Source organism: Dufourea novaeangliae, unplaced genomic scaffold (assembly GCF_001272555.1).
Source record: "Dufourea novaeangliae isolate 0120121106 unplaced genomic scaffold, ASM127255v1 scaffold168, whole genome shotgun sequence".
Taxonomy (NCBI): Eukaryota; Metazoa; Arthropoda; class Insecta; order Hymenoptera; family Halictidae; genus Dufourea; species Dufourea novaeangliae.
Window position 1 is genome coordinate 1376645 of NW_015374062.1, and position 71267 is coordinate 1447911.

At 35.4% G+C, this 71267-nt stretch overlaps 8 protein-coding genes across 8 annotated transcripts; 3 read left to right on the forward strand and 5 right to left on the reverse strand.

Moving 5' to 3' along the window:
• Nucleotides 1-87: 87 nt before the first annotated feature.
• Nucleotides 88-5265, reverse strand: LOC107190160 (zinc finger and SCAN domain-containing protein 10-like). The gene is made up of 3 exons (XM_015578913.1): nucleotides 5125-5265; nucleotides 4463-4609; nucleotides 88-1854 (listed from the first exon to the last, which is right to left on the reverse strand). Exons 1-3 carry the CDS (start codon nucleotides 5260-5262, stop codon nucleotides 88-90), a joined length of 2052 nt encoding a protein of 683 aa, XP_015434399.1. The 5' UTR covers nucleotides 5263-5265.
• Nucleotides 5266-10047: 4782 nt separating this feature from the next.
• On the forward strand, nucleotides 10048-25513 carry LOC107190161 (metabotropic glutamate receptor 8-like). The gene is made up of 17 exons (XM_015578914.1): nucleotides 10048-10107; nucleotides 10194-10362; nucleotides 10698-10913; nucleotides 11559-11690; nucleotides 12066-12245; nucleotides 12324-12493; nucleotides 12876-13030; nucleotides 13255-13410; nucleotides 15313-15465; nucleotides 15927-16082; nucleotides 16783-16909; nucleotides 17428-17539; nucleotides 18052-18275; nucleotides 20603-20883; nucleotides 23988-24292; nucleotides 24741-24869; nucleotides 25313-25513. The coding sequence occupies exons 1-17, from the start codon at nucleotides 10091-10093 to the stop codon at nucleotides 25511-25513; spliced, it is 2883 nt and encodes a 960-aa protein (XP_015434400.1). The 5' UTR covers nucleotides 10048-10090.
• A 4484-nt stretch (nucleotides 25514-29997) lies between these two features.
• Nucleotides 29998-44125, reverse strand: LOC107190219 (biotin--protein ligase). The gene is made up of 16 exons (XM_015578991.1): nucleotides 43972-44125; nucleotides 36872-37008; nucleotides 36609-36779; nucleotides 35959-36112; nucleotides 35829-35894; nucleotides 35059-35253; nucleotides 34567-34861; nucleotides 33990-34124; nucleotides 33567-33893; nucleotides 32909-33260; nucleotides 32265-32447; nucleotides 31999-32131; nucleotides 31411-31571; nucleotides 31052-31166; nucleotides 30480-30693; nucleotides 29998-30169 (listed from the first exon to the last, which is right to left on the reverse strand). The coding sequence occupies exons 1-16, from the start codon at nucleotides 44123-44125 to the stop codon at nucleotides 29998-30000; spliced, it is 2964 nt and encodes a 987-aa protein (XP_015434477.1).
• Nucleotides 44126-47812: 3687 nt separating this feature from the next.
• Nucleotides 47813-49290, reverse strand: LOC107190258 (outer dense fiber protein 3-B-like). The gene is made up of 4 exons (XM_015579033.1): nucleotides 49242-49290; nucleotides 48889-49101; nucleotides 48335-48539; nucleotides 47813-48071 (listed from the first exon to the last, which is right to left on the reverse strand). Exons 1-4 carry the CDS (start codon nucleotides 49288-49290, stop codon nucleotides 47813-47815), a joined length of 726 nt encoding a protein of 241 aa, XP_015434519.1.
• A 5144-nt stretch (nucleotides 49291-54434) lies between these two features.
• LOC107190247 (histone deacetylase complex subunit SAP18) lies at nucleotides 54435-55416 on the reverse strand. The gene is made up of 4 exons (XM_015579021.1): nucleotides 55208-55416; nucleotides 55003-55109; nucleotides 54690-54884; nucleotides 54435-54600 (listed from the first exon to the last, which is right to left on the reverse strand). The coding sequence occupies exons 1-4, from the start codon at nucleotides 55277-55279 to the stop codon at nucleotides 54513-54515; spliced, it is 462 nt and encodes a 153-aa protein (XP_015434507.1). The 5' UTR covers nucleotides 55280-55416; the 3' UTR covers nucleotides 54435-54512.
• Nucleotides 55417-56117: 701 nt separating this feature from the next.
• On the reverse strand, nucleotides 56118-57016 carry LOC107190246 (uncharacterized protein C9orf85 homolog). Its single transcript, XM_015579020.1, has 3 exons — nucleotides 57002-57016; nucleotides 56380-56847; nucleotides 56118-56314 (listed from the first exon to the last, which is right to left on the reverse strand). The coding sequence occupies exons 2-3, from the start codon at nucleotides 56810-56812 to the stop codon at nucleotides 56118-56120; spliced, it is 630 nt and encodes a 209-aa protein (XP_015434506.1). The 5' UTR covers nucleotides 56813-56847; nucleotides 57002-57016.
• A 308-nt stretch (nucleotides 57017-57324) lies between these two features.
• Nucleotides 57325-58116, forward strand: LOC107190162 (protein C19orf12). Its single transcript, XM_015578915.1, has 2 exons — nucleotides 57325-57591; nucleotides 57854-58116. The coding sequence occupies exons 1-2, from the start codon at nucleotides 57423-57425 to the stop codon at nucleotides 58114-58116; spliced, it is 432 nt and encodes a 143-aa protein (XP_015434401.1). The 5' UTR covers nucleotides 57325-57422.
• Nucleotides 58117-59717: 1601 nt separating this feature from the next.
• On the forward strand, nucleotides 59718-62667 carry LOC107190163 (outer dense fiber protein 3-like). Its single transcript, XM_015578916.1, has 4 exons — nucleotides 59718-59793; nucleotides 59898-60092; nucleotides 60574-60724; nucleotides 62430-62667. Exons 1-4 carry the CDS (start codon nucleotides 59718-59720, stop codon nucleotides 62665-62667), a joined length of 660 nt encoding a protein of 219 aa, XP_015434402.1.
• The last annotated feature ends 8600 nt before the right edge of the window (nucleotides 62668-71267 follow it).

A 71267-nucleotide genomic window follows, 5' to 3' on the forward strand; every position in this document is an offset into this window, starting at 1 on the left:
TCAGAAAAAGTTTATAAACAAAAGCCAAAGCTTCTGTGCATACAATACAAAATACAGGACAAACTACATTAGCCGTATTGTATAAGATTAAAAAGAGCGTATTTCCGTATCAGGGTTCTCAGAGAGCGTAACACTTTCTTCTTTATCTTTTCCTTGAGCATCGTTCGATTTAATCGCTGTTTTTCTCCGTTTAGCTCTTGGCCTATCAGTGTGTATCCTCATGTGTCTTCGTAAGTCGTACTTCCCAACGAAACGAGCATCACAAATTTCACATCCGAACGGTTTCCCACCGGTATGAGTCCACATGTGGCGTCTTAGAGCTGCACTGAATGTAAATGCAATACCGCAAACGTTGCAGACATACGGCTTTTCTCCTGTGTGAAGTAAACTATGGTCCCTTAAGGTTGCCCTTTGATTGAATCGTTTTCCACAAACTTCACACGTGTAACTTCGCGGATTTGAGTGAATTCTGACGTGATTCAATAGATTTCCTTGCTGCGAAAACGACCTTCCGCATACTTCACACTTGAATGGTTTTTCCCCGGTATGAACGCGCATGTGTGTCTCCAGAGTGCGATTATTCAGAAATCTTTTTCCACAAACTTTGCAAGGGTATTTAGGTAGATGAAGACCTTGCGGATCTAAATGACTGATTAAATGTCGTTTGTAATTGCCCTTGTGGTTAAACAATCGTGGACACTGACTACAAGCATAAGGCGCGCCGCGTATATGTGTTGAGATATGAGACTCCAACTCCGATTTAACTTTAAACCTGAGCCCACATTTCGGACAACGGTGTCTTGGAAAATCTGTATGGCACACCATATGCCTCTTTAAATACCTCTTCATCGTATAAGCTTTGTTGCATATAAAACAAGAATATGGAAATTGGCCCGTGTGTGTTTTTACGTGTGCTCGCAATTCTCTATGACTTTCACAATCTTTCTCACACACTACGCAAAAGAATGGTCCACTGCTTGGTACATGATTGTCTATAGTGTGTAATAAGACACCAGTCAATTTATCGTAATTTTGGAGGCATAAAGTACATTGGTATTGTATCGAATTGTTTTCGAGTTTTATCTCTTTTATTCTTGTGATCGTATCGTTCAAACTACCCAATATATTGTCTTTCGGGTCAACGAAATAGTCAGAATCGGAGTCATCGCTCTCTTCCGTCTGTGGCTTCAATTTTAATGAAACTTTCTGTTTTTCTGTCCCGTGTACTTTTCCCCTGGAACTTCGCTCCGGAATCGTAGATTCCCAAGACTGTTCATTGTTGTTTTCGGTAACTTCTGTTTCCTCGGACTTTTCAATGCACACCACATTTAGAAATTTCTCGTTGTCTGTCGGCGTATTTAAGACCTCACCATCAGTACCAGCTTCGAGGATTTTTTTCTCATCTTCGAATCTAATGGTAGCTTCTGTTTCACAAGAAAGTACATTCTCAGCATTCATATGTTCCAAAGGAATGTCTTCCTCTGGTATATACATTATTGTGTAATCTAAGTGTTCAGACTCTAAGATTTTTGAAATTTCATTTGGTATCTCGTCTTTTATTTGTTTCTCTTGATCAAGTTCTGTCCGTGGCAGTTTTGAAATAAGAATGTTTCTTAATTCGGATATATCACCCTTATTAAATTCACCGCTTTCGTCCACCAACTGGGAGACATCGAACTCTAACACGTGTTCATCTTTTTCAGTTATGTTAATTTCATCGGGTAGAAATTCGTCCGAGCTATCTACGGTGTTTAAAGACTTAATATCTTCTTTGTTATCTACCAGTCTCATTTCTGGTAACTCATTTGCTTGATCTACGTAGTCTTGTTCAATATCATTCATCATTACTTCGTCCTGAAAGTAATAGAAAAGAAATTGTGAAAATATTAATATTTTCACATTACATGTAAGTATCTCCTATTATCTATAAAGACATTAAATAAACAGATAACAGGGAGATTCTAGAAATTAGATTGTACGGTCTTCGCAACCGACCGTCCAACAATTGTACTTCTTACTGCACGCCAAATTCCGCCAAACCATAAACCTCTTCAAGAAAACACCACCGTAAACCACTCGACACTGCCGTATATATCAACCCCCAGGACATCCTTTTCCACCAGCCTTTCCTACTTTCACTCTCTCATCTACAACCACCCTCCACCCACTTCCTTACTCCATCCAATAGCCCTAACAGAACCCAATCAATCACACATCAGCAACGCCTAATTTTCCACCAAAACTTCCACCTCCTCTTTCGAGATAAATAGATTTACTCCGACACGATACTTTAAATTGATTAGAACCTCAGAAACCAATCGACACTCGTCGAACACATCAGATCGTATTTTTAATTATTACGTGAATTCTTTATATTGCTATTCCATTGAAATTATTATAAAATTGTATTTTATTTATCTTTGTATATTTAATATCTCGTATACATATTGAGAATACGTTTAATTTTATGAAACATAAATGAAAGTTATTACATTTGGTTAGCATAGAAGGGCCCCCGTATGCATGGGAAATCTTGTAATGCCCCCTCACGCGCTGGAAGGCTTGGGCTGCCCCCCACAGATATGGGAATCTTACGAATATGTCAAAGCGTGTCGCTAAAATCTGATGGGTAGGGACTTCGGGAATGTGTCGAAAGTGGGAACAGTCACAGAATGCGCGCATACCTCCTGCCAGAGGGTGGCAACACAACACAAGCGAGTAGTGGGAGCTTGTGTGATTATTGTTTACGTAGCCCCTCGGGCGAACGTTTGGCTAGGTTTGCCTTAAATAACTTGTAAAGTATGCATTATACGAAAAAACTTTTTATACAAAAGTTGCATGGTTTAAAGGGATACAATATGTACTGCAAATAATTCTTTTGTAGGTGGAGGCGTTTCGGAGTTTTCAACTTCGTTATTTTAAATGGAATGCTATATTTTTTGGGCCAAAATATCGAGGAATTTTGAATTCTGAGTAAAAAAGTATTGACCTTTATTAGCTCTACAGCTAATAATTAACGAATCATTGCTCTTCGTTTCTTGAAAATACGGTGCGTACTATGAAGTCGGAGATTCAATATCAGGAAAGATTTTGGTGAGATTTTGTCCATTCACTGACGTATGTGTTTGAGATGGTGTCCATTCACATTAATACAATGATGAAATCTATTTACCAACGAAGAAACTGCACTCTGAATTATTTCTGCATCAAGCATACTACATGCTTCACGAATTTGGTCTTTTATATTCTCTGGCGTTGTTGTCGGTTCAGGATACACCACGTCTTTTAATGTACCCCATAAAAAGTACTCTAGCGATGTTGGATCTAGTGAACGTGGTGGCCACAGAAATTCTCCACCACGGCCGATCCATCGATTGGAAAATTCTCAGTCCAGCATTTGCTTTGCCACATGTGCGTGATGTGCCGGACAACCATCATGTTGGTACTAGATTTTTATACGGATATTTAATGTTACATTTTCTAATAAAGTTGGTAAAATATCACGTAAAAAATTCCAATATTTTTGTCCCATTAATCGGTCACTGATAAAATATGGTCCAATGAATTCATTGCCGCGTATGCCACACATTAACGCTCCATTGACGTTGGTGACCAATACGTTTGGTAACATTACAACATCCGAGTTCTCGACGCGATTTACAAAATCTCATGAATATCTCATCGACATGACTGATTTCGATCAGGATCAATTTCTGCATACATAGCTATAACTCCTGTTGCATTTTTACGACACTTACCATAAAATAAAACCATATGCAATTCACTATTATTAAATCTCGGTTTTCCTTATATCTTACTGAGGTAATCATGTACAAACACTGATGATAACTTTAATACTGAAACACGGACAGAATAGGCGATTGCGATCATGCAGAATTTGTAGTGTTGATAAACATTGTCACGTAAACACCGCGGCCTCACGGAAATCTTTGCTGATACGGAATCTCAAACTTCATATTACGCACCGTACATTTTCAATAAACGAGGTAAAATTATTTGTTAATTACTAGGTTTAGAGCTAATAAAGGTCAATATTTTTTTACTCAGAATACAACACTCTTCGATAATTTGGCATAAAAAATATAGCATTCCATTCAATATAACGAAGTTGACCTTGAAATCTCCGAAACGCCTCCACCTACAAAAAAATTATATGCACTACATAATATGTCCTTTCAAACCATGTAACTTCTGCATAACAAATTATTTCATACAATGCATACTTTAGAAGTTATTTAAGGTGTGCAACTTGCGTGGATCACCCTGTATGTACTATTTTATTATACAGACTAAATAAAATTGAAAAAAATTTTATTTCATAGATATGAACTCAATGTAGGTGAAAAAAGTTATAAATAACAACATGAAATTCATTATTGTTTATGTTTATGTAAACTCATATACTATAAATTAAAAATGAAAGTATTTCTTTGCTTGTTACCTTTATGGCCCAACGTATATGTGTTTGAAACATCTTACGAAGTTTTTTCTCTGTGGCTTGAACTTGTAGCTTAAAATCATAAAATGCATCCGTGCGATATGCACATTTTGCACACAGCATATTTGGTAGACCATCAAATCTATCAATCTACAAACGAAATACAATAATTTAGTTAAAATAAAAAAACATGCAATGCATTATGTAATGGTAAAATTTAATATTATAAGGAATAAGAAAATTGTTATTTAAAATTCATTTAACAATTAATAGTTGTTAAAGTAAATGGTACTATTTTATGGTTGCGTTCATTTGAAAAATACTGTCATGGAAATACTTCAGTAAGTACAATGGTAAATACCTTCTTAAAAGAAATACATTTATGGAAGTACATACATTAATTGTTGACCATTCGAAAAAACATATTTCTTGTTAATGAAATACGTTTTAGACATGAAATTTAACGTACCATTAGTTTAAAATTATCCTTAGGTACATGATACGATGAAAAGTTCAAACACGATATTTAATTAATGAAAATTTAGTTATCGTTTTAAGGTTATGTTGTATCCTTATGAATTTATATTCGTATACATATAATAAATGAATATTCGATTTATCCATAAAGTGAATTCGTAAAATGAGAATAATATTTTCTTACCAACCTGTATCGATACAAGTTCAGCTAGTTTATCCGGCAAATTTTTCTGACTAATTGTATCATCATCATACATAGGCAGAAGAACGCCGTCTACCTTCATGCATGCACGACACATATCTGCACAGCTGATTTCCCAGCTCATTGTTATCTTAAATATTGCAACACATATAATATAAAACTTCCAACATGCTTTTGGTCACTTATAAATAAATGCATTTCACATTTCGCGGTCAGCGTCTAGTTTCATCTGGGACATAGCCGTCAACATAAAGTGACATAAAGTTTAGTCAAACTGTAGATAGAGCTTGTGTCTGCATCGTATGCACCATAGACATAAGTATATAATAGACTACGGGGTCTTATCGCTGAACTATAAACTACCCGTGGCAATTCGCTCAAACTGCTAGCCAAATCATACCGACAGGTGAGTGAAAATTCTGAGTGATGGATAATTGTAACTATGTCAGTAATTAGACGTTGAAAATTAACGTTCTTAGTCTCAAATTATTCCTGAGGACTAAATGCAACGATCCAATACTACAGAACCCCAGAATTAGTAAAATTAGTTATGCCTGTATGTATTAACGCAGACCATTATGGAGCAGCAAACTTAATGGCAACAGATTTCGATTGTATTTACACCGCTGAACGGGCATCATTTTTCTTCGTCACGCATTAGATTCGAAGTCCAAAGAACGTACATTAGTACTCTCTAGCGATTGGGATCCAGAAATTACAAGAACATTGTTAAAATTACAATTATTTGTAACGGTTGACACTGTATCTCGTCGTCCGTACCCCGCTTAGTTCACTTTGGATACCTCTTTCAACGTTATCCTGACAGCTTCCGTCTTGACCAAGCATTCATTTTGAAGCTGAAAGAACGTAGATTAATCCCATGTTATTAACAATAACAATAAACGACCAGAACACTGTTAAAATCGCATTTAATCACCGAATACCACTATTTTTTTGACTGGTGGCGCCACCCGTGACGATTCCCTCAAACTGCTAGCCAAATTATTGCTAGCAGTTTGAGGGAATCGCCACGGGTGGCGCCACCAGTCAAAAAAATAGTGGTATTCGGTGATTAAATGCGATTTTAACAGTGTTCTGGTCGTTTATTGTTATTGTTAATGACAGAGGATTAATCTACGTTCTTTCAGCTTCAAAATGAATGCTTCGTCAAGACGAAAGCTGTCAGGATAACATTGGAAGAGCTATCCACAGTGAACTAAACGGGGTACGCATGACGAGATACAGTGTCAACCGTTACAAACAATTGTGATTTTAACAATGATCTTGTAATTTCTGGATCTCAATCTCTAAAGAGTACTAATGTACGTTCTTTGAACTTTAAATCTAATGCGTGACGAAGAAAAATGATGCCCGTTCAGCGGTGTAAATGCGATTGAAACCTGTTGCAATCATGGTTGCCGCTTCATAAGGGTCAACGTTAATACAGACATAAATAATTTTACTAATGCTAGGGTTCTGCAATACTGGATCGATGCATTAAGTCCTCAAGAATAATTTGTGACTAACAACGTTAATTTTTAGCGCTTAATTACTGAGATATTCGCATTTCTACATCATTAGGAATTTTCACTCACCTGTCGGTATGATTTGGCTAGCAGTTTGAGCGAATTGCCACTCGTAGCGCCACCGGTCAAAAAAATAGTGGTATTCCGCGATTAAATGCGATTTTAACACTGTTCTGGTCGTTTATTGTTATTAACAATATATAGGATTTAATCTACGTTCTTTAAGCTTCAAATTGAATGCTTGGTCAAGACGAAAGCTGTCCGCATAACGGTATAAGAGTTGTTCAAAGTAAACTAAACGGGGTATGCATGACGGTACTCACTAACAATTATTACAAACAAGTGCGATTTTAACACTGTTCATGTGACTATAGTTTTTCAAGGAACAACTTTTATTAATGTACGTTTTTTGAACTTCAAATCTTGTGCTTGGTGAAAACGACAGCTGTCCGCCTATGTGTGTACCATAGGCATATATGTATAATAGACTGCGCGGTCTTATGATAGGAATGCAATCGGCGCTGGAAACTTTCAGAGGTGATCGCAGTTATACGACACCAGCCGAAGTTAAGGGTCGCAATGTATGAAATGTATTCATTTCACTGCATGACCACCAACACTGATCTGGATTAGGTAATAAATTTTAATTTGTTTCTTTTATGTTTCCATTGTAAGCACCCACAAAGATGACTTTGATCAGTTTATTAGTTCAACAGTCATAATTTATTGAAGGAAGGTTGACACTATATTACAAACAGCTGTAAAATCTACAATTAAAAAAATTTTGAAAAATCCTTCGACATCCGTTTATATACCACTGAAGACTATAACACATCCAAGTTTCAACAAAAAATGAAATGTTACTCCTGAAAGTGGCCGATTTCGCATGGAATGGCCTTATTGACAAATGTATAATAATACCTTCATTGAATGAAGTCTGATTAATGTAATTGACAGAGAACTATTAATTATATGTATGAAGTTACCAGATCTAAATCATCATGTGTAATGTACACCTGAATGTATACGTTAAGAATAAATCGTTGAATTAAAATCCACAGAAACGTTGGAACGTAAAGGATTTTTCAAACAAACGCTGCTTTATGCAGATATTCTTCCAAATTTTTATAACAATATCAATTACAACCCATGGTTGAGTGTAATATCCTTGGACCGTTTAAACAGAGAGTCCGTCTTGGATTCAGCAGTGAGGGAAAATATAAGAAAGCCTCCTGAGCCTAAGGAATGATGAAGGTTATCAGTGATTGATTTCTTGGCTCATACCGCGATGAAAAGTCGATCAGTCGAGAGGAGAGGATCAACACCTCTTTTCGAAATGTACCGGCCCATCCCTAAGCGACGAAGTTCAATGAGCGCTTGCGCCCCAACGCCAGTTATAAGAGTCTGATCGGCGCTCGTAGGGATTTCAGTTTACCCCGTGGTACCGGTGTCGCGTTCGTCGTTCTCCTCGATGTCGTGTCGTTTGTTGCTCGACGGGAAACACTTTCGTGAATGACACTGCTGCTATGTTGTTTCTCGCCGTTCAGTGACAAGGAACGAACAATAGAGCGAGAAAGATAGACTGAGTGAGAGAGTGAAGTGTTTCGTTGGGCAGGGAAAGTGGGGGAGAGAAAGAGAGTGAGAAAGAAAGAGTGATTGAGAGGGGGAGAGCGATTTACCACCAAGAAAAAGAACAGCTTTTCCTTCTTTCCCCGCCTTCCTAAAACGACAGGACATTGTCGTCAACGTCAGCAGCGACATCGGTATCCTGGACTATCAACGTACGTTCACGTCAAAAGAAAAGTCCATATTTCATAGTAGCTACCCATTCTACCCCTTTTTCCGTCTGTACTGACTGTGACTAAAATTCCCGGAATTTGTTGAACATGTACCTCGGGAATTATAGTAACGGATCAATCTGTCACGATGGAATATAGTAAATACTGCATGCACATCTTTTACCGCTTTTAGCTATTTCGTGTGGAAGAATTCAAACATTGATAAAATTGATCGAATTCATATATATTGCTATTTTGTTATCCAAACTCACTTTGTAAACTTGAATTAAGATATTGTCTATACTTTAGTCACCTCTGTCGAAAACACTTTGCGATTGTAATGGATCAATCGTGAAATCAATCTCCATTCGGTACTACCGAATAAATTGTGGTATTTTAATCGATCGGGGGTCTACTTCAGAGACGCAAACGTTGAAAGTCGCAATGTAACTTACCATTTCAAGTGCCGTTTGTTATGGCTTTCATTTAATGGCTAATTACTTTCACAAGTACGTTTTAACTGAGGCTCTCAATTAGAGGTAAAAGTACTCTTAATGTTTGTTTCATTTTTGTTAAATTCTGCAACGCTGTGGTAAATTGGCACCGCACTTAAGTGCTTGTCAATGATACGAGTGGTATTGAGTACTTAGTGTAGTTTTACAGTACACTTTTTATAACGAATATTTCTCTAAAAGAAACGGTGACGAAGTAGATTTATCAGATACTGAATGCAGTTCGCTGTAGTATAATGGAAACAACAGAATACCACATGCCCGCAACATTAGCTCGGGATACTTAACAGAATATACATATAAAATACACAACTGAAATGGTTAATGATTTTTCTTCCTAACTAAAAGTGTGATTCATTTGAAACTTATTAGTGGCAAAAAGTATCCTCCAAAAAACTCTCCAATACTTCGCAAATTAAGTAATACATTAAATAATAGTAAAATACAAACGGAGAGATCGTTCACATATTTCTACATCTAAAAAGAAGCATTTTTTGTTAATTCAGGAACGTAAAAAAATATTACATAAAAAACTCATTGGGCGAAGTTCCATTACTACCTTAAAATTCTATAAATTACGTAATTATTTTATAAATGCAGTGCGATAAGCTTCACTAATTGCTTTGAAATAGCAATGGAAAGCGAGTTAGTGCTCACTTGTAATTAATTAGAAATTTCGTAGGAGCTTGGAATTGAAATTTCATTATACAAGGTGTCTCAGCTAACTCGATCACCTCGAATTACGACTTAACGGTACACTTTATGAAAATTTTAAGGCGTGGAACTTAAATGACATCAAGGGGCACATCTTATAAGGTATGTGCTTTTTTTGTGGGTGGAGGCATTTCAGAGATTTCATGGTAATCTTAATTTTGTTTACCGGAAAGACCTATTTTTTGTACTATAGACCGATAAAGTATCAAATTCTGAGTAAAAATGTGTCAACCTTCATACGTCCTAAACTTAATAGTTAACGAGATACATTTAAAATCTGAATACACATAGCTTTGGAAAAAATGATTTATTCAGAAAAATATTTCTCCTTTCGACATTTTTGGAGCGAACATATTGTACATACTCAAGTTAGGTGAGACGACGTTTATAATCGTTAATTAGCAAACGAATGATATATCTTTATGGATATTGCAAATAAGTTAGTGTACAAATCTATTTATGCATGTACATTATTATTATGTATGTAATATAATACCGAGAAAAATATTATCTTATTTGTTTCAGTACTAGGAAACGTGTTAATATGACTCTGGAGAAAATTTTAATATGGATATCATACATTCTTATTGTAAGCGAATGTCACAATTGGAAAGGACACGACGAAGACGGTTCCAAGCTGATACGCATCAACGGCGACGTAATCCTTGGCGGAATTTTCCCAATGCATGAACAGGTATGTTTACATTAAATCCAATCCAGTTCGACATCGTTATACACGATCAATTTCATGCTATTTTATTCGTAGTTCCATTCCACAGCCGAATTCTATTGTATACCACTTCGGTCAATTTGATTCGAACCACTCATCCATTTTTTAAAGCTACAGAACTCTCAATAATGCCAATTTTACGTAATAAAAATTGATTGCCAATTTAGTCCATAGTTTACCTAAAAAATAATCGACTCGAAAATCAATTAGTATTTAATAAGAAAAATATTACTTAATTAAAATGAAAAATTCTATTATAGATGTATTTTATTCATAGATAGTTATATGTTTATTCATAGGTGTCAGGTTTCATTGGTCAGTCCCCATGTGGCGCAGTAAAAGAAGAAAAAGGAATGCAGCGTTTGGAAGCTATGCTGTACGTCTTGGATGAAATAAATGCGGACAATGATTTATTACCTAACACCACCTTGGGCGCCCTTATCCTTGACTCCTGTAGCAGCGATACTTACGCCCTAGATCAGAGCATGGAATTCGTCAGATCCTACATGAACCAAGTAAGTGAGTTTTCACTATTTAGAGCCGTTACGTACTGTCAACCAGTCGCCGGCGACTTGGTTGATGAAAGACCAAAAATCTGGCGATCAAACTAGGGGACTAGAAAGTTGTTAATATCGTCGGGACTGTCGAACAGAATGGATGTCGAGGAGATTGTAATAATTATAAAGTACCTTTAAAAAAAAAAAAAAAGACGAAAAGGAAATATTAGGTACATTTGTTATTGCAAGAACACCGTACAAAAGGAATGTTCACTGAATTTTTTAAAGACCTTAGAAAGTATGAAGATAAATTCTTCAATTTCGTGAGAATGTCGGTGAAATCCTTGGACAAGCTTTTGAGTGTAGTAAAACCATCAATAGCAGGCACGGATACGAATAGGAAGAAAAACTATTTGTTACTTTAAGGTAAGTTATAGATCGACCTACTACGCCACATCGATCCTAAGGAGGGAGGATCAGTTCAGCATTTTCAGTTGTCCTTTCCAAACGGAACACCTTGCATTCTTCGAGCAAATAGAGTTTATGTTCGAAAAACTAATTTTAGTTTTTTTAGTGATTACGTAGTAATTATTTAGTAGTTAGGATATGTGGTTATTATAAATATTGTAAATTAATTATTTGTTTTGCTTTATTTATTTTCAGGATATATCTGAATATAAATGTGAAAATGACAAGCCACCGACATATGCGCCACATAAGCCAGTGACTGGCGTCATAGGCGCTTCATTCAGCGTTGTTTCTATTATGGTGGCCAATATTTTGAGATTATTTAAGGTCAGTACTCCAAATGTATTAAAAACATAAATGGAAAACACATTGTCGGTTGAAATATTAATACATTAGCGAATTTTTAACAAATAATGATGCAATTCAAAAAGGATAAACAAGTTATACGAAGTGACTTAAATATCATTACTTATTAAGTAACATTTAGTTATCTTATAGTAATTAAAATTAAACAACTACATACGTATATTTAAGCAGAGTTAAACTTAATTAGTTCGTAATTGTATCCGCGACAGAAATGAGTAAAATTAAGAAACATTAAAAACTGCGTTATTTCAAAACGCCACCTACACTCATAGATTATTTCAAACAGAAGAGCTTCGAGTGTAATTCCAAAAAGAGTGATAATTACTTTGATCACAGATACCGCAAGTAAGCTATGCATCAACGAGCACTGAACTGTCGGATAAAAGTCGCTTCGAATATTTCAGTAGAGTGGTACCGCCAGATAATTTTCAAGCTCAGGCCATGGTGGAAATTATTCATCAACTGGGCTGGAAGTACGTTTCTACAGTTGCAGTTGAAGGTGATTACGGAGAGAAGGTGATTAAATTGATGTATTCCGGACTCTGGATGGTTCAACGAAGTCTGCTATGTATTCGAGGATTGTATACGTTTCAGGGAATTGCCAGTTTCATTTCATTGTCAATGGAATACAGTATCTGCGTAGCAGTTAGTGAAAAGATCCTAAGAAATGCGAAGAATGAAGACTTTGACAAAATCATTGATCGACTTAATTCGAAACACAATGCCAGAGGTGTTGTTCTGTTCGTCGATGAAGATAATATAAGGTAAATAATTATGTTATATATTTACCAGACATCCGGAATTGATCTCATATATCTAATATACATATTGACAAATTTTTCCATAAGTTTCACGAACAGACATGGATATGCGGATTTCTTTAGACAGTATCACATGAAATTCCCGCTTTATTAATCAAGACGGAAATGCTTTTTTTTTTAAAAGATATTTTCAATCAGTTGAAATATGAACAATGACGACTAAAATAGTTTTTTTAAAACAAAATATTATCTTATACATTACGTTTGTATAAAAATTGATATTTTTAGATTACATAATTTCTTCAAACCCTGAAACCATCGACTCTCATCAACATAATATAAAATTATTTACTTCTCTAAAAAAAATGAAATATGTTGTTTATAGGAAGCTTCTTGAAGCAACTGTCAGAGCCAATCGTACAGGCCATTTCATGTGGTTAGGGAGTGACTCATGGGGTGCAAAAGTGTATCCAGTGAGAGACCAAGAGTTCGCGGCAGAGGGTGCGATTACAATTTTACCGTATCGAACGAGTCTTCAAGGTATGTACCAAAGTATATATCAAAGATATTTCAAAAGGTCTTTTTGATTTCTGATTATTCTGTTAAAAACTTTACTAAAACTAACTGGTTGCAAAGAACAACGCCTACTTTTCTATACAATCATTTTTAGATTGTAATCAGTGATTATTAATCACAAGCCGCCATAGGTCCAAAAAACCTTTTTTCATTAATATTAATACTTCACTGTAAATTTGAACTTTTAGATTTCGACAGCTATTATTTAAATCTTCGCCCTAGAGTGGACGATGAGTGCGATGGTCAAACTGAAAGTAATGTACCGCACAAACAGTTTCCCGGGAAAATAGTGAATTGTCGAAACGTTTGGTTCCGTGAATTTTGGTCCCAACACCACAAATGCAGTTAATTGTTTGTTATATAATTTCACTGAATTATTCCTGCGATTAAGTGGCCATAGCTTCAAGAAAGAAGCAATATAAACATGTATCAAACAATTAACCATTTAAGACCAATTCCTTCATTATGATAGACTACATTCCAGTGAATTTAATTGATCGCTCGGAACGCACCTCGATGTATTTCTCACACACGTGCGCGTACTCCACTCTGTCACCTAACAAGACATTTAACTCGCATATTCACTAAAAGAGCGGTGTATATAATATTATTTTAATAAAATCCTTCAATAATACTCAATCCCTTTTGTAAATAAACTTTTTTGATATTTTTAAAAATAACTGAGATAGCGGAATCCACGCAAAATGCTTCCGATTGATCGAACGCATCCAGACGCAGCAGAACTTTCAACCCCTTCGCTACAATGGAACTAGTAAAAAAGTGCTACCGCTGCATAGTGGTCCGGATATTATGAACTTATATCTATAAATTATGTTTTGATATGCTTGCGAGTTGTTATAAGTCACCTACACTTTGTCCAACTTTAGAATAACCTCACATTCGGATCAGTTTCCGATCGACTAATAATTAACGGTATAGGCCAATGATAGTTTGACTCTGATAGATAACATACTGATAACAGATCTCCGTGTATGACCGGATGCAGGTGTTTTACGTCGCTATAGCACTGACTACCAGGACTTTTTTTTTGGACATAAGTGCTCCACGCGACGCACAGTAGCGAATTCCCCTGAAAAGCTGGCCAAAAGTCAAAACACAAAGTTTTTAATTCGCCACATCTGATTAGTGTAGTTAGTCTATAACATTTCCGAGTATAATTTATTCTTAATTTAAACATTTTAACTGCAGACCTTTTTATGTTATGTCAGCTCAAAGTTGACAATTGAAATTTAAGGAGCTATTTTGCGATTTATTTTCATATTATCCAGTTTATCCATCAAAGTAGGTAGTATACAGGGTGTAACAAAAGTGTTGTAGGTCCCTGAAATGGGTGACTCGTGAGGTTATTTGGAACAAATTTTTCCTTAGCAAAAATGTTATCCGAGGCTTTGTTAACGAGAATATTAACGAATAACCCCGACCAATCCGAGGGCGAGTCTGCCAACCGAGCTCTCGCGGGACCGGTAACGATCCTTATTTAAATCCATTTGAAAATTGGTGGAAGATAATTGGGGATGTTATTGCAAAAATGAATTCATGGAATAAAACGGAATTAAAAGAAAGTATTCAAAGAGTGTGGTTTGAAAAACTTCTTTGTAAACGATTGAAAAGTTAATTAATACCCTGCTTAAAAGGTGCAAAGTTGTGATAAAAGCCAACGGAGAAAATACGAAGTACAGAGAATCCTCGTTGAGTGTGCGAAGACTCCTCAGCACTGACTGTTCTGATTTCACAACCACAACCACTACTGTATTAATATCATTATTTATTGATCATTAGTTTATTCCATATTTTTTATTATGTTATTGTACTCAGAAACTTTGTTAAAAAAATCTATTTGGATACTGTTTAGCTTGCTTTGAAGGTTAAGGATTATAGACGAAAATTTTACTCCTTGGATACCGATGTAAATAAAATCGAACGAAAAGGTGAAAAAGTAGAAGGTGCAAGATGTAATTTACTCATCCTGTGATCAAGTTTTGATGAATATTAACAAAGTTATGGAAGAATAATTTTTTCCAGTTGTATATAATATACATATATAAATGTACATGTTAAATAATGTTAAAAAATATGTATATACATACGTGTAACGTTATACTAATGATTGTATAATTATTTGGCTAATACATCACAAAATTTTTAATATTTTTAATGATTCTAAGTCTAATCAGGACAACAAATTAAATATTTAACGTTAAACAATTATATTTTTATCTTTTCAGAGTCATATTATGATAAAATACTTCAACAATTTGCCTTAGAATTGGAAATATTACTTTTGGCCAGCTTTTCTGGGAAATTCGCCACTGTGCGACGGGCCTTTTGTCCGGTACGTGATATGACGACAATTAGCGATGAATCAATGGTTCGATGGTGTATGTACAATTTCTCAAAAAACAGTGGAAGTGGGAAGTTTGAACGCCCTGATGACATACCACGGTATAGCGCTGACATTGCCTTCACTGATACTATGCAACTTGAGTACACGACCATGTCCAGGCTGTCGCGACGGAATTTATTGTGTCAGAAGTTTTTCTATCACGGGTGGGACGTAACACATTATTAAAGAAGTTTTTTGAAATTATACGAAAACTGCATCACGCATTTGTATTCAGTGTTTTCTAAAATGGAATGCCAGTTATCATCCGCAGGATCGGTGCGATGGTCTGACTGCTATACGTCCAAAGGCGTTAGCAAAATTGTAGCCGACTATGGCACGCGCTGTTACGAATTAAATTATAAGTTAAGGGGTTAACAAAAATTTGCATATTTCGATCAAGTTGTATTATTTTTTCCAAAGAACAAATACTAAAGTTTCACGTTGAATTATGTTTAGTTGACGCAATATATGCGATGGCACATGGCGTACATAATTTAATTGAAGAAGAGTGTGTAAATAACGTTGGAACAACACATTATTTGTGTGAAAAACTTCGTCCAGCACCTGACGGCCAACAGCTTCTTCAACACATTCGAAATGTCAGCTTCATTGGTAATTACTTATCACGTTATTAATCTGATTATAATTTATGTTATGAAATGAAAAATTTACGTGATTCTGATGTTTTATTGACAATTTTTACACGCCTACATGAAATCACGTTTAACAACTACTGTTTGCATATCGACTTTCGACACTTCCCCGTATTTAATTACGCAAAACGCGAAAAAATTAGTGATACAAACAAAAATTGTTTGATTACGTTTGACTTTAGTCTCATTTTTATCGGACACCTTCGCCAAAACATCGGTAAAAGTGTTATGAATGTGTAATGGATAATACAAAAGTTCCTATTTTTTGTTACTGATAGAAATATTGTAACAATTTTTTCCTGCAGTATGTAACAAAAATAAGTAAAAATTTTCAGCCATCTGGATATGACGTTTTGCCCCTTGAAATTTAACACATTTAGGCGCACGTTCCTACCAAACGCAAGATCTCCGAGCAGCCAAACTAACGGTTTTGTGATTCGTGACAAACCAATTCTAGTGGATGACTAATTTTTGTTAAATATTCCAGTATTCTGTTTATAATAATTCTCGACAATGTGATATACACATATCGGTTCAAAATAGCATTAACTCAACAGAGCACAAAAATTGTTAGTATCAGAAAATAGGGAATTACATTGTGGTGTTATGAAAGATTTACAGAAGACTCATTTGCCTTATTTTATGCAAATGTCATTTAGGTCGCCAGGGTACAGAAATCAAATTTAAAGCTGATGGCGATGCTTATGGATTTTATAGTATATATCAATATCAGAGAAATGAAGACGGTCGTTTCGATTATGTCCTTATTGGTACGTGGAAAGAAGAGTAAGTAAGTTTCAATACCCTCAAATTATACAGGATGTCAGGATATACACAGACAACATTTTCGCTAAGGACAAAGTTGTTTCAAATCATCCCAGGAATTCCACATTTCTGGGAGTCGTCATATTTTGACGCTGTTTAAATATCAAATAAATAAGGTAGTCAGTTACTCGACTGAGTCGGAGAATGTAAAACTCATTGTTTTGCGCCTGTATTCTTGTTATTAGTACTAAAATTAATCACAACAAATTCAATATATTACATTGTGCTTGGTTCTCTGTGACCACTTGTACCTTCTTGACTACTCGATCGTCTACGTGAGCTATACGCGTAATATTTTTATGTATATAACAACAATACATACGTTTCATCTGTTTCGCATTAAAATAGTAAAATCGCGTTTAACTATAGTTAATTGTTAACATGGTACTTTTATATGTATAAAAAAGTGACGACAACTGTCTTCTCTCTACTTTATTTTAAATCCATAATTTCTTCTGAATTTGAAATATCTTATTTAGATTGACACTTGATATCAACATTACGAGATGGGCAACAGGAGCTGGCGACTTGCACATTCCCCGAAGTCTATGCAGTGATAATTGTCCATTAGGCCATGTCCGTAATTTTCAGGTAAGTAACAAGGTCAAGTAATGATCTTTGTATTATAAGTGTAAAGTATCTTTACGAAGAAAAATCGAATGAGTTATCAATAATATAACGATGCGTTGTCACAATACGTTGCTACACGTCTCTGATTCACATAATATTGCTTATTTTGTAGTTATAAATGTTTCGTAGTAGTATTCATTCGTCAACTCAGATTTACTCGCTCAATATACATCGTATAGCAATAAAATTTAAGATGGTTACATACTACGCTATTGCCCAAGTTTTTTTTTATACAGAGGGGATCATTATACGCTCTACATAGTTTTTCCGTAGGTGCACTGGTAAGCTAGATTTGAAGGTCAACTTGATTTTTTTTTTAAATGGAATACAATACTTCTATATTTCTAAAGTGAATCCAATATGGATGGACATATACTTATGAGTGGCAGATTGTGTACAATTAATATACATATAAGAATTTTGAGGATTATATACATAATTAATACTTATAAAACCAAACATAAAATTTTCAGGAAGCCTGTTGTTGGAGTTGTGTAGCATGTCGAGAAGACTCTTATGTTTTCAATGACACTTGTCGCAGTTGTGGTCCAGGCTATGCTCCAGATGAAACAATGACAAATTGCATGAAGCTTACTGCCGAAGTCATTCCGTGGACCAGTCCATGGGCATTAGTGCCATTAATATTCGCCACCATCGGCATACTTAGCACATTGTTCACTACGGTGGTCTTTATTCGGTGCGTTTCCATTATGAACTACAGTAAAACATCACGAACATTCAGTAAAACGACACCTTAAATTTTTCGTTAATGTTCAATGGAGTCTGAGTGACTCCTCTTCTTGAGAACTACCTTTAATATTTTTACAGAATCAACTGTTGTATGGAAACATCCCTATATCAGGGAACATACCAAACTGATCATCACTGATTTTGATGCAACTTCTAACTTCGTTGGAAAGTAGTTCTTACGAAAATATTGAATACGAATCTTTTTTTTAGCTGTCTTTCCTCGTCTTTTTCGGATAACACTCTCCTACTTTTCAATTTCTGAGAGGCATGCCCCCTCTGTTCGTCTTTTCGGGTAACATTCTCCCACTTTTCGATTTCTGGGAGACGTGCCCCTCTGAAACGTACTTTATCCCTAAATATCTCAAAACCCATTTCTTCGATTTTTTTCATTTTTACATATGTTAATTATATTAATTTCAATAGTAAACTGCAGAATTTTCAGAGTGGGATCGCAATGGGTTTGGAAGATATAAGCATTTTAACGATCAGACTAATTCTTACACTACATTCTTCTTTAAAATGTTGGAAATGATCATCACCGTGTGTATGTGGCGTTATAGTTATAGCCAATGAGAAATGTATACAGGGTGTCCCAAAATAACTTCGACTACCGGAAATCGCTTCACGAATGTACCATTTCAGGGACCTGCAACATTTTTGTTGCACCCTATATATCACTAAAGACTACAACATATCCAAGTGTCAACAAAATCGGAAATGTTACTCGAAAAAGTGTCCGTTTTCGCGTGAAATGCCCTTTTGACCGTTAAAAAAATACGTGTCTAATATTTTCATGACATCTACTTTCTAACGAAATTTCACCAAAATCGGTAATTGTCACTTCGGTATGTTCCTTTGTTAATCGTTATTCGACACCACTCGTACTTTACGTATATGTAGTTAGAAACAAATAAATGTTTTGTAGTTGAAGTTTGTTTCAAATTACCGGCAATTACTAACTTCTTAATTTGATATTCAAAACTACAATTTAAATATAATTTAAAATCTTCTGTGCTAAAATTTATTTCCTGTGTACAGGCACAGACGAGATATAAGAGTAGACTTTTGATCCAATGTATTTTTTCGGCCCACATTTTTAGGGCGACGTCGCCCCATTACTATTTTAGTGTCACTACCCACCGCAAATTCAATGTTCTCATAACGTAAAGGTCGCTAAAATCACAGGGTTTTTAAGGTGTCGATACTATAGTTTAGGTGAGCCACCAACTCCCGTAAGATGAGAAGTCTATTCTTATATCTCGTTGGTGGTACAGGGCTGGATTAACCATTATGCAAAATAAGCACGTGCTTAGGGCATCAAGAGAAGGGGGGCACCACAGAAATTTTCCATTGTTTCGTTTTCTATGGACCATATGGTTCAAATTTGCGAATGATGCCCACAATAAATGAAAAAATTGCCACTATATGGTTCGGTGGCCCGACATCACTTGATGCCGTTTCTTGCAGACTCTTTCTAGTTCAGTCAAATTAGGATTGTTCTGCGGAATAATTCCCATCAAGCTGCATTTTAGTATGGACTTTTATTTCGTTGTTTTAAACAAAATGTGATTTTAAACAATGTCCGGATTTGACTAGACCCGTGCTACAGTGATTCCTCGATGAATGCGACACGAGTAACGGCGTTATTCCCACCACTGGAGGGTCCCCTTTTGGAACCAATCAAAACAGAGTAAACAGAAGTTAAACGGAGGCTCAGCTTCGGTCAAAAAAAAATTTATGAGGGGATGAAAACCTTTCTGCCTTGCCATGAGTGCTTCGAAGCGGACCCGAGTACGTCGCACTCATGGAGACATTACTGTATTATGTAATACATTGTATTCTGAACAGGCGTCAGGTTTCTGTTCTTCATATGTGGAGTTTTCGACCAAACTACAATTTTACCATATCTTTTTAAAAATATATGTATAATATCACCGACTAGTGATAATACATAAAAATAATCTGTTCTCCTGTTTTTAACAAATACGGGCTTAACAAAAGCTATGAGAAAGATATGATGGAATTAGAGTTTGACTGGAAACTTTTAGCAACCACAGTATGTATATGGGGGCACCAAAATCTTTTAAGTGCTTAGAGGCTCTGAAGGTTTTAATCCGGCCCTGCCTGGGTGCATCAATCCATTCGTTATTTTCTTTCGAAACTAAAATACAAAATTTGTACGCATGTTGAAATCATCTGTGTTTTTTGTTTAAAAGTCGTAGAATACTCGCGATTAAAATAACTTAATTGATTCTGTCTGAAATTCTATTTCAGTTTTAACCGCACTCCTGTAATTATGGCATCAGGACGTGAATTATGTTACGTATTGTTAGTAGGAATTCTATCTTGCTACGGTATGAGTTTTGTCATATTAAGTAAACCAACCACATGGAATTGTACGTATCTGAGAATCGGTTTGGGTCTTTGTTTAAGCATTTGCTATAGCGCGATATTGACTAAAACAAATCGAATATCACGTATCTTCAATCAGGAAACAAAGAGTATAAGGAGACCTCCTTACACATCCCCGAAGAGTCAAGTTGTGATTGCAATCGGTGAGTTTATAATTTTCAAAGGCATTCATAGATATGACTACTGTATTGCACACTTTTGCATAATTATTTCGAAAAATATTTGCCTTTTAATTAAATGTTCGATATTAAAATTGTTCTTAAAATCAACATTCGCTCGTAAATAATAGTTAATGTAACTGTTGGCAGAAATATGCATGTAATAAATACACATGCATTTGTACAAGTAGTATACAAAAGTATCGTTTTACAGCAGTTTCTTGCAATATACATATTATGTAGTAATAATTACTGTGCTAGTATTTATTAAAGTTTTAATAATCAATATGGGTAAATTGTTTTAATAAACATCGATCTGTACGTAACAAATGAATTATTCTTATACACTGATATATTAATACGAAACACTCCCTGCACATCGAGACATTCTTTAAAAATCTCGTATCTATAGAAAATGTTACATTCTCCTACTTTTACACACCACTATTTAAAAATTATTTATGAACACTCAAAATTTTGGTAAATATTGAACCTCTAAAAATACATTAAAATGTTTTCAATAATACAACAAAATTTGATTTCATCTTGAATACGTGGGAAATTAAGATTTCGTTATTGTTTCAAAAATGCTGGTGCGTGCGAGACGCACTCGTTTTTCTAAAACAACGGCAAGATTTTGCAACACACTTATACATCACACCAGGCACACGCGCATGCATCCTGTCGCCAACATGCCTTGCTGCCTTTACATATGTACATTTAACAGTCCCGTTTAATGCATCCTTATTACCACTATTTTATTCAGATAGTTGCAAGCCTATATTGGAACACAAAAATAATATTTTACCTTATAAATAATGTTGTCATTACACCTGCGATCATTGGTTCAGACGGTAAGTATGCAAACTCAAACACATTATTGTTTAAGGCATCCCTGATGCAGTGATACCGCAAGTCTATGTGTTTAGATCTCGCATGAAAAACATTGTTGTTCGCAAACAGCTTTGCACTCCGGTGATCGTTATACAAACTAATGTTCAATTTTATATTCAATTCTAATAATAAATTTCTCAAAAACAGTATTTCTTTAGTTGATTCTGATATTTCCATATAGAGTGTAACAAAAGTGTTGTAGATCCCTGGAATGGGTAACTCGTGTGGTGATTTAGAACAAATTTTTCCTTAGTAAAGATGTTATCCGAGGCTTTGTTAACGAGACATTAACGAAAAATCTCGACCAATCAGAGCGTGAGTCTGCCGGCCGAGTACCCGCGGTAGCGTTGAAGTTCCATCTTCAGGAAGCACCTCCGACGAACTCAGGACGCCGTCTCGGTAACTCAGTGACGAATGCGCCAATCTGGCATACCGGGCCCTCTTCTCTTCGACTATTTTGCACAATTTACGAAGAAAACCCGATTTCCCCAGTGTGGTAACAGTGAATGCTCGTAAGCCGTTGCACTCCCCATTGAACTCCGTACGTATACGAGCGGATCAAGTCTGCGTTTACCAGTCTGCTAGAGTCCTCACCCTGACAGTCTGCCATCTCGCGCCTTTACTAACTGATATCCTTCTCAATCATTGACTCTTCACTTCAGAATCATTCCTCCAAATTCCGAAATTTCGTCCCAGCGCCTCATGACACTGCTGCAATACTCCTTCAACCTTCTTTCATCGTCAGGAAAATAACCCTTTGACCTCCAGAGAATCCTAAATATTCCATAGGTACTTCGTAATGGGGAGATCGCAGAAACTTCCCAGCAGCTGCATTAATTTCCTTTAATCTTCTCTTCTAGCAAATCTTGCATCAAAATTGTAGCCAGAACTTTATAACAGGCGTTGAAGAAAATTTGGCTTTGCAGATTTGGCTGACTGGGCTGTTAGATTAATATAATCGTCAAACAAATTTATATATTAAATAACTAAATATCAGCCACTGCTTTCGATGTAAATGAATATTTATTGTTCTTATATCTTACTTCATAACTTTACACGTGCGTGCGAAACGTACTTGCTTTTCTAATACAAGCGCTAGATTTTGCAACACGCTCATACATCACATTAGACACACACACACGCATCCTGCCTTTACATAACAGTCGTATACATAGATCCGGAAACTTCCGTTGTGGAAAAAATTCGCCATTCGCCTACTATAGCATCCTCGCTTCGTTGCAAATTTTTAATGACCACTCTTCTCTACTTCAAGGGATCAGCCCCACCACGAGAGTTGCCAAACCTGTGTATACGATCGTGCTTTACATACATTTAACACGTACAAAGTTACAAGAAATAAAACTTACAAGGGAACATACTGGCCTGCACATGTCGATTTTAATAAAACTTATATGGGAAGTAGTTCTCCGAAAAATATATTATATGTATTTTTTTATCGGCCACCGTCCATGTTAATGGGTGATAACAGCTTACAATGTTGAGGGATGAAAATATATTTTTTGGAATATCTCGAAAACTAGAAGAAGTAGGAAAAAGTTTTTTGTTCTAAAATTGTATCTTTTTAAGTGGGGAATTTAGTCCGATATGAAAATATTGGATTAAATTAATTGTTTAAATAATATATAAAAAATTTGTATTTTTTATTGAATTTTTTTATGTGACTAAACATGTTTAATTTTCTTGTATTAAAATATACATATCATATATTTTTAGGAGTTCTATTTCCCATATGAGTTTCATTAAAATCGGTATGTGCGGACTCGGTATGTTCACTTCGTAAATAGTTCTAATTTATTACCTCTAATTATAACTTATGTAAAGACCCGAAAATATGACATTGAGAAGGCAAAGCGAAATTTTTATGCCGGAATAATTGTTTAAATAGAGTATAATTAAAGTTATTACTTATTATTTGTGAAACTAATTAAGGTTTTGTATAATAAACTTAAATGATCAGTTTCTTATTTAATTGGTTTAATAAAAAAGTTTGCATTATCTACATAAATTAATATGAACTTATACTCGATTTTGTCTAAATCTAACTCTTTAAATGTAGATTTGAACGTACAGACGTAAAGTTTTTGTAATTTTATCATAAAAGCTTTACTAATTGTAAGATTCTTTATTAATGCTTCAATCTTGATATCTTGATTATGTAATTCCCGTTTTTATAGGGATCACTGCATTGCAACTAATTGGTGCTATCGCGTGGCTAATTATCGAACCACCGGACACTACGGAAATTCATCCTTATCCACTATCAGCAGTACTTACATGCCGTGTATCGACATTCTCTCTGATGATGTCCCTCGTGTATAACATGTTCCTAATACTCATGTGCACTTTATATGCATTCAAAACACGGAAGATACCGGAGAATTTCAACGAAGCAAAATACATTGGTTTTACAATGTACTCGACGTGCATCGTATGGTTAGCTTTTGTGCCCATCTACTTTGGTTCGAACAATGATTACAAGGTCTGTATCTATAAGCTACAGACAAATCTTTTTGAGGTAGCTTACGTTGATGTACGTACAACATATGTACATAGAGAATATTAATTCAGCGGGACTCATAGTTCTGGCTAGCTAGATAACGAAAATTAGGTATACAGGGAAATATTTTGAGATCAGCGATTGTTTTAAAATAAAGCAGTGTATAAAAATTAATGGTCACGGCTGCAAAGGGTGCATCTACACCCTTGGATCGGTAGATATTTGTAAAAGAAAAACAAATTATTAACAAAATCACCAGAAGTGATGAAAACATGTATGTTAAAACAGTTACTCTCCAAAACAACTTCTTTTCTCGATAAGCTTAAACCAGCAAATGCAAATTCATACGAGATATTATATAAAAACGATGAGGTTTTCTGATTATATGAGTCAAATTTAATGTAAAAAATATATAAAATTAATCTTGCAGGTACAGATAGCAAGCATGTGTATGTGCATCAACATCTCCGCATCAGTAGCTCTTGGTTGCCTTTTCACGCCAAAAGTTCATCTGGTACTCTTTCAACCATACAAAAATGTTCGACCTGGACAATCTAATGTAAGTAGAAATCCTTATTGACTGTAAATAAAACACTACTGTAATGGGACAAATTTTTTAATTATTGAAACTTATTGATGCTAAACGATCTAATTAACTGTAAACAGTCAGTTAAGTAAACTGAAACAAAACATTCGAAAATATAATAGTAGTAAGGAAATTTTTCATTGCATTCCTACTTAATTAAGACACAAATACCCCAAATAAAACTACCTAATACCCCCAAATAGGGGACACCCTGTATATTTTTTAAAAAATATGTTGAAATTACAGTTTTCCTGGAAACTTTTGGCAGTCACTGTATACACAATATATATATATAAATTTTCACACGAAAATGCAATTTTCATGAAGATATCATCAGTACGCTCTTGTGCGACGAATTATAGGTACATATTTGTTTGTATTTTTATGTGCAGGGAGAACTATAATATTTGTTTCAGACGGCTGCATTGCAAAGCAGTAATCGTGCAGCTTATAGCATGCGATTTTACGGTGGTCGCAGCCAAACGATGCAGAGCATGACCTCCTGTTCTCGTAGCAGCCCACCAGCAACACGTCGAAGCCAAGACGGAATAAAACATGCCAGCGGTGAGACACAAGCCCTGGCGAGCCCGTCCATCGAAGAGAGCACGGTTAGCTAGGTCTCTCTTACACACCTCCCTCTCTGTATAGAGTGTCAGGAGAGAAATCGTGAAATCTCGGTGGAGGTATATAACGTTGACGAAAAGGATGGCAAACTCTCAATAGTCCATGAAGTATCAGAATCAAGGGACAATTCCAACCCGTCGATTATCACCGATAATTGTCGGAATCGAAGCCGAAAATCGATTTCCAACGATTCTGAGCAGGTGATCAATGTGTTTCATTACATTTTTAGGAAAATAACACGAAATGTACAAGCTCTGACAATCAGTTTTTAATTAAATGATCTGACACAAGAAGGAATAGAAATGAATGGAGAATGTGACCCACAATTTTATACATATAGGAGTCAAAATCATTCTCTGAGTATAATTTAACCCGAGACAAATTGCGGCTTGAGATTTTTTCTCAGCCACTTCGATAATATAATCAATGAAATCTCATGAATATCATAGAGCCGATTCGCACACTCTGAGTATGGGAATTTTGCCTGTAAATTAGTAATAATAACAAAGATCAAAAATAGTGAAACAAGATAAATTATTCTTCACGGTCCATTACACCGAACGTTAGATTTTCTCATCATCTGAGTGTCGAAGTATATATACCTATAGGAAAAATTGTTATGGTATGAGATCTATTGATCAAACACTGAAAAGGGTAAGTAGAGAGTATTAAAAAATTAATGGTCATGGCTTCAGAGGATGAATCTGTTTATTTTCATTACAGTTTCCATTAAATTTGACTTCTCTGCTCACTATAATTTTTTAATAAACTGCCTTGTAAAGTACACTTATAATGTTTTTATCTTATTTTAGTCGTGGAAAATACTACTAAAGTCTGATTGGAAAAGAGGTGTGTAATGTCTAATATTCTAACCCTTTATAAAATTTTGAACAACATTATTGATTATCCTGAAGCGTTGTTTCTTCTCAGACTTTATGTACCATCTAGGAAATTTAGACAATACACTATCTTTTCACATTGAGACTGATCACACACTATACGGCCAATACAGTAGTATTAACCGTTACTGTATACTTTCCAACACCTATTGTTTCTGTATACCGGAATTACTTTTTTTCTTCTTTTTTTTCTGTAATCCTATCTGTACACCAAAGGGGTATTCTCTACCCGTGTAAATAAATAAATAAATAAATTTTACGAAGTAACCTTTCGTAACCAGCGTGGGATCAATTTTGCCTACTCTGGTATCTTTGAGCACCGTATTCCACCGTTACAAATTCGATTCTTTATCGAATTTTCGAGGTCAGTTTATGGGCGGGCGAGTCTGATTATTTTCATCGGGAATTTGAACAGCAACCAGGTCTTTATCAGACGATTGTTCCGCTGTACAGTCTCATTAGGAAACACCCTCGGTGTTAACCCTATATTCGACGGTCTTTACGGTACAACTTTGTCAGGGGGTGCATTCGCTGTCAGAACTTTATTTATCTAGACCTTTTTTTTTTATGAGACGTCGATTTGTACTGTTGCCGACGGCACAGGTCCAACTGGAATCGGCAAGCGTATTCTCTATCACGATTAGAACGCTGTTAGACGATGCTTCAAGTTCCAGATCCGAAGAGTGCTCGGAGGACAGCAACTCATCTATGAAGAGATGGCTACCTTTTTATCTCAAGTCGAAGCATACCTTAACTCCAGATCCTCGTCTCCACTAATGGACAATCCAACTGACCTAACCCTCGTTCCGCTCACCTCATTCGACATGGCGTTTGATTCCTAAAATGTGCGATGATTTTTGGCACAGATGGACGCACGAGTATCTGCATCACTCGCAGACTCTTCCAAAATGGCAGGCGGAACGCCACGACAACCGCAAAGGAGCACTGGTTCGACTGGTTGACGATCTTCTACCGCCCACCCGCTGATCCATGGAACGTGTTCTGGACGCTCATCGTGGCCAAGATGGCAAAGTCCGAGTGGTTACGCTGCAAACTGCCAAGGAGGTCGTTACTCGACCAATCGTCAAAAGCTGTCAACTACCAGTTCCAGCTCCACCAACGGAATCTTAGCTGATCCCCAAAATAATCCACTTTTGTTTTTTAAACTTGTTCTTTGACGGCGGGCAGTAACCAAATTCTAATGTTCTAAGGTTAGTCATGTCATGAGGTGTAAGAAGATCGAACCTGTGTCGACATCTGATTCATTTTGTTAATTTCGTTATGTTTGGGAGGGAAAACGCTCGCCTGGCTATAGTTAATTTTGAATATGTGACAATCACGCTCAGGTGTTTGCGCTTCTGTTTACTTCTCGCCTATAACGTCTCACTCTTCGCAACCGAACTTGAGGTGGATCGAGTAGCTGATTGGAAAGCGTAGGGGGTTCGGCGGGGGATCGCGAGAACCGTGTTACCAAGGCCCGCTCACGTACAGTCGAATTTTGTTTCGGTTTCTCTCGCGAACATGATCGCTCTGGCCGTTTGAAGAAACTCCGAAACCGTTCTTTTTCGAGAATTCCTTCACGACTAAATCTGGCACCTCAAATTAGTGTATGCTCGCCGATAGCATACTTTTGTCGGGAGCCGAAAAAAACCGGAACACCCTCCTATTTTCTCCCACATATCTTCTTTCTCCTTTCTCCATTTCTCTTCCCTCCTTCACCTCCTCCTCTTCTATAAATCCTCCGGACTTCCCACACTGCTACTACTGTCTCTAAATAACCTTCCCACGTTTGTGGACCTTCCCTTCTTCTTTCCCTCTTCTGCCACTCCTTTTTACCGACCTTGCTACTTTAGCTTCACCACAGATGAGATATAAGAATAGACCTAACATGCAATGTAATTTTCTGTCCCATGCTTCGAGGGCGCCAGAAGCCCCCGTACCATTCCAGTATTCCTTTCCTTGCTAGCGAAACCGGAGCAATAATGTATGTATGTATCGCTATATACAGTCACGTGTGTGTGTGTGTGTGCTGTGTGTCATCACGGTGACGAACGTAGTTCCTAAAGTTGGGAACTTTTATCTGGAATGGGCTCGATCCAGCGTGATTTTCGTGGGACACCAAGTCCCATAAGATGTTAGGTCTATTCTTATATCTCGTCTGTGCCCACACTACTCCCCTTTCTTTCACCGGCGCCACTGCCTTCGCTCACCTGCTCGCAAACTTATAAGCATAACAATGAATTCATTCCTAGAAGTAACAATTTGGAAAATATTCGGATGCAATTTCCACGTAGACACGATAGTTTAAATATAAAATAAAAGTCAACTGTATGTGTTTGCCTGACATCCGTACATTTACATAGATTTAAGCAAAAAAAAAAACAAAAAAAAGAATCGATCGTCGCAGAAGTATAGACAACGAAAATATACATTCGGCACAAATATTGTGTCATTTAGAACAATTAATCAGATCTGTGTGAATGTAGTATTCGCGAATGGAATGTAGGAGTAACAGTTATAAAATGAAAAAGTGAAGTAATATTGATGGCAATGGAAATCAAAGCTATTCAAAATTTTGTTCACATCTAACAATAGATCAAAAATTTATCTGCTTCTGAATGTGCTTTAAACATTATTAAGGAAAAGTGTTTTAACAATTAAACACAGCTGTACTTCAGCGAGTAAGCTTGTACAGCTTTTTTGACAATTAATCAATCAAATGGTGACCTGATAGATAAATAGTTTCACAAAGAAAACAAAGGTCAATTTATTATTACTTCATATGCAAAATACAGTGATTTCTCGATGAATGCGCCACTGCGAGAGTCCCCCTGTGGAACTAATGAAAACATAGTAAACAGAAGTTAAGCAGAGGCTCGGCTTCGGGCAAAATACAAATTTATGAGGGGGTGAAGTGGACTCGAGTACGTCGCAATCATCGAGATACGACTGTACATACTATATTACCTATACGTACGTGATTACTGTGCGATATTGACGTGTTACGTAATTTCTAAGAGAAATTCCTCGAGTATTGGAACATAAACACAATTTGTTGTATGTTTGTATGTTTAACGTAAAATCTTAATATGAAACAATACGTGATGAGAAAAAGCAGATATACATATTAGTCCATAGAATAGTGAGGTATTAAGTATAATGTTTCTCATTTTTTAAATACAATTTTATATTCTGGTGCCAATCAATCAAGTTTACTATGACCTTAATTAAACTTTTGTAAAAAAAACCTCAAACTTTATTAACATTGAATAAATAAGTACAAAATCCTTACTTCTATCGTATTTTATTCTTCATTGTAAAAATCTTCCCTTTTGATGTTGAGTACTGTGTTGAAGATTACGTAACGGGAAATCAATAAACCTTAAGTACAGTTCACACGTTTCATTTATTATGTTTGAATGCAAAATTAATTGAAAGTAAAAAAACTACTATCTTCACTAGGTTACATTTCATAATTACTGAACATGTACATAATGTATAAAAATAAAAGAGAGCAATATGGATATAATATATAAATAATGACTGAACCTTTAAATTATATTTACGTATGATTTCTATTATTTGGGAACAATGAGACCTTTAAGGCAATCAAAACTATTGCCATCCGGGTGAACAGTAAATATATTTCCGTCATCCCCGCGGACGCGTAAATATCCGTATTCATCAATACCTAATATTTTAACATTTTGTGACGCATCCGACCGTGATACTATTTTCACCTCCTGATCACTGTAAAAATATAATCAACATTCAATGCTGTGCCATATACAGGATGCATCACACAATTAGAACGAGTTATATAAACTGTCAGTAACTAAGTGAATCTTGTTGAGTATTAGAGTTTCTGCCCTCAAAAGGACGACTATTATTGATCTCTGATATATCTTAGGTTCGCAAGTGTTTACAATGCTATTAAATAGCTTCCACGAAACGAACAGCATACAAAAAATGTGAGATATTGCATAAAAATTCGCAGTCTATTCGTTATTCTTTTTGTGTATAGATTACCAAATAAGTAAACAAAATTTCAGAAACTTACGTATGTATCCAATACGTGTAATAAGCATCAAGAAATTCATCTGCATTTCCACTTTGTACGATATTCATCCACCTTTCAATTTCATTAAATACAATGGCAAAATATTGTTCGTACGAGATTGTTTTCAACTGTTTATTATAAGTTTTATTAAACATTTTAATTATATCGTTAATGCAACAAGTAGGTTCCTTGTTGTATAAATTTACTCCGACACCTGAAAATATCAAGAACTATACGACGATTCAGATCGATATCAGAGGTGAATGACAACGTTATTCTATATTAAAATAATACGCTGAGGACGAGTTCTTCATACTAATTGACACATTCCGACTTTCTCTAACAATCCGATGTGTTAAAGCAATAAAAGATATAAAAAGCGGTTGGACGCCTAACTCTTGAGATAACCATTCGGGAAAAACTGCGCGAATTTTCTGGGACATCTAATACATTTACTTAATATTATTTCATTTCTGTTATGTACATTTAATCAAAGTAAATACTGAAGATACTGATTAAAATTATCCAAGGAAAAAGACTAATTACAATTAGTTTAGTACAATTTTACTTACCAATATTACAGACGTTTAAATTGAATGTTAATTGTGTGGTTACAATCAAACCGCCAATTTTAACATGATTTCCAACATATATATCATTAGGCCATTTTAGTCTGAGATCAATTTCCTATTATAAAAAGTAAACATTAGTAATATTAATGTTTGGATTACGATACAGTAAATTCTCAATAAGTGTTCGAAGACTCCTCGACTCTGACAAAGAATTCTTCTACAATAGATGTTACTATCTCTTAATTACCTACACATCGCCAGAATTAAATTTTATTATAAAATAAGTGCAATGTTACAGCATCGAATATATGGTGCGACTAATTCAAATTTTATATAATAAAGGAACAGTAAAAACAAACCTCGTATCCAGGTAGAGATTTAATTGCAGATAGAATCGCAACAGACACCAAATGTTGAATGATTGAGATACGTTGTCCAAGTATTGTATTAGTTGGAACATGCACTTGCAAAGTAAACATTGCACATCCTTTAGGACTGAGCCACGTGTTCTTAGATCTCCCTTAAAGTGAACATATATACAATTCATTTATTATGATGTATCCAATATTCCGGTTGAACATATAATTTAAAACTGACTGCAGATCCATCTTTTTTTATAAAAATAGAATGTATTTGTGGTGCTAAAATGGTAAAAGTTAACGAAATAATTAACTGCTAGGTTTCCGGCGTTTGCCCTGTTTAGAAAGAGTTAACTTTTCTCATGGAGTGTGTCTATTTTTGTAAAAGGAAAAAACTGAAATTTTTTCTTGCGTTTTCTGTAATTACAGGAAGTATAAGATATGCCATTCAAATTTGTAACTACGTTCCTTCCACTGGATATCGTATCTTACATTTAATTTCTATATGTTCAACGCTTCAAATCAGTATACTCAGAGAGTTTATTATGGAATGCATCTAACTGTAAGTAAATATGTAACTATACAGACCACGCCCTTGAGTTTGTTGACGACAAATAACAGCTAAGCCATGTTGTAAATCATGACCATCCGTAACGTCCATTGATGATGTCATGACGTCCGCATATATAACTAATCGACCTAATTCTTTCGTGGTTAAATTCTGTGAAAAAAATTATTTAGACAATGCTCAGAACAAACTGAGAACTAATTAATGAGAAGAAAAGTACAAATTAATTTTAATATATGTATAATACTATAAACTATAGTACTATGTACTTAAAAAAAAATATTACCTCGAAATATTCGATCGTCGAAAAATTATCAGGACACTGGTGCACCATAATTGGGAGAAATGAGGCTGAAGCTGATGGTCCAGATGTACTACTTCGGCAAAATTGTATTTTCAATTTTACTGATTTTAAAGTATCATTTGATTCCATTTTGTCTTTTAATCTTTCTAACATTTCTAACTTTAACTGCAAAATGTAACAAAAAATACATTATTTTCAGACAAATCATCCTTCCTACAATTTCAAAAAACATTATAAGTGAAACTATCGTTTCAAGTTGAATTCGAACCATCGTCGAGGTAAGGTATTTAAACTGTAAGCAACTATGAAGGACCTACTGTCAATTGTTTTCCAAAAAAATCGAAGTGTCAAATGTGCCCTTAGACCTTACCTTATAAAAAAAATAACCTACACCACGTTTCAATCATCTATCTCAACCAGGAGGATAGTTAAAGAGGAAATTCGAATTACCGGTTTTTCCCCCTATTTTCTTTATTTTATTTACCTATTGATGCGTAAAATTATTCAAATGGGCTAGTATTTTCTCCTGATAACGCATTAAGCCCTATTATTTTTATTTTTGTTATTTAATCGCGTAAATAAAAAATATTTTAAATATAATTCTTTAAGAGCAATATTTTCCTTACCTCATGCCGACCCAAGAAGTAAGCTGGCGTATAAGTTACAGGTACTTGCGGAGTTTTACGAAGTTCTATTCCAAGATGCACATTTAAGAGATCGTTAAATATTTCTAGCCTGGCAGTATTGCTTTCTTTCAGAGCTTTAAATTTGCCTTCTTCGAGTTCATATTGCATTGGATCCACTTCCAGATGTATTTGAGAAAATATTATTTTACCGGCATTTCCGGTAAGGCTCGCAAGTAAAATGCTTGGAGTATGCCATGTTTCTTCCGTTCCAAGTACTTTCACATCGAATAAATGTGAATTTCCTCTCTTATCTTTTACATTCGCTGAAGGAGGCGGAGACAGGCTTGACACTCTAAATCAATATTTATTGAAACATTAACACTCATAGTAATCATCCTAAATATGTATTACCAACATTTATTATGATACAATATAATGCATGGAAGAAAACTTTTTATATAAAATTTCTTTCCTAGTTGTATTTTGGGTAGAATTCGAGATTGCGTTTATGAGTATTTGAAAGTCCTTTATATGTACTAAAAAAATATACATTGCCTTTCTAACACTGAATCATTTTGAATCATTTTCTACCGGTAAAGTGAAGAACGTGTACATTAAGGGGTTAAACTAATACAATAATATGTATATAAAGTCTTACTTGACATCCTCATGGTCTTGAGAAAATCTTGTTCGAATAGGAGATGCTTGATAGCAGAAAATATGGTGCATCATCCGTACGTGTTTCCATTTGCCATACGAAAAATGAACAAGCTCATTTTCACGTACTTCCGCAGTTTTAAATGATGGAAGCAAAATGTGAAGTACATCTGAGCACAAAGCAAGAAGTTTACCACCATGAAGGATATATTCAACAATTTGACTCCCAATTTCAGTACCAACATTCCCACAAACAACAACTAAAGCCGCATTTTCTATCCACGCGTCATGACGTGCGTCTTCGAACGATAACGTATAAATAGTGTATCTGTTCACACAAAAATGATTCCATAAAAAATATGTCAGATATATGAAAATATATGTAATTTTTTCTTAATAATAAACACTACAAAAATAAACATACTTGTCTGTGCCAAGAGATTCTTCTAATACACCCTTTACGTTATTAAGTGCTATGATACTGTCGGAAAGTATCAACACATTTGGTGGTTTATCGTTGTTAGTTGACAATTTTTCTGTTACTTCCGCCATGGAATTTCTGTGAAATGAAATCATTGAAACGTATATAGTTGCGCAGTGGTACGGCACATTAAAAAAACATCTTAATAAATTACTTTTATTTTTCAAAGCTATAGTTTCTTTTTTAAACATTCAACCTAATCTAACATTTACTCGGGCGTTTAAAAAGATGAGTCTATCACATGCACCTGTTGCAATTAAACAATTCCTAGAATTATCCTATTACAATGCATAGAATTATTCAGAAGGTTTCAAATTTTCGATTTGTTAAGCTACGTACAGACACTACGAGGCTGGCTTGTTGTTGGTACATAGCTTCACAACTATATTTGATGGCTATAGTCCAACAACAACCGATGTTTTACAACAATATTCATAGATAATAATAGTATTTATTAACGATTAGCCACGACTATTGATGTTACTATACTTATCACTTACTCGAGCAATATAATACTTACTTGAAATTACTTTTAGTTGGTACATTTGGAGCATCCTTTATACTGAAAAAAGTTGTCTGCTCAATATGTTTACTCGTACTTATGATATCAGTACAAGATACTGGTCTGGATTTTTTAGTGTCAGACCCTTCTAAGGTGTCAAGCATGTCGAGTGATTTACTAGCAGAACGTGATACTTCGTGATATTGAATGGTATCGTCATTGACGACGTCTGTTACATCTAACAAAAGATCAATTTCATGTTGTGGAATGTTTACAGAATCTTGTGTAGAAACATGACTTCTACCTCCACTTTCTGAAATTAGTATTTATTATTATTTAATTTTAAAAGATACAAGACGTTCCAACAAGGGACATCACCCAACCGATACGCTTGAATTTTAATCAAATTTGTCCGTATAATGTAGAAATACAAGTAGAAAATAATAATAAGATGTAAATCGAAAAGTATAGACCGCAATTCTACCGATATATCTATTCCTGTAATTTTACCTAATGTTTCGTTTGATGCCGCCCTTTGTAAACGTTCCGTTTCTGTTTCTGTCATAATATTGTCTGGATATATTACTACACTCGGATATTCCGCAACTTCAAGACATTTACATTGCTCCGATGCTATTCTGGCAGTGTCACTTAATATTCTTAATTTTTCTGTGTGCGCTTTCCAGTCTGCTTCATCTATAAATTCTTATTAAAATAAGTAGAATTTTTATTAAACATCCTTTCTTATAACATTTGTTTACTAAAAACATACAACAATGCTTCACAAGATTCGAAAGGTTTTGGTCCAGTCATTAAGTTGTGAAGCGACGTATAGGAAATAAACACATCGAGTAGGAAAGTATAGGAAACGAGATATGTATATCCAGAATAACTGAAATATTGTCTGACCAAGATTGATTGTAGGACGAGTTAATAGTAACTCCACCTGCTGAATGAGATGCTCATTTCGTAAAATAAAAGCCAACCTAAATGCACAACGTGGCGAAGAGGTCGTGCATACTGGACGAATCCGCGAAGGAGGAGGAGCCGATGACTAAAACAACCACGCCCATTCCCCGCCCTTTAACGGAAAGGGATTTGGAGGGCGACCTCTGCCCCCAGTCCTCGAACTACCTGCTTGCGCAGGTAAATGAGGGGATGAAGTTCGCTTCATCTATCACGTCACATTTTGCACTTTACAAATATTATTTACAACATTCACATACTTCAACCTTATATCTACTATCCCTATTCATTGTCTATTTAAAATTTGTTCTTACTTTTAGCTGGCGGTGTATTTAGTAAATCGTTGTTATAAAAACAAGGCTTCCCTGTTATCAAGACAGCTGAAAGCACAGAAAACAACTTTAATCCTAAAGTTTTGATTATATAATCAAAGTCCGTACTTACTTTGTATACGCTTCAGCAATAAACCATTATTAATATAACACTGTCCTTCCATAGATGCGATAAAAAATTTTACAACAGTATCTAAATCTGTTTCTATAATTAAATCGATATTTTTATTTGCTGTCCATGAAATAATTAATCCATAATCTTCCACCTAAAAGGTAAATTAGTTTACTCTTTCATTATAGTGACTATATACTGGAAAATTTGATGTACGTATATTATGAACCTAGTAATTGTTACTGTATTATTATATCAAATTTATAATAAAAGAGTTAACAGCTAATAATTTAATCATTTGAATTAGATACATGATTGCAATATGGATGATCTGATATTTTATTATATAATATATGAATCGGATATATCGGAAAAAACATGTTGAACTGAAAACAATGGAAAATTAAATATTCAATTATTATATACATTAAAATGTTACAAATATTAGTATTCACACGTTGACTGCAAGAAAGACCGAAACGAAACTTCTTTATAGCACATTAGTAGCATCGCTAATTGCAGGCTCAACATTATTTAAAACACTTAAAAAATACGCGAAAATAACATACATATTGCAATTGCAATGTTAAATCAAAAGCACAGTGTTACACAAATAACAACCATTATTTTCAAGAATAAGTTAGTAATACCTTTGTTGCTTTTGTGGTTGCGGTAGGTTTATAACTTTCAAGATCGGCTTCAACAAGAATATAAATTTTGTACTCTGGTTGAAATGAATTCCCACACGAGTTAGTTGTATGTAAAGGGAAAAATGTTCTGCCATACTGATACGTTAACCAACTTGAAATATCAACTTGTTGCTAGTGAAATAGTAATTAATTAAATGATTAAATCATCATACTAGATTGGGAATATAATAATTTTCTTGTGTTAGTATTGCTTAAATGCATACTTGAGGATATATAGTGCATAACCTCATATCACCATGATACCATAACAATTCCTTTAATCTAGCATCACCTTTATTTTTACACAGACAAGAAGTCATAAACTCTTCGTTTTCATAATCATCCGTGGGGTATTTTGATTCTTAAAATAATAAAGAAAAATTTATTACATCTTACACATAAAAATATTTCTGACTGTCCCTTAACCATATTTACATATATTAAGTATGTACGTAGTAAGGTCCCAAAGTCCTCGGACTGAGCAATAAAAATATACCGAACAAATAAAACACGTATGTTATGTTGCAATATAGTCTCTCTTTATTGCAATACATTTGTTATAGCGGAAAATTAACATATTTATACCCTCAGAAAAATACTTTTTCTCTTTGTCTGCAAAATACTTCAACACAGTTTCCTGTACCTCTTAGTTGGCATAATATTCTCCATTTACCATCCTATTTTTCTCTTTGAAATTGATCAACAATATGCCATTACAATCTCAAAATATTTTTTTGAGAGTTTCTATTCCCATTTTAAATAATTTTACCCATTTCTTTACAGTTGAGTATATAGATGAAGCATTGCCATATATTACGTCCTCTAAATTCGACATTACGCGTGGAGGTTACATTTACATTGCATTTACAAATGAAAGACGGAACGCATAAGAATGATACTGATGGTATTGGTGTCTCAAATATTAGGCTTCGTATCCTCGCTATTCATATTTTTCCATTATGCGCAAAATAAGAAAGGCAGAGAACTTTTGAACCTTGCTACGTATATGTGTGTGTCTAATATTAATGAATCACCTATACAGTCTTCAACAAGAGACTTTTACAATTTTCAAGTTTTTAATTTCAGTTTTTAATTAATAACTTTAATTTACTGGCAAAAATGTGAAAGTAATCTTAATAAAAAAAAACCTATTGCTATATTCATTACAAAGTGTACATATTTATTCCCTCTTTTAGGCTAATTTCCATCCATTTAATTTAAAAAAAAAATATACTTATTACACAGCATATAGTCTCTGCGTAATATGCTGTAAAGAAACATACTATGCTACGAATATTCTGTAATATAACTTAATCTTTATTACAAATATACATCTCAAATGGAGAACAATGTGAACGTATGTAATAAAATATTTGATAGAAATAATGATTTCGTCATATTCAAGGAGTCAAAAGTGAACTAAAGATCAAACTTTACAGCTAGTTACATTCCAACTGTTGCTCCATTATCGTAAGTCTGAGACAACCAATATTCTGATTGTAAAGATAGCCTCTCATTATGAGTTACGAACCAGGGTCGCAAGCATCACCAGGTACCGGTGAGTAAGGCGTGAGGGTATTTTCCAACGGAATACCGTTTATTAGTTTTTTAGTGAGGTACACAGACAAATCTGACGTCAAGTCAGACAGCCGCTTGGGAAATTGAAAGCGAGGACGATCGAATCGTTAGTTAATAATACACAGGAAATGGCAGAACTAGTAGCAAATCAGACGTATGTAATAAAATCAATATTTATACGTTACTATACACATACTCATACGTTCCAGATACATTCATCGCACACTCAATTGGCACAACAAATTAAATTCAATAAGTGTATTAGTTTAATATCAAATTTTTTAAGAGAGGGAGTGTCACGTGCGACTCTGCTAACCCCAACCACAGATCCAGAACCTCAGCTTATCCCTCAATCTCATAACAGTTCTATTTCAACATTTGAACCGAAAGAACGCTCAGCCATAACACTGAAATCTCGAACATGCTTGAAACTTTACCCAATTAGTGAAATCTTTAATTAAACTTAATCTTTACAAAAATAAAAGACCTTATATTATACATATACGCTTAAGTTTTCCTTTCCGATTGGCCTGTGTAATCCAAAGTATATATGTAGAATGTACATATACTATAGTCAGTATAAACTATCGAAGACTCCACACGTTAATTCGTTAACTGGGAGTAGTCTACCTTTAAGCGCCTTTAACAATTTTAAACTGTAGTTTAAGACTGTTAAATAGCTACAACTACGATTCATTAGACAATAGACAATTGTCGTTACTTGTAATCACTGTTTTATCATAAAATTAACTTTAAAAATTTTAAGAACAAAAAACTTTTACCGTAACACCGCAGCAAACATAATTTAAACCTGTCTGAATGTTGTTGTCCATAGTTTCACTTTCATAAACGAAACCTCACTAATCCATACGTAAGAATTTAAAAAAATAAAAAATTAAGCAGGTTTCATATTGCAGCACTGGTTAAGGTATAAATCATGGTGATTACACGAGTAAAATTTAAATCTTGAGAAACGGAAACATTTTCAAGGCCAGGACTTTCGAAATTTTTGAATTAATACTGTGTAACACAGACATTGAAATAGCATTGAAGCACAGTAATTTTATCTTGTTACTGAAACTTTAAGTCCATTTAAACAATTCGATTGCCTATTATTACAGTAACATAACAAACATATAAAATATTAAGCACATAATAAACTTACAAAATTAATGATAAGACAAACAATTCTTGTATATTACATTTATTTCGTATTTCTATGTATGAGTACATAAATATAATACCAAATTAATACTTGTATAAATGTCAAAAGGATTAAATAAATAAAATCATAAGTATCTATGTACGATTAAATACAATAAAGAGAATAGAAGTACAGTGGACTCTAACTATATTGCCACGCAAGGCGTACTTTTGAGCACACAAATTCGCTCTCCTACCTCATGTTGCGCAACACAGCTTTTACGCAGACGCTAAAGCAGAGGCTATGACGATAAAACTTACCATGGAGGGAACTCTGAACTTATTGCCATTTTACTCCCCTACAGCCCCGACCATGGCATTATAGTTAGAGTCCACTGTACAAAAAGTCAAAATTTACATTGATAATTATATAAATATGGAACATGTAAATATATATCGTATAAATAGAGAAATGTTAATCTGAAAATTAAAAATCATATTAATATAATAGTATATTAATTACAAAATATATAATCCATAATCTAATTATTCGACAATATTAAAATTTCTTTACTTATACATTGTGCAACTTTCTAACAGTATTCATATAAATTATTACTTGGAAATATGTTTTTTAAATAATACAATCATGTTATTATACAATGAAAAATTAAAAATATAATTTAAACATACTGTTTTGTTTAGATTTTTATGATACGCAGCATGACTTCTCGCGAGCAAGATTGCGTTCTGCGGCCTATTAGTACCGCGACACAGTCAGCCAAACCTGCAAAGCCAAATTTTCTCCAATGCCTATTATAAAGTTATGGCTACAAGTTTGATGCAAGATTTGCTATAAACAACTTCCGCGCACATTGGCAGCAACGTATGCAGCAAATTGGCTTGCGCAAACCTTGTTCTGGTTTTGCCCACAATTTGACATAGGTCATGTTGCAAAACTTTCTGCCAATTTACTTTACAAAACCCAAGTCAAGTGCGGAAATAGATAACTAAGGTTTTTCAGACAAAGTTTGTCATTTACTGCTGACAATTTGCTCGAAACTTGTACACAACTATCACAGTAGTAAAAACATCAACTTTTTATGCCCATGTTAAAGATACAAATTTAACTGAGTGGAGAGAAACATAGAAAAGAACAAACAATTTTTAATATTCACATGTCTACATGTATACATACATACACTAATAGTAATCACTTTTTAGTAGGTAATAATAACGTCTTAAGCTTTTCGTAAAGGTATTAGAAGTGTCTACCAGCTGTTTCGGTGTAAATCCAACACATTAACAAGTATATTTTATTGCATAATTGCACATAAATTGTTAACAATCTTAAAACAATACACATTCTACCTTATATATATATATATATATCTAATAACTAGTTTGTAGACACATGTTCATTACAACTTTTTTGTTTCAGAACTCTCCTGACCAATTTAATTTAGTATCTCTGTATGGTATTAAAATACCTTTTGCATATTACTTGATACATCCAGTGTTCCTACTGCTAATTTCTATGCTACAAGAATTGTTTACAAACCAAAAACCAAAAGTATTGTGTACAGTGTGGGAAAATTATAGCATGTTATAGGTTGTATTCCTACATGTGCAACACTTCATACAAAGCATACCTAAGGCGCATATAAAGAAATATTGCTAAATACCACTCTAAAGTGGCATTCTAATTGAATTTAGCATTTCGCATAGCACATGTTGGTACATGGCTTTATATTTTTCTGGATTTCATGTATTTGGCTATGTTGTGCATTCTTTTTACATAGCATGTATTAGATTGCTGCAGAAATTCTGAACCGTTCTAAGGCACAAGCTGACAAAACAAACGGTTAAACAAATTGTTACCTTTTTTTCCCCCGGTGACCGTCTCGGGCGTGAGAGCTGGTCACGGGAACGTCGAGGCACAACTCCGTAACCGGCCCCGCCCATGTCCCTCCCCCAGTGGGGGGTGGATGGGACTCTCCTAAGTAGGGGGGGGGGCATCTACTCCCCCCTGGGACGGCCGTCATACCGGCACTCCACCATCTTCCTAGTCTTATTCTGGGCTGGCCGCGACAGGGGTGGTACCCCCAATACCCCCAACTCAGCCCAGGCAGCCCCAGGGGCAGCGCGAGGGGTCACCGCGGCGGTGACCTCGTAAACTCAGCGCGCCCACGGGCTGGCAAACAAATTGTTACCTTCTACTAACCACTCTAGCTCTGTTAACCTTCCCGCGCTGAAGTCACTGACATATGTTTATTACACTATGTGGTAGGAATATATGTATATAAGTTATTTAGTTTTACTTCTGGCCACAAGAGCGTGGTGATATATTTTTCACACTGAACCGGTAACGTCGGGTATTGACATTGAAATGGTAAGGGGGCTTCTGACGCCCTCGAAGCATGGGACAGAAACTTACATTGCTCAACAAAATTATAAATTTATAGCTCAATGCTTCCCCTGCAAATGTACTTTCACGCACACAAATTCGCTCTCCCACCAGTACAATTCAGCTCTTGCCCAATATATTCTGATTACATACTTCGAGCTGGAGCGCACCGCAGTGAAAGGGTTAATCAAGAACAACTTGAAGAACACTGGAATTATTTGAAATTAATTCGAGTTTTGGGCCTTGGAATCGAAACCGAAAGTCATCAGCTAAAAGCAGTTAAATGGGCACAATCGATGGGAAATTCAAAGCGACGAACCCAAATTCGACCGAAGAATATGATACTGGCCGATTGGTAGAGGGACTCTGGAATCGGTCCTTAGGATGGTTATTTGTCCAAACAACAGAAGATCAGCGTATATTCTCAATGAGTTGATTGAAACTCACATTTTACCTGGATTTTCCATTATCACCGATTATTGACAAGGATATAATCAGCTGTCAACCACAGCAAGAACTTCATAGATCCAATTACTGGCGCAAAACAAATGCAATGGAAGGATGCTGGCCCGATGCTAAGTATAAGTTTTGCTACTCCCGGATTCCTTCAAGCAAATTTGAAGTCTGGCTCTACGGATACCAGTTGGAAAGACAATTGAAGAAGAACAAGATAGATATATTCCAAGAAACTATCGATGTGAGTCAGAAATTATCCGGCTTTGAACGCCTCGCGAGTCCAGTACTCGGAGAGTTAAATAAATAAATATTTAAAGGGTGCTATCATTTATTTAAAATTGTAATATTTTAAAAAGTTGATGCTCCATGTGTTTCATTAATATAAAATTGTACAATCATTGAGAAAATATTTAACTCAAAGAAGACCAGATAACGCGTGATAATATAAATTAGAAAATAATGCAATTAAGTATCATAATTAGAAAAAATAAAATTAAGAATCATGTACCTAAATTAAAACTACAATAGAAATAGGTAATTTCACTGAATTTCAGATTAGATTTTAAAAAGAAATAAGTACCCTTAGATACAATTTCGTATTTTCAAAATCTATAGATCTTGACTACATATACGATTTAAAACATTTTAATTACTTATGTATAAAAGTAAAATATATTAAAGTTTTAAATTGAAAAGAATTCAATTGATTCAATGTTTCAATAAAGTCATTCTCATAAAACTGAAATAAGTTCAATTAATAATATTTTTATTAATTGAAGTAATTGACTAACAGACAACATATATATTTATCTTATAATTTCATATTTTCCCGTTGAATTAGTTTCATTCCATCATCCTAAAAAAGTCGTAAGGCTTTCCTTCGAATTTGCTCTGCAGTAACGTAGTTACCTCATTTAACAATTTGATAGTGCGGCAATTGATTAAACTATACTTTGCCGGACCAAAAATGATTAACTTCTTTTATACCTCTTGGTAGTATTCAACGATTGGAATTTAAAAATATAAGTTTTAAGTTTAAGAAACGACCGGTTCAAAAGTTATGCGTATGTAAAACCAAGTATTTTTAGCGTACTTTACAGGTTATAGTTTATTAACGCCATATTGGTTTCTATCCACATTCGTCCAATGAATGGTGTCACTGGTCGTAAGGAGTGTATCTGGGAGGTGATTTTGACGGGATAATTCAAATGTGCTTGCAAAAAAAAAACCGCATACTCAAAGCAAAATACTGATTCTGTGATGGTTAGAAGCACAAGTGAGGTTTAAAATGTTCTGGACTTTTGCGTACCTTATTTAAAAATGTATTGATTTCGGATCGCTTCCATCAACGATGCCATTAAATTGAGCGTATTATGACGACAAAAACGACTTATAACCTGTAATGTACGCTAAAAATACTTGGTTTCACATACGCATAACTTTTGAACCAGTGGATTCCTAAACTTAAAAGTTGCATCTTTAGGTTCTACTCGTTGAATATTAACAGAAGATATGAAAAAAGGTCAATAATTTTTGGTCCGGTAAAGTAAACTTCAGCCCGGCAATTAAATTAGAATAACCATAACACTAAGAATAATCACAACCTGATATATTGACTATTTTCTATATTAATTTTAATTTGTTTTAAAAAATTGTTCATCCAGATGTTTAAATTATATCATTTTTTCAACCAACTTACCTAATAACCATTAAGCTGTGAGAATATTTTAAGAATATTACCTTTATATGAATCTAACAGTGTGTTATGATAAAACATGACTGATGGATAAGTAGTCGCATTTCCTTGAAATAAACAACGCAAATGTGTCTTTAGAAACAAAATCCTTCTAGCTTGTACTGAAGTTGCTATTGCATACAAGAATGTTAAAATCATCTTGAGAACAGCCAATTCCTGTTAATGATTCTAAAATGACTTCGGCAAATATTTCTGAAACAGAAAGTATTTTATCCTTATTTTTCATTACTTTGAACAATGAAAATAAGTAATTATTGAATCATAATTTCGAACATTAACGGAAGTTCTTGCACAGGAACCGTACCATGTTTTACTCTCCGATTTTGATCAAACTTGGCGGAAAGATAATTTCTCGGCCTGTAGAACCGTAGATTTAAACACTACATTTTTTACGAGATATTTAACAATAAAAATCGCATTACGTCCGCTAGTGGGTAATGTGTTTAAAACTTTGTCGACGACTCAATTAAAATTGGTGGCATAATGGAATGGTTGCAACTTCGTAAGCGGGCTGCAAGGAATTCTTTCGGGAACTTTTGTCATTATTTGCTGGCAATTAGTTCGAAATTTGTACAAAACTGGTTATCAGGGTATTACAACGGCTGCGTTCAGCAGAGTCAACCGTTGAGACAATCGTTGCGAATTCATCACTGATCAGTCCTTTTAATTTCCTGAACGACATTTGGGGTAGTATGATACATTTGTAGCAGCTTGTGTTACAACATGCGTGAACAATATTGTCTTCCAGCTTTGCTAATTGCTCTGGACAATGAGTTGGATGTAGATGTAATTAAAATATTAATGGACGATTTAGAGCAACCAATAAATAATTTAACAACAAAGCGCAGAATTAGATCAAATGAAAACTATGCTGAAAGTATAATTCCGTTATACACTAATAATTTATTGAAAGAATATTTTCAGATGTTACGAATAAGTATTGAAGTATACATTTTTTAATTCAGTGATAGCTTTAAAGTGTATACAATAAATAAAATATATAACTCATATGTATTATTGGATATTACGTTATAAAAAAATATTAAATAAAGAACAAAAATTTGTGGGTCACAGATACTAATAAACAAATGTGGAAAATATGGTATGTTGTTTTGTATGCGAAATGCCGTTGTGGATGTATTGTGTCTCGTACATGCGTTATGTTGTTTACATTTGTCGGTGCACTGGGCTCCGGCATATTGAATCACAACACATTGAGCAAAGGTAGTCTACTTAGTTTATTTTCGCTACAAAACATGGCGATTGATCCCTAACAATGAATAAAGAGTACTCTTTATTCATTGATCATTAAACATGTTAAGAAGTTGTTAACAAGTCAGAGGTACCGTGTAGCCTAAAATCTAGTGAAATGACTCAACGGTTGCGTATCGGTTGAGTCCGCTTGAACGCAGCCTTTATTCAACTTAACCTACAAAACTATATATATATATTCTTGCGTATTTAAAACTAAATTATACGTTACATGTATTCAAATGTCATAATAAAGAATTATTGTAATTATATATTATTTTAAGTGATTTTTTAAAATTGTTTTCTTAATCATTAATGTTTATTATGTACATATTGTTGACTGGTGAATTATTATAGGCTTGCTTAGGTGCAAAGGAACCAAATGACCAAAGATAACGTTTTGAAAAATGATAAAATATCACCTACCTATTTTCAAACACTACACTTTCTATGTGACACTAAAAACGAAAACATGAGCTATCAACTTCTGTTGCCATTTCTCATTGACAAACTGCTACTATCGGTTATGTTAAATACACTAATTTATTGACGCGTAGACTATAGTTCAATGGTTACGTTCCTTGATACAGATGGCGTTACACGAAAATTATGTGGTGAATTTTCAATATCGTAAGGGTAAATGCGCACTGGCATCTTTGATTTCTGGAATCAATTACAATACACCGCTAAACATGGGAATGTTACAAACCACATCATCTCGTTTACATCACGATGGCTGCAGCACGTATTAAGTATTATATCTATACTGTGTATACCCTGCCAGCCAATCTGTTCTCAACAGATATTACTAGATTATGATATATAATACTATTAATGATTACTAGATTCTGTTGCAGACCTGACGTACGGATTGACCACACCTAGGGATGAATCGATATAAGTAAATACGAGTACATTACTCGATACTTTTGTTTCGATACGTACGGTCGCGATACCAAATAAGTATCGAAAAAAAGTACTCGTATCGAATGGAGTGAGTATCGACCCATCAACATTTGATATTGAAGCTTCAAGTGATAAAATCGCACATGTTTGTAATGATTGTTAGTGAGTACCGTCAGGCATACGCCGTTTAGTTCACTTTGGACAGTTCTTATACCGTTATGCTGACAGCTTTCGTCTTGACCAAGCATTCAATTTGAAGCTTAAAGAACGTAGATTAAACCCGATATTTTGTTAATAACAATAAACGACCAGAACACTGTGAAAATTGAATTTAATCCCGCAAAACCACTATTTTTATTACCGGTAGCACCACCCGTGGCAAATTGCTGAAACTGCTAATCAAATTATACCGACAGGTAAGTGAAAATTTCTGCAGTTGGAAAAATACGAATATCTCAGTAATTTGGCGCCTAAAATGAACGCAGCTAGTCTCAAATTACTCCGGACAATCCCGGACATCGGTCAAATATCGCAGAACTCTATAATTGGAAGAATTATTTATGGCACCACTACATACATATGAATCAACACTAGTAGAAATAATTTGTCTAATTCTGGGGTTCTGCTGCATTCGGTCGACGCATTGAATCGTGTGGAATAATTTAAGACTAGCAACCTTAACTTTGAGCGCTTAATTACTGAGATATTCGCATTTTTGCACCACCAGGAATTTTCACTCACCTGTCGGTATGATTTGGCTAGCAGTTTGAGCGAATTGCCACGGGTGGCGCCACCGGTAAAAAAAAATAGTGGTATTCCGCGATTGAATGCGATTTTAACAGTGTTCTGGTCGTTTATTGGTATTGTTAATGGCAGGGGATTAATCTACGTTCTTTCAGCTTTAAATTGAATGCTTGGTCAAGACGAAAGCTGTCAGCATAATGTTGGAGGAGTTGTCCAAAGTGAACTAAACGGGGTACGCACGACGAGATACAGTGTCAACCGTACAAATAATTATAATTTTAACAATGTTCTTGTAATTTCTGGATCCCAATCGCTAGAGAGTACTAATGTACGTTCTTTCGACTTCGAATCTAATGCGTGACGAAGAAAAATGATGCCCGTTCAGCGGTGTAAATGCGCTCGAAATCTGTTGCAATTAAGGTTGCAGCTCCATAAGCACCTGCGTTAATACATGCATAAATAATTTTACTAATTCTGAGGATCTGCAGTATTGGTGTTTTTGTGTAATTAACCGACTAATTAACCGCAACGAGCCATTGCCTCTTTCTATTCGTGACCAACTTTTGTGCAGAAACTTACAATTAGCAAAGGGTTCTCTCTATTAAAACAGTATTAGACTATCGGGTATTCCGTATTTAATATTCGTTTTGGCAGTACTTGTCAAGTAATCATTTGTGACACTTAATTTATTTATGACCAGTTATTATATTTATCTGTATACACTCTTTTTTTCCAATAAACTGTTAATTGTTATACAAATACGAGGAAGTGCTCCTTCGAACTCCTACCTTCGAGTTTAATCTTGAACAGATATTATACATACAAAGAAAATCATTCAAGAACCATAGAAATTGACATTTTATTTTTAATATATAATACATTTATATAACTTTTCAATCACATAAATGATTTAACGTTTACACTTTATTCTTCATCTAAATCTGTGATAGGTACTCCTGCGCATTCACTATGTCTAATGCCAAAGGAATACATAGCTGATTTTTTTCCAGTATTAAATTGAGGGTAATAACGCGGTCCTGGACTAAAATCTATTTGTGTTAATGGATTCCTCCATTTCAAACTAAATGCTGGAAACCGACGTTTTGAAACATCAATTTTTATATCTCCATAATGCGCTGGACCAGGACCAATATGGTCATGTCTGAGTTTATGATAACCACCACTGTAACAAAAAAATGTAATTGAGGTTCTTTAGTATACACAGTCCGGCGATTAAACAATGAGACTGATTCTTTATAAAATCAATTTATGACGCCATCTGTTGGGAAACATCGTGGTCGGAAAGCGGCAAATCTGATCTTTTTGTGCAGTGCATTTTATTTCCTTTAAATTGTAATCGTAAAAAAAATCAAAGAAAAATAAATCTAAATTATCCGATTTCTCAATTATACAGTTACAAAAGAAGTCCACAATTTATGTACATACATGGTAAAAGCACCTTGTGCTGTTTTGTCCGGAATTTTAGGCCCTATACATGTTGGCAAACTGTATGCATTTGGGCCAGGACCACTATCGCCAATTTTTGTTTGACCTCTAGATTTAAGGCTATAAGCTGGAGGTCTAAGACTATGATTCATTGGCAAACATAATTCTGGGTAATGAGCACCTGGTCCTGGTCCTGAATCTCTAACTGAAAAAAAATGTACAATTCTCACTGCGACCTAACCCAACGTTTCGCAAGTATTGCAGCTTGAGACACATAATAATAGTTTCATACAGCAAGTAAAAGTTGCAAAAGAACATAAACTATAAAATAATATTTAATTTGATTCAAATAATTTGTAAAAAATCTGAAAGTAAAGTTAAAGTATTAAAGGCAAACGTAAAACAAAGAAAAAATAACGAAAGAAAATAATGACAAAAAGATTAAGGAAAACATTAAAAGTTTATTTTATTTTTATTGTTATCTCACATTGTGTATTATTAGAAATATTATATTTATTATAATTATGTAAAATCTTTAATTATTAAAAATATACTTCTATATACTTCTCGACCACTTATTGTAAATGCAGGTGATTTATCCTCTCCATAATTTGTTAGTTTTGAAACATTATATTGTGGGCCAGGACCACCACGTGGCATAGTTAGTTTGGCACGACATCGCATAGTATATGCAGGATTTCTATGTCGAGATAAACAATGACCTTCATATCCAACTACAGTTCGCAATTTATATACTGGGCCAGGACCTAGATACGAGGTGCAGAAAATAAACAAATTTTTCAATTAAATACATTTATAAACTAATTAGAAAATTTATTTTAAAATATTCAAAGATATTGATTAATATTACCCGGAACACAATAATATTATTTGTGATCACAATTACCTTTTATCATACAGCTTAATAACTTTCCTTTATTTTCCTTATTCTCCATTTTTTATAATACAAAATATAAAATGTGCTATAAAAACATGCACACTACAATACACAACACAACATAAAAATATATTAAATACGAAAATAAAAATTACAAACAATTTATAATCTAAGAAACTATCTTCAGAGTAGTTATAACCAACATTATATTCAGACTGAACACTTCTAGATGAAAATGTTTTTAATGACTACTAATTAAAGTAAAATAATGGCACATATTTGAAGTCCAACATCTTGCCAACAGATAAATTCAGAATAGATGTAGTTTCGTAAATAGTTTTTCAAATCTACATGTGGGAGGATATATACACCGCTTTTATTAACATTTATATATTTATAATTTATATGGGAGTATGAATAGTTTTACTGCCTATTGTATACGCACGAACAATTACCTTCTGGCAATTGGTAAATTTTTACATATGAATTTACTTACACGTTATTTACTTACAAAAATTTTATTTATTGCGAGTAATTAAACAATGAACATATGTTAATATTCAGCTACGTGTCTGTCAAATTAAGTGAAATATATAAATTTTATTTTCTTGAAAATTAGTGTCAAAGAATGCAGCAACTGGTCAGATTAGTTTCATAAATAAATCGAAACCCTGTATCGGCACACTGTTTTTTAGGCTATCAAGTAGTCTTTCAGGAAGTAGTAAAATCTTTTACACCAATTCACTGAAATACTTTCAGATATTCAGTTTAGGGCTATGAAATTAGAATGTTCAAGAAGAGGTGAAGAAGTTTCATATTATGTGATTCCCATTTATTACAATTTTCCTTGCGGGAATGCCTTACCGTAATGAGCCATCTCGTAGCCGCGGAATTCCGGGAATCGGGTGACGTCACGGCGTGCGAGCGAGAGCGATAGAGCGAGCCGCGGTATCGGTGCTCTCCGTCGGTGTGACGCGTGCCGAAGAATTTCGGTGGTCTATGGGAGGGAGGTGTGCGAGCGAGAGAGTACGGTAGAGCGTGCCGAGTATCGGTGCTCTCCGTCGATCCAACGCGCTAGTGAGTTGCGTCACCCAGTTTATTGACTTAGCCGTGTACGCCGTGTACCAAGGTCGTACCATCCCGTGCAGGTCTGTGCTTGCTTCCTCACTTTCTCGTGAACCGTCGCGGAGGGTGGTCGCGCGTCTCATACTCGTCCTTTCTCTTGTTACTAACCCATTGTTTGTTGCAGGCATTCGACAACCATCAATTTATTTACTGTGCATATTGTTGTGTCCCCTCTCTTGTTACTAATCCCTTGTATGTTACAGATGTTCGAGAACCATTGGCTTCGATATTTATCTTCTTATGTACTGTGATTCATTTACTGTGATTTATTTACTGTGATTTCTATACTGTGATTTATTTACTGTGCATATTATTAATCTATTTACTGTGCATATTGTTGTGTCCCCTCTCTTGTTACTAATCCCTTGTATGTTACAGATGTTCGAGAACCATTGGCTTCGATATTTATTTATTTATTTACTGTGATTTATTTACTGTGCATATTATGTATTCTATGTGTATTGTATAATGAAAAATATTTTTCCAAACAGTTATTCCATCGAAAGAAGACATCGATCAACGTCTACATCTTCAAAGCGTGCGTCTACCACTGCGTTAAGTTACTGTAAGTTAAACTTAAATCATAATTCGATATTCATTGTTATATTCATATTCATCATCACATCGTTTATTATTAATTTTAGTCTATCTATTAATAGACTTAAATTGTGATCAGCCATTGTGCATACCAAGTTATTATTAATTCATTTTGCTCGTTGATTTCTCTACACAGACTTGGGGTATGGGCAGTGGGTCTGTACCTATTATGGTACGGGCAGTGGGCCTGTGCACTAAGACTGTTTGCCGATCCCTCTGGTTTCTATTGAGAAGCCAGATATCGGACGTGTTTAGTCTTTGCCTGGTAAGTAGGATTTGGAGTAAAGGCTCGTGCGCGCCTGGGTACAACGTACCCGCCTACGGAGTAGTCGGGAGTCTGCTCCGTAAAAGGACTCTGTTTTACAGGGGATCTCGCTTGCACTACCATACTTGGTCATGACCTGTGCTCGGGTCTGGTACGTAGGTGACCAGCCCAAAGGGCCTGGAAAGTGAGAGATGGATTCGGGTTTGCGAGGTTGCGCCCGTCTTTCCTATTTTCTTAAACCAGGTTCTGGCGACAACACTTTCATCGCGATACTTGTTCATACTGTAGTTTAACGTGGTTCATCGTAGAATTAATTTTTGGCTTGGTATATTAGGTGCGTAAACGAAATGATCGATGGAACTTTTTCCATTCCGTCTATCTCTTTCGTTTGAGTATTAGCGACTACATTGCGTTAAATTTGTTATTTCGTATTACTAGCATTAATTCGTATTAATTAGAATATTAAGATAATATTAGTTCTAAGCTGAAGAACGAAGACAACCGACGAGGGAACTTAGTTTTTTATAGGTTTAGGCTCAAGAAAGAAGTCATCCGCCGAGGGATTTTAGTACCGATAGTATTACATAGTTAAGATTTAAGTTATTTATAAGGTTTATTGTGAAAGGTGGGTAGATGTAGAACTTGTGATTCCATCTACCTGCCTTGGGCCTCCACTCGCAGCAACCTCCTCGTGGTGAGGCCTGGGCAATCGGTATTATCTTCGGTGAAGTACTGTAAACTGAAGACAATATCGAGCTAATGGCTGCGCACTTCGAATCTATCTCATAAAACCACGTTCTATATTACATCGAACTAGGATGATTTTAGAAATCGATATGATTCAAAGTGTGAAAATGTCTAGTACTTTGAATGTTTTAGAAAATTATTCGCGATAAACATGTATGGAACTACTGAAAATTACTTTAGATTCCTTTTCCTTATTTTGTAACTTCTTTGATTGGAATATGAATGCTGCTGGAAGTATGAACATTTTCACAGGACAATGATATAAATGGAACTTTAAAACTTTTTTAAGTGTTACAGTGATATATTGTTACATGTTCCATAATGTCAATAATATGGATTTCCCCGCAACATCCATAATTATTACAAATGTCAATATAACGAAATATCTTTTATGCGATATTTGTGGTGTAATAAAAATCTGAAGTAGCTTTATTTTATACACTTTTTCATTTTTACATGCAATGAACCCCAGAATTAGTAAAATTATTTATGCCTGTATTAACGCTAACCCTTATGGAGCGGCAACCTTAATTGCAACAGGATTCGATCGCAATTTACACCGCTGAGCGGGCATCATTTTTCTTCGTCACGCATTAGATTCGAAATTTAAAGAACGCAGATTAGTACTCTTTGGCAGATGGGAACCAGTAATTACAAGAACATTGTTAAAATCACAATTGTTGGCAACGGTTTACACTGTATCCCGTCATGCGTCCCCCATTTACTTCACTTTAGACAACGATTACAACGTTACACTGATAGCTTCCGTCTTGACCAAGCCTTCCATTTATAGCTTGAAGAACGTAGATTAATCCCCTGTCATTGATAATAACAATAAGTGTCCAGAACACTGTTAAAATCGCATTTAATCGCGGAGTACCACTATTTTTTTTACCAGTGGCGCCATCCGTGGCGAATCGCTGAAACTACTAACCAATTATATGGCTACCAGTTTCAGCAATTCGCCACGGATGGCGCCACCGGTCATAAAATAGTGGTACTCCGCGTTTAAATGCGATTTTAACGGTGTTCTGGTCGTCTATTGTTATTTTCAATGACAGGAGATTAATCTATGTTCTTTTAGCTTCAAACTGAATGATTGATCAAGACGTAACTTGTCCATAGCACGTTGGAAGAGCTATTTAAAATGAACTAAACGGGGTATGCATCGCGAGATAGAGTGTCAACCGTTGCAAACAATTGAGATTTTAACAATGTTCTTGTAATTACTGGTTCCCATCTGCCAAAGAGTACTAATCTGCGTTCTTTAAACTTCAAATGTAATCCAAGACGAGGAAAACTGATGCTCGTTTAGCAATGTAAATCCGATCGAAAACTGTTGCAATTACATAACCACTTAACAGGCAACACTTTTCTTCGTCATGCATTACATTCGAAGTTTAAAGAATGTAGATTAGTACCCTATAAGGGCTGATTCGTCTTGACCAAGCACTCAACTTGTAGCTGAAAGAACGTAGATTAATCTCCTGTCAGTGGCAATAACAATAAACGACCAGAACACTGTTCAAATCGCATTTAATCGCGGAGTACCACTATTTTGTGACCGGTGGCGCCATCCGTGGCGAATTGCTGAAACTGCTAGCCATATAATTGGCTAGCAGTTTCAGCGATTCGCCACGGGTGGCGCCACCGGTCACAAAATAGTGGTATCCCACGATTAAATGCAATTTTGACATTGTTCTGGTCGTTTATTGTTATTATCAATGAGAGGGGATTAATCTACGTTCTTTAAGCTACAAATTGAATGCTTGGTCAAGACGAAAGTTGTTAGTATAACGTTGTAAGTGTTGTTCAAATTGAACCTAACATGGTACGCATGATGGGATACAGTGTGAACCGTTACAAATAAATATGATTTTAACAATGTTCTTGTAATTACTGATTCTCAGCCGCTAGAAAGTAGTAATCTACGTTCTTTAAATTTCGAATCTAATGCGTGACGAAGAAAAATGATGTCCGTTCAGCTGGGTAAATGCGATCGAAACCTGGTGCAGTTATTGTTGCCGCTCCATAAGGGTCAGCGTTAATACAGGCATAAATAATTTTACTAATTCTGGAGTTTTGCAGGATTGCGTCGATGCACTACGTCCCCAGGAATAATTTGTAACTAACGGCTAGCTCTATTTTATATCCTTTTTCATTTTTACATGCAAATTACAATCCATTTGTGAACCTCAATATTAATAGGTTTATAATATATCAATGTAATTTACTAACACTTTATTTATCATGCTAGGACAGGAATCTTTTAGGAGGGAAGAAACATTGCGCACTTTACTGTTGGTAAAATAAGAGTTATTAATTTAACTGTTAAATTCATTTGTATAATAAGTGTAATTGAAAAATGAGATTATTTATATATTTCTCATGTATGACACTATACAATAAACGTAAATGATAAAATAGCGAGAGGATCACCATGTATAATCATGTAATAATAATGGCTGCATTGTATACTACTTGTTGATGGAAAATTAATGGATTATTAACATAACGTAGAAAAAGTAATATTGTTATCACTTAAATTAGTACTGACGCAATGCACCACGTCTAATTGCTGGTTGTCGATTTGGTGGTGTGATAGAAATGTCTAGGTAATCACCAATGGTAAACCTATAATTATGTTAATGAACAAAATTAGTCTTTGCTACCAAAATGAGATTTGTTCAAGAAAAAAAAAATATATATATATGTATACATACCTGGCTTGTGCAAGTGTTTTATTATCATCTGCACCCTTTTGTCCTGAACAAGTAACACCTATCTCACGCATACGATATCCAGAATTACGTAATTCTGGAGTTACTAATGAAAAATCAAAATATGTTCCTTTACTACGAGCATCTGGATTTACTTCTTTAACCAATCCTGTAATTTCTCTTAACGTTGCATCCATCCTTTTAATAAACAAAGTGAAAATTATATTACTTTAGATCCTTAAAGTAAACATGTATTTCGTACCACATTGAACATGAATAAAGTTCATGAACTTATGAATATCTTACAAAACTTTACCATGTGTATATTTGGAGTTCATTTGAAGGAACATTGCCTCTACTATATTCCATTATATTATGATGTCTCCCTGTATTGCAAAATACTCGAAGTAAAAGTGGACATGTCTAGAAATTAAATAACTAGTGATCATATGGAAAGATAAAAAAGAATTTTAGAAACGATTTGCATTCATATTTTCTCCAATGCTTATTACATTACATACCTTTTCCCTATCAATGGGCTTTTCTGGTAGTTGTTTTTCATCTACTACCATAGATTCTATAGCTGATGTCATTGTTGCAATGGTAATAAAATGAACGTATATTGAAACGAAATTAATAGTTGCTATACTTATACTTTTTAGAAGAAAAAATAATTTATATTTACTTATTAGAAATTTTCGACATTACTGTCACGCAACTGTATGCAACGTTTATTATGCTTCTTATGTACTTATTAAACCACAAACATATATTTTATAGTCACACCACACCTGTGGTCGCTTTTTGCTGCAATGGTGGAGTCTGCTCACCAGACGTCACAGTGATCTAGACTCTAGATTCTAGAGTACCTAGAGACAATATAATAGAGACTGGACTTGAGCCAACCAGTTTTGATTGGTTCGTCAATTCTTTGCTATTCCCGATCACTTTTAAATCTATGAATTATACTAATCTTAATTGTAACACAATTTTAAGAAAATAAATGTTTGAAAATTCGTAAACAGATTCTTTGTTATATAATTCTAACTTTTTATAATATCTATTTATCTTAAAATGCAAAATTGGGTAATAATAAACCCTCACGATCAAACTCGACTTCCACTAGGGGAATAAGTGGCATAGAGGAAGAGCGACCTACCACTTGGTCACGGGAGTTATTAGAATTTATGCCAAATTAACATTCAGTTTAACATTTATTTAATAAAAGACATAATAAAAAAAATGTCCACAATATATGCACTGAATGCACCAGAACAGAATAAACAATTGCAAAAAAATGTAAATAATAAACTCAGATGAAATTCTGTACTTTTTTTCTTATAGATTATTTGATTTGTTGTAATTATTATTATACTGAACAGAGTACAATTAAAATGACAAAATGTATACAGTACTTTATTCTTATGTAATTCAGTCTGAATCTAAATCGCCATTGTCACAACCATCCTCATAATTTTTCTTAATTACTAATGATCTTAATTTAAATAATAAATCATCTTTGTATGTCCTCTCTGCAATTAATATGTCTTCTTCTTCTATATTTTTTTCATCTTCATATTCCTTGCCTTGGTTTTTATTTTTTCCCGAGTTATTTTTTTGACTTGCAGCTGAAAAAGTAAGTTCTTAAATAAAAGATTCTATAGTAGTGAATAATTTAAATTATTGATAATACCATTGTGGTTTATATAACGTATTAATGTTCTTCGTTTTCGTTCAGGTATTTCTTTGAGAAGGTTTTGTAATTCTGCATCTAACTTGACAGACTCTTCTTTGCTAGGTTTTCCTTCGACAATGTCATTTTTAATGCCACACTTTGAACAAATTTTATTTTCTTTTGCACAAGGTAAACATATATTATGATATGCATGCTTTACTGATTTTTGTTCACATCTTATGCACTTTGAAGGTATCTTTAAGGGCTTATATTTCTTATATTTAATTTTCCATTCAATTATTTGCTTACATCGACAACATACATCTACAACTTCTATGCTGTTAATGATTTTTGTTTTAAGTGATTTGTCATGTAAGTCATTTTTAAAAGTAGTTTGATTTTTATACTTCTGTGGTCTTGACCGATTTGAATTTCCTTTTTGTGTACTCATATTTTTATACTAACTTTGAAAACAAATTCTGCAATCTATAAATACAAAAATAATAAATTGTAGATTTCTTAATGTTTCGATTGCTTAATTAAACATGTAATTACTAAATTATTTTAATTAAATACATATGTTGATAAAACCTTCATAACTAGTAAATAACCTAATATCTCGAAATATATAACCACTGACCTCTAAACACCTCTAAATTAACCTGGAATCGGCCCTTACTCTTATTCCACTTGTTTCCCTAGCGTAAGCTGAGTTTACAAGTCAGCTGCAGAAAATTTCCTCCAGCAAGAGGTTTATTAGAAAGAGAGATATTGACCCTCGCTATTGTTCTCTCTCTCTTGTGTCGACCTCCGCCCTCCCATAAGACCGCATAATCTATTGTCATATATATGGCTCCGTGTGAGATTTGCAACAGAGAACACCTTCACAATATTATGGTTTTTGCGGCTGTTTTAGGTATATGGTTTTAGGATTCCCCGAAAGTACAACTAAGTAAATGAGGTGGTGACATTCAAGAGTAAAGGCACTTGGTCACATTATTGTCATTTACACATAGAGCACTTTAACGTGGTGTATATATCAACATTTTTTTAACACTAAAATGTCAAATATGTATCTTTCAGAAGAAAATGTGTTACAAGAAGTTATAAAACTTGATTGTGTTAAAAAAATGAAAGTGTCTATCCACAGTTCAGTAAAGTATGGAGCATTAGTTGGAGTAGCAACAGCTGCGTCTGGTATTCTTGGTGGACCTATAGGGCTTGCAATTGGTAATTATTGGTTATATTAAGAATTTTAACATATTCACCGACTAGGCCTTTAGCCGACAGTGAAGTTCGGTTGACAGATACACCTACACACGCCGGCACGGCTGTAATAACGCCGTTGTTTAGAGTGACACGGTTTTTGGTTTGCGCAGTGAGGATCACCCTGTATATGCGTCGCATGAGACATTGCCCGCATTAATATTATTTATTTGCTTTGGAAGTTATCTATAACACAAAATGTAAATGTCAAATTTTCTAATTTCAGGTGGAGCAGTTAGCAGTTGTTTGGCAGGATATGCAACACATGGACAATATAAATCAGTTCCATATATCCTTCTTTATGAAACAACTTCTGAAGCATGGAAGAAATTGTCCAAAGCAATCTTAAAATTTCTTAATACAAAAAATATTATACGAGTCCGTGAGTTTTTATTTTCAACACGAACTAGTGAACAGTTAGTACAAGAAATTGTACAACTAATAGCAATGTTCCTAACACTTGAAATGGGTTGCAAAGTAACAGTCTAATATAGTTTTAATTAACATATTAAACGTCATTGTATCATATTAAAATAATTATGTTATTTTTGGCAACTATGTACTTTTTTGAATACTTAGTATTCAAACTAATACAGATAGTGCCCATTAGGCCAGAAAATATGGTATTCACTTTGATACAAATAGTGCTGAATGTGTTATTCTGTACTCATTACTTGTGTTTGTAACATAAACAATGTACTACCGTTTTATAAAGTGTTCGCTTCTGTCTTATAAGTGTCAACAAGTTTTTATATTGACAATCTAAATAAAACAAATATTTTAGTAGCTATTGTTGTTAAATTAATAATAATGAATAATTTATATAATACTCATTATTAAAGTATTTGGTGTCAATTATAAGTCATTTATAAGCAAAAGATTGTAATTATTTCTTTTTCATTTACAGTGAAGTCTAACGATATTGCCACTAAGCATATTGTCACGTGAGGCACTTGCCCTGTGACAACAGAACTTATCACCGAGAAGTCTCTCAATTCTGCGATTTTATTCCACTATAGCCCCGACCATGGCAATAGCGTTAGAGTCCATTGTATTTCATCCCTGCAATAGTAATACATAAATGTTTGCACCTGTTGTCATTGGGACTCGCCAAGCACTCCTCATTTACTATACATTTGGACACGTCTTACATCGCTATATGAACAGCATTCGTCTTGACCAAGCACTCGACGTGTAGCTTAAAGAACGTAGATTAATCCCCTGTCATTAATAATAACAATAAACGACCAGAACACTGTTAAAATCGCAATTTAATCGCGGAGTACCACTATTTTTTCGACCGGTGGCGCCATCCGTGGCGAATCGCTGAAACTACTAGCCAATTATATGGCTAGTAGTTTCAGCGATTTGCCACGGGTGGCGCCACCGGTCGAAAAAATAGTGGTACTCCGCGATTAAATTGCGATTTTAACAGTGTTCTGGTCGTTTATTGTTATTATCAATAACCGTGGATTAATCTACGTACTTTCAGCTACAAATGGAGTGATTTATCTAGACGAAAGCTACCCGTATAACGGTGTAAGAGCTGTCCAAATGTGAACTAAACGGGAAGAGTATCACGGGAAGCAGTCTCTATATATGTATATATGTAGAATGGAAGCAGTACACAACATGTATGCATGAGTAGACTGCACGGTCTTATGCTAGGGATGGAGTGAGACCGAAGGACAGAAAAATACTAATATTTTCAATTACTTTATCCTTAGTAGTTTCTGAGATATTCGTCCAAATAGATTTCGCTGCTCCAACTGTAGGGGCGATTTGCCCCACTTTAACATAAACAGTTGGCGATATAAAAAAATACCTGCAATATCTTTTTATGAGAACTACATTACACTTAAGTTTTATCAAACTCGGTGATTGACACTTCGATATATTTTCCTTGTAAGCTGAACTTTACTGTGTATTTAAACTCTTCGAATTACTGACATATTCATGACTATTGGTATTGTAATCAATCAACTGTTTATGCCTAAAATGATTTGGCTTAAATAATATTTCAAAATTCTACACGTCTAACTTTCGGAGAAATGTAAATTATCAAGTAAAAAAAAAAAAAAAAAAAAAAAATGCCACCAAAACAGAATCCAGAACAATCAGAAGTAAAAGCACCAAAAAATGTAACTGCTATATGTGGTATTAGAGGTATGTACACAATAAAATATTTTCTCCATTTTTTTAAATACATATTACTTTTTGTCAGTGAATGTATTTCAGACTAAGCTCTACGTAATATATTTCTTTGTTAGGCCCTGGTCCTAAATATAAGCTTAAAACACTGGTGGGTTATCAAGAGCATTGTATATCTAAATATCGAAATCCAGCATATTCATTTGGCAATCAATTTTTCCCTTCGAAACGATGTGAGATACCAGGACCAAAGTATTTACTACCAGATCCGAAACGTGGAGGTTTCTCTTTTGGATTAATTGGACGGACTTTCGGTACTTTAATTGTATTATTAAATTAGTCTGTATGAGAATGAAACGTATACAAGGTATACATCTTAACGATATCCACAAATTTCAAGCCACTTACAGCAACTCTAAAGGGCAAAATTATGTGTAGAATCAGATTTTAACTTAAAAAAATATGAAAGTTATTTTAACTTTTTAAATCGAACCATTTTATTTATTCTCTATAACGCTGTAAGAATAATCTTCCTAAACGAACACTTTAGATCGTCATTCTTTTCGTTTGTGGGAATAATTTCTTGCAATCAATTATTAATAATAGAATCCTAAATAAACTCCAAGTTCAATTTTTTAAAGGTATTCTGAACTTGTTCCAACTCTTGAAACTTGGACATCGCTGATTAACAGCAACACTGAACATTCCCCCCACCCTAAACAACCGGTCACAAGTCCTTATGTTTACATACCTCCTTACTACGGAAATTGATATATTATATTTTCTTTCGGAAAGGTACTTCTTGTACTCCTGGACCGAAATATGTATTACCATCGTCAAAAAATCCAGCATTTTCATTGAAATTCAGGACTAAATACAGAGGCAGCTGTGCAACACCAGGACCTTATTACGTAAAACTTCCCAGAGAAGGTCCAGCTTTTTTTATGTAAGCAACACCATTTTTATTTTGCTTATACATTATTTCATTAATCATTTATTACTACCAATGGTACAGTTTCTTAAAATTGCTATACTTTTCCCCGCTTAAGTGTACTCGGATTTCGAGTCCGTCTGATATTTTATAACGGGGAAAAGTAGCACTTCTATAAATATCAGATCGAGCTTTATCGAGAATAAACTTTGAAAAGAAGAGCGACCGAGATAAAACGTGATTTTCTTCTCGTCGCATGAGTGCTGGTATTGGCAAGTGTGCCATCAATAGTATCGCTAGGGATAGGATAGCTAGTTAGGGAATCCGATTTTCGGGGCCTACAATACGGCCGATCACCTGCACATTGCAGAGTGACCGGAAGTAGCGGACTACGCGAGAAAAATAATAAGTACTCGGTATACATTACAATTATTTTACAATGGGTTTGCAGCCATTGGCTCGGTATTATCCTCGATTTACAAAACTATCGAGGATAACACCGATTACCAGGTCTCACCACGTGGAGGTTGCTGCAAGTGGAGACCCAAGGAAGATAGATGGAAACACATGTTCCATAAACATTTTAGAATAGTCTACGTGTGTGAAATTTTAGCATGATGTCGCGTAAAACAGATAGACGCAACGGAAGACGTACGACTCACAATTAGTATGGCGCTAGCAACCAGCGTCATGAAACGCATCTCGCCTCTAATTAGGTGGTCGTATCAGTAGAAACCCGAATAAAAATGGCCACATTCGGCCAAATAACAGAGAAATTAATTAGCAGCTAGCAAGAGCATTTTCGAATAAAGAAAAACTTTGCTCAAGCAATTTGCAACGGGAGAAGTAAACCTTAGTTTTATCTCAAACGATTTACCCTGCGGGCAGACAGGAGCAACCGAACCTAGGGTCACAGACTTTACGAATCCAGTCTTCCTTTATAAATTACAATAATCAAGTCTCGGTTATTTCTTGGTAGAAATGTTTGTGTGACATTGACCTGGGATCGAGAAATATTTAGTGCCCTCATAATCCTTTCCTGTTTCGACGACTAAAGTGTTACAATTGGCACCCAACGTGGGAACAGCGCAATCGAGTGTTATACATGGGCGTAGCCAAGGAGCGGCAGGGGGGCACTTGGCCCCCCTGGATGGAAAAAAGTGGCTTTTGCCCCATCTTACAAGAAAAAATTTGATTTTGCCCCATCCCTCCCTTCCCAGAGTTATACAATTTTTGCATAATATTTAATATTGCAGTATAATTTGAAACACGACCAACAGCCTCTATTAACAAAACGTACACATTTTCAACGATTTATGACTTTAAAAACAAAATAAAGTGTGTCTGGCTACGTACAACCTTTTCCACTGTGGCAGTCGATGTGTTAATATTTTTGCCTCCCCGTGACTACGCCCATGGTGTTATATGCTCCATTTATGCGTTATTATTAATACGCTAAAACTCTTTGTAAAGAAAATAAAATCGTTGGAACACTTTTAAGAGAAATTTGAAATCAAATTCTCGACAAATGTGTATATACTTTTAAAACAATGTTCAAAATATTAGAATTGAAAAACCTATACGAACTTATCAGCAACTCGTTTATGTACTCCTGTATTTGAATTGAACTACCAATGTAATCTTAAGAAGTAATGTCTTTCTTTAAAGCAAATGTAACAGATTTCATTAATTCCAAGTTATTACTTTCTGCGCCTTGCAGGGGAATCCGGTTACCTCCTTTGAAATGTGATCCCGTACCAGGCCCTTATAGTTACACAGATAAACAATGTACACCGAAGTATACTATTCTACCAAGACGGGATTATAAAATCGTTTGCCATAGTCCAGGTCCTGTGTATGATATTAAACCACCGAAACCAACGCCAGCCTATTCCTTCGGAGTCAGACATAGCGAATGCGCACCCCCTTACATCGTTGAATGTGATGACCAGTGTTAAAAACTCATGGAATTGTAAATTAAACGTGTAACAGTTCAAATATATGAAAGGATCACATTTTTCTGTAAATACAATAGACACATAACAATTGCTGTATTGTTCACTTTATAAATGGCAGAACAGTGGTAGGCCCATGCCTCTACGTCAAACTCTGCGAATTCTTTAACAATTTTTCTGACCAAACGGTTCATTTGAGACGTATAGTTTCTTTTAAATATTTTCTTTTTCCCAGTCCGCAGAATACGTTGACGTAAGAAAAATATTTAACATTAATTTTTAATGTTATAAACTATTTTGCTGCAAGATTCTTTTTACAAATGTCCATCGGTCCGAGGGTGTAGATTCACCTTCTGAAGCCGCGACTATTAATTCTTTTACACCCTGCACATCCACAATCTACTCACGACGTTTAAAATTCATCGATATATCTGCAAAAATAGAGCACGATTAAAGAATGTTTCATTATCACTGTAAGGAGGTTATTTCCAACAAGAAGTCGTGGCATGGGGACTCATATGATCGCTGGAAACACAATGAAGTCGCAACGAGAAACGGACAGGAGAAGTCAGACGGAATACGGACAAAGAGCACGAGCAAATCTCATTCGAAGTTGTTAGAGAATAATTAATTTGGGCCCTCCGTCCGAACAGGCAGTCTTATATATGTTCCACGGTCGTAGCGTATGGTAATGCGCTTCAGCCTGCATGACATTTTATCCTCCACCCTTCGTTTTCACAGGGGTAGCGGCGCACTCAAGCGTTTTCATGTTCCAGCAGTTTGGTCCGCGATCCGTGCAAATTACAGTCGAGGACGAATTTCCTCTCTACACTACGTCCTAGAGCGACCGTGATTTGGGGACACCTCTGAAAATGAAAAGTATTTAGGTTCATTTCCCCGGTTCGAATAGGATTCCAGTGACAATTAAATGTCAAGAGACTTTAATCATTTATGTTTCTTTTTATTCAAAACAGATAGAAGCAACCTGATCTTGTGTCGGCCACGCGAAAATGGTGCCTTTATATTTTCTTACGATTTTTCAATAAAAAACGTTTTTCAATAAAAACTAAAATTAATTCTAAAACTTTTCAGTTTTGGAAGAAGTTCTGAAATTAGTTTCAATTTTCGCCACCAAAGTGGTATGGGCGCCACTAGATGTCCCATAAATTCCCAAATTTTTCCGGCACTTTTCTGAATCCAAGATGGCGGAAAATCCTGCACGGGGGGCAAAAAATTTGGCGGGCGCTGAGTTGCCTATCACTGCTGTAGACCATTCTTTAGCCATGCCAATAACTGAAACCAAACACGGGTCGTACATTTGGTGCACGACTCGAAGGAATGGACCTTCTCTTCACCTCGTGTCTTTAGAGAATTTATCGTTACTCTTCGATAATTCCATGTTGCTTTTTCGAGGGAATAAATGTCCTTTTCCTTCTCGGTTGGAGGAATACGTGGGTTACAAAGTTAGCCGTCAGCGAGTCACGATATTAATCACTCGACAGAGAGACGGCTCTAGGCTGCATAGTGGACATACCGAGAGATAGCCTTATCGCATTGGTTTCATTTCCACCCTTTCAGATCGAGGCTAATTCTCTGTGGTACCGGTTGATATTTTTCTTTTTGATGTTATTAAATAGAAAAGCTTTTTCACACCATAAAATCAATTCAAATTCTTTAAAACACAAGGACTACAGATACATATATCATTGAAATGAAGTATGATACAATGATTTATTCATAATTTATTCAGTTATTCAGAATAAAGATTCTTCATAAGTTATGATATTGAATCGAAACTATTTCAAGAACCTAAATCGATATCATAATAGTTTTCATGCCCTTGATTAGAATAGTTTACGTCTATCAGCATGTAGATAATGTACTCGAACCGTATTTAATACATTCACAAACACCACGGTGGTAACAGGTGCTAACATTACCTAAACTTATTCGACTATTCAAAACAGGGCGATCAATTGAGACCCATATAACGAAACGAAGCTCCTTCGAATAGCTGAATTTAAAGTGACAAATTTTCGATCTAGCCTACCGCTTCACACCACTAGAGAATAGGGTTCGCCGGTATTCGCTTCATGGACGTCCGAGTCATATATTTAACGTCGAGCTGCAGTAACTAACAATTCCTAGTTTGCGGGCCGCCGCTATATTTTCGTCAGCTCATTCCCCTAGGGTGCTTGGGAACCGACGATTTATTACCGTGCCCCTATACGCTTTACCTGCACACTATCAGAATGCCCAGGATTCTTAGGCAAGCATAAAGCCGAATGAGAGTCGATTATTCAACGGTGATCGCGATCCGCGCGATGTATTAAGGAGCGAGCAGAGTTAAGTATAGTAGAACTTTCATTATCCAAACCAATATGGAGGTATGGCCTCCTAAGGTAAGAGAATTTAGATATTAAAACGTATATTTCTACTATATTAACCCATACCCGGCGAATGCCGCGTGCTTCGGTCCATGACAGTACAATTGCTATGGTAGTACCCTCGCGAGCAAACTCGGCTTCCGCTAGGGGAAAAAGTGGCGTAGAAGAAAAGTCTCCCACCACTTAGTAAATTTATTTCAAGTACTGAAATAAATGTTAAACCGAATGTTAATGGTAAAAACTAAATGGTAGGAGGCCTTTCGCCAACCTCACATTTTCCCCTAGAGGAAGTCGAGTTTGCTCGTGAGGGTACATCTGTATTTTGAAACGCAACGCCTCTACCGAAGATTGTCGTAAACAATGACAGATACATTGGGCACTTGTAAAAATTAGACAATAGTATTAGACGTTTAGACTGGAAATAACGGAATGGAAGTCGTGTTGAAGTTTATTTATAAAGCGGAAGTTTGGGACAACGGTAGCTACGTTAAGCTCTTTTGTCGGATAAACTTTCCAGACTCCTGCATCGCCATTGATTGTGGCTCAGAGCCAAGACCTCCTTATCCTACATAATATTTTACGAGCGTCGACTTTGTTTTGCACCCGGAAGACCCAGTGAGAAGGGCGCAGGAACGGTTCCGTGATGAGTGAACAGAGCGCGGAGAAAGAAACGCAGATTCTTTTATCTATGTATAGTCCTCTCCACCTTTAACCGAAGGGAAAACGATTCAACGCGGATGGTGGAACATTTGTTTTTATCGCTCCAAGTTTTTACTGAAAGGTGATTGCGATCTAAATTTCACGAGACACTGACAGCTTGGTTTTTAACTTTTTGAAATATTTCTGAGTAATAACGTGCGAGTTTTCTCTACGTGTCTTTATGATCGTTAGCTCTTTACGGTCTAAAATATGGTAGTCTATGGTTGTGCTTTCATACATATAAGTTAGTTACGTTTTAGTAGTTTAGTGGAGTAGAATATTCATAATATTTCGGGAGCATTAATATTATATTTACGTAAGATACAGTTAGACAAGGCCACCTCTACGCAGGATTATAAACAGTTGGTACAACCTGTTGACGCTGAAGCAAATATCCTTTATTCTATTGTTCCATTTAAGTTCAAATACTGTTTATTATTAGGCGATTGTAAACTGAGATTCTCGAAAAAGTGGTAAAGTCCACGTCCAAAGCAACGGGACATTTTTATAGTCGAAGGAAGTTCGAGAACTATGGGTTAGCAATAGACAATGGCTGTTTCTCTCCGCCAGAAACAACCCATAAGTTACACTCCGCACAAAGGTATTTCCACGCGTCGCACCCTCGAAAGGTACATTCTTATGACATACTCCTAGATGCTACAACCATGTGGCATACTTTCTACAAAGTACACCTCGGTACGTACCCCGTAGATGGTGCACCCCGCCTCTCCGAAGGTAACACCCCCTACCACAAATATCAACCAATATCAAAACATTGAAAACAAACTGTATAGAAATTAAAAAGTCCCTCGTCTGGTCGAAGAAAACCATGGAAGCAATAGCATCTTGTACTCTCTGTATGGGCGTAGCCAGGTTATCAGTCAGGATAGGCAAAAACATTAACACATCGACTTCTACAGTGAAAAAACTTGTACGTAGCCAGACACATTTTATTTTGTTTTTAAAGTCATAAATCGTTGAAAATGTATGCGTTTTGTTAATAGAGGCTACTGGTTGTGTTCCAAATTATACTGCGATATTAAATATTACTAACTCCGGAAAGGGAGGGGAGGGTGGCAAAATCTAATTTTTTTCTTGTAGGGTGGTGCAAAAGCCATTTTTTTCCGTCCAGGGAGGGAGCAAGTGTCGAGTTACTTTCTGAAGACTTGATTTCTCTTTCAAATATAGCTGAGCCAACCATTCAAAACGCAGATCCCCAGAACCTCACCCTCCACAACTTAGATTTAAAAAGAGATGCCAACTCCTCCGAAAGCTAGGGAGATCCGCAGTCTATATTTCTATGTCTATGTGCGCAATACCTGCGTTCATTTTATAAAACGCAAACTTGCTGCGAAGTTGACGCTGTAATTTGTTTCACGTGTAAATTGCTTCATATAAATATATGTAATTGCTAAAACGCTGTGTCCTAGTCGCATTTTGGTATTCATTTGTTAAAACGCTAACAGGACGCAAAGTTGCCGCCAAAATCTGCGTCACGTGTGAATTGCTTCATATAAATGAATGTACTGCCAGAACGCGGCGTCAAATCGACGCGATTACAAAATTACGCGTGTGCGCTGGGCCGAAATTTGCGTCACGTGTGAATTGCTTCATATAAATGAATGTACTGCCAGAACGCAGCGTCAAATCGACGCGACTGAAAACTGACGCGTGCTGCTTGTGTGCGCCGGGCCTTATTAATGGAGTGGATTTGCAAGCTATGAGCAGTATTCGGGACTTAGGCGTTACCTTTTCTTCTAATCTTACATTTCTCTGAACACTGTAGCACTATTGTAGCTAAAACATTAAGAACTTTTGGTTATATTAATAGAGTTTCAAAATATTTTAAAAACTACTTAATCTAGTCCCTCCATCACAAGTGCCACATCACTTCTTTACAGAGAGTGTCCAGTATCAATTTTTTCGTTTATTAGCTTATCCTTGTCTCGGTTGAATTTAATAACTAAATAATTTTTACAACTACGTAATTTTTATTGCTTTTCAACTATAAATTCTAGGACGCAACAGTATCGAGGCTTGACAGTGTCAGCTCATGGTTAGCTCAGGAAATCAGTCTAACCGTAAGTAGTCGACTTAATCCAGATTGAATAAAATATTCTTATTCTCATTCTTCCTCGATTTTTCGAAAATCATTTTGCACTCTGTAATCATATTCATATTAGCAACTCGAAATTCATAAACAATTACAACAGGGGCGAAGCGAAGACGTTCTGCCTTTGTTCCTTAATTTCTGTGCCCGTCACAATACACAATTTCTATTGTTGTCTCCTTCTTGTCCTTCTTCCTTCCCCAAATTCATCCCGCCGTTCTGCATTTTCGTCACTCTGGAATAGTGGCCAGTGTGTAGCTAACTGCGGTCTGTTCGCCTTTATATATGTATGTATATGGTACAAACGAGGCCAGCTCCAGAGACTGAGAGGCAAACCGTGCGGCCCGAACAACGCAACAAGCTCAACCTGACACTCGTGAAAGTTAGGACGGCCAATTTTCTGTTATTGTTTCGCTGCTACGTCTGTACATGCGGTCAGCCATACGCAAATCAAAGGAACGGGTCGCTTCCTCATCCGACGATTTCAGATTCAGAACTACGGCTTGGATCACCGACATAGAAACGCGGCAAATGTCTTCGGGCGAGACGAAGGTGGGACTTAAGTTATCCTAACTAGATCTGCGGGTTAAACTAATTTCATTATCGCGGCAAATGTCCTTCGACGGGTACGTTTATTGTCACTTTAACTCTGAACATGATGGAATAATAGTGACTTATAGTACCGGACAAATGGATTTGAACAGAAACATTTTTATCTTTGTTCTTCTAAAAGAAGGTAAGAGTGAGCAACTTATAAGGAAAGGTACGGAAGTGTCCCCCTTCAATTTTGATGAAAATTCGTGTGTCTGTTAAGCAGTCAAAAATAAGGGATACGTATTTTTTTTATCGGCTGAAATGCGACTTTAAGGGGTGAAACCACCCCTCGAAGTTTCGATCCGAAATTTTTTTGTTACAAACAAATTATATTTTGGACAATTTGTTAACATCATATTATTCTACGTAAAAAAATGCAAACCTTGTCCAATAGAAGTTTTCATGTATCTCCTCTGGTTTTCGAGATAATACTTTCGATCGGATTGTCCCTCACTGATAATTAAAAAATGTTCTGTTTCATGTTAATAGAAAATTTTATATTCAATTTTGCACTGTTTATTATGTCTTTACCCTGATCGTTGGAAGTCAGGGTGTACATAATATGTTCTTTACATAATTTATTAAATAATTCCATACTTAATTGCTCCCTCTTAATAACTAGCTGAATGGATAAATTTTTGTATCATGACAAGCAAGAACCTCAATTGTAATTGATACATCGACGTAGCAAGAACAATTTTAACCGCGAAGACACGATCAGAATGCGATCAATTTGTGGGGGCGGAGAATTTATCCTTTAATCCCATTGTAATTTTCCCGTCAGCTGTCGTCTTCCAAAGTGTCCTCCTTATTGTTTGACCAAAGTTTTCGTATATGAGGAATCGATATAAGAAGGACAAAACCGGTCTATGGAGCGCAGGGAACAAGATGGAAAGCCTGGTTATTGGTACGTCACGATTAATCGCTTCGTTTGGCCCCAATATAATTAAATTAAACTTCTCAAGAATTTCACTTAACTTCAAAGACGACGATCCAATGTGTTACCGATTTCTACAACGAGTGTTCGCTTGTCCAAAGGAACTTTAGACGTATATCAAGTGAAACACTTGTGTCGCCAAGAAATTATCCAGCTCTTCCTCGTTCTGCACCTCATTCTCTTCTTTCGCCCACTCACCACTCCACCTTTTTTCCACTTTTTACATCTCCTTCGGATTTCTAAGGACAGGAATATTAATAGACTCGGGATAAAATACCAAGAACAGCGCTCACTCATCATCTGGTAATAAAGAACGTGATGAATATGAATGAATATGACCACACGGGAAAATACTTCTTACCAAAATATGATATCTTTCGCTGATCATTAATGACACTTGCCCCCCCCCACCCTTCTCGGAGTTATAAAATTTTTGCGTGATATTTAATATTCCAGTATAATTTGAAACACGATCAACAGCCTCTACCAACAAAACGTATACATTTTCAATGATTTATAACTTTAAAAACACAATGAAGTGCGTCTGGCTACGTACCACTTTTTTCACTGTGTCAGTCGACGTGTTAATATTTTTGCCCTCCCCTGACTGATAACCTGGCTACGCCCATGTTCAGAAATTTACAACTAGATCTATAGTGACAGTCCTTTCGACAATTCGTGCAAAAAGTGAATTTACAAGAGGTAGGGTTTCCGAATTTTTCTTTGAATATTGGAATTGAGGGTTGCGAAATTTTGTCTTTCTACCGATTGTTCCAACTTTTCCAACCTTTCAACTACTTCTCTCTTTTGAATTTCAATTCACGAAACCAACCTTTATTGATCTGGCAATTATTTTATAACCTGGCATTTTATGAAACAAATCTGCAATTCGAACACGCGTGAACGAACAAATTGTCTATGTTCGAATTCTTTTCGTTTACTTGTATATTGTATGATATCTTCGAACACGTATAAGCATCATTATTTTCCGCCAAACATTTCAAAATGAAATAAGAATACCGTTCCCCGCAAGAAACAGGTGTCGTTTTAACGGTAAGCGACCAGTATTTCCATTCAACGGCAGTGTGTAAATGCAAATGCACATTAAAGATAGCTCGTTGCTGACTGGAAGAGGAAACTAAACGACTGGTGAAATTCTGTAGCGGCCGGTAGCACTCGAAAAGCTCGAAGGACGATAGCCAGGTCGTACATCATGCCGATAGCGCGACAAAAGATGAAGGGAAATGAGCGTGGCTCGGCGTGGTGCGTTGGCTAAATAAAACGAGAAGAAGCGAGCCAGGGAGAAATCATTGGAGGGAATAGCACTAGAAACGTACCGCAGGCTCATGCATCACTGGCTTTATAGTGTTATATTATTTATTCAGTGAATATGACTCGCGTAATGAACAGCGTTATTTCTGGAACCGTGAATTGGGAAGACCACTCTGTTTACTCACAATCAGAGTGTTAGAATACCTGCGCGATTTTTCTCTTGCGGTCGATATGCACAGGTTTACTGTGTACCAGTTGTCATATTTTTCATCTCCTCCTTTTAGTCGTTAAAAGCTACCGACTGCAAACACATTGTTTGCCGATTGTTAAGGAGACTGTGTATAAATCACATCGTCACACCAATAGTCTCAATCTCTCTCCGCCATTGGAGCACCTGCTGTAGAGAAGCAGAAAGAATGCTTTCGTCCGTGGAGGATTGATTTTGGACAACTACATTGAAATCGTTTGCACTGCTTTCCTATCGTACCGTCTTCGTATCCGCATTCCTTTTTATTCCTGACACCGAGCGAAAGGTAGGCGACTTATCAAGACGATGAGCTGCTGGACCGTGCAAACGAATAGAGATTGACAAGCAAGAGTACAG

What these genes read in the sequence shown, in the direction of transcription:
- LOC107190160 (XM_015578913.1), bottom strand. Translation starts at nt 5,262, where the DNA reads ATGAGCTGGGAAATCAGCTGTGCAGATATGTGTCGTGCATGCATGAAG. An exon ending in CTGAACTTGTATCGATACAG is followed by an intron (nt 4,610 to 5,124) that starts GTTGGTAAGAAA and finishes TTTCGTTTGTAG; the next exon opens with ATTGATAGATTTGATGGTCT. An exon ending in ATATACGTTGGGCCATAAAG is followed by an intron (nt 1,855 to 4,462) that starts GTAACAAGCAAA and finishes TATTACTTTCAG; the next exon opens with GACGAAGTAATGATGAATGA.
- LOC107190161 (XM_015578914.1), top strand. An exon ending in TCAGATCCTACATGAACCAA is followed by an intron (nt 10,914 to 11,558) that starts GTAAGTGAGTTT and finishes ATTTATTTTCAG; the next exon opens with GATATATCTGAATATAAATG. An exon ending in TCGAAATGTCAGCTTCATTG is followed by an intron (nt 16,083 to 16,782) that starts GTAATTACTTAT and finishes AATGTCATTTAG; the next exon opens with GTCGCCAGGGTACAGAAATC.
- LOC107190219 (XM_015578991.1), bottom strand. Translation starts at nt 44,125, where the DNA reads ATGATTTTAACATTCTTGTATGCAATAGCAACTTCAGTACAAGCTAGA. An exon ending in ACTGTTAGATTCATATAAAG is followed by an intron (nt 37,009 to 43,971) that starts GTAATATTCTTA and finishes TATTATTTTAAG; the next exon opens with AATCAAAATACCCCACGGAT. An exon ending in TCAACAAACTCAAGGGCGTG is followed by an intron (nt 31,572 to 31,998) that starts GTCTGTATAGTT and finishes GTTCACTTTAAG; the next exon opens with GGAGATCTAAGAACACGTGG.
- LOC107190258 (XM_015579033.1), bottom strand. Translation starts at nt 49,290, where the DNA reads ATGGAGAATAAGGAAAATAAAGGAAAGTTATTAAGCTGTATGATAAAA. An exon ending in ATTAAGCTGTATGATAAAAG is followed by an intron (nt 49,102 to 49,241) that starts GTAATTGTGATC and finishes CCTCGTATCTAG; the next exon opens with GTCCTGGCCCAGTATATAAA. An exon ending in GCACAAGGTGCTTTTACCAT is followed by an intron (nt 48,072 to 48,334) that starts GTATGTACATAA and finishes TTTTTGTTACAG; the next exon opens with TGGTGGTTATCATAAACTCA.
- LOC107190247 (XM_015579021.1), bottom strand. Translation starts at nt 55,279, where the DNA reads ATGACATCAGCTATAGAATCTATGGTAGTAGATGAAAAACAACTACCA. An exon ending in AGCCCATTGATAGGGAAAAG is followed by an intron (nt 55,110 to 55,207) that starts GTATGTAATGTA and finishes TTTAATTTCTAG; the next exon opens with ACATGTCCACTTTTACTTCG. An exon ending in AAAACACTTGCACAAGCCAG is followed by an intron (nt 54,601 to 54,689) that starts GTATGTATACAT and finishes ACATAATTATAG; the next exon opens with GTTTACCATTGGTGATTACC.
- LOC107190246 (XM_015579020.1), bottom strand. Translation starts at nt 56,812, where the DNA reads ATGAGTACACAAAAAGGAAATTCAAATCGGTCAAGACCACAGAAGTAT. An exon ending in ACGTTATATAAACCACAATG is followed by an intron (nt 56,315 to 56,379) that starts GTATTATCAATA and finishes TTACTTTTTCAG; the next exon opens with CTGCAAGTCAAAAAAATAAC.
- LOC107190162 (XM_015578915.1), top strand. Translation starts at nt 57,423, where the DNA reads ATGTCAAATATGTATCTTTCAGAAGAAAATGTGTTACAAGAAGTTATA. An exon ending in ACCTATAGGGCTTGCAATTG is followed by an intron (nt 57,592 to 57,853) that starts GTAATTATTGGT and finishes TTCTAATTTCAG; the next exon opens with GTGGAGCAGTTAGCAGTTGT.
- LOC107190163 (XM_015578916.1), top strand. Translation starts at nt 59,718, where the DNA reads ATGCCACCAAAACAGAATCCAGAACAATCAGAAGTAAAAGCACCAAAA. An exon ending in TGCTATATGTGGTATTAGAG is followed by an intron (nt 59,794 to 59,897) that starts GTATGTACACAA and finishes TTTCTTTGTTAG; the next exon opens with GCCCTGGTCCTAAATATAAG. An exon ending in ATTAATTGGACGGACTTTCG is followed by an intron (nt 60,093 to 60,573) that starts GTACTTTAATTG and finishes TCTTTCGGAAAG; the next exon opens with GTACTTCTTGTACTCCTGGA.